The sequence below is a fragment of the Papio anubis genome, chromosome 20 (genome assembly GCF_008728515.1).
Source record: "Papio anubis isolate 15944 chromosome 20, Panubis1.0, whole genome shotgun sequence".
Classification (NCBI taxonomy): Eukaryota; Metazoa; Chordata; class Mammalia; order Primates; family Cercopithecidae; genus Papio; species Papio anubis.
In genome coordinates, this window is record NC_044995.1 from 12,121,454 (window position 1) to 12,184,878 (window position 63,425).

Below are 63,425 nucleotides of genomic sequence, written 5' to 3' on the forward strand. Positions count from 1 at the left end.
AAATACAAAAAAATAGCCGGGCGAGGTGGTGGGCGCCTGTAGTCCCAGCTACTCGGGAGGCTGAGGCAGGAGAATGGCGTAAAACTGGGAGGCAGAGCTTGCTGTGAGCTGAGATCCGGCCACTGCACTCCAGCCTGGGCGACAGAGCGAGACTCCGTCTCAAAAAAAAAAAAAAAAAAAAAAAAAAAAGAAATGTAATCTCCAATGTTGGAGGTGGGGCCTGGCAGGAGGTGATTGGCTCATGAGGGTGGTTTCCCCTGAATGGTTTAGCACCATCCTTTTGGTGCTGTCCTCACGATAGTGAGTTCTCATGAGATCTGGTTGTTTGAAAGTATGTGGCACCTCCAACTTTGCTCTTGCTCCTGACCTACTCTTACATTTGCAACGTCCTGCATATCTGTATTTCAAACTAAATTCTTAAAAATTTTCACTGTTCTGTATATTTCCACAGTGTGTATAGTTCACTGTTCTGTATATTTCCACATCAGAATGTGTAATTTTCAGCCAGATGTGGTGGTTCACTCTTGTAATCCCAGCACTTTCGGAGGCCAAGGTGGGTGGATCACCTGAGGTCAGGAGTTCGAGATCAGCCTGACCAACATGGTAAAACCCCCTCTCTACTAAAAATACAAACAGTAGCTGGGTGTGGTGGTGGGTGCCTGTAATTCCAGCTACTCAGGAGGGTTAGGTTACTCACCATTATACTAATGAGGATGAAGCCTCTTTTTTTTTTTTTGAGACCAAATTTTTGCTCTTGTTGCCCAGGCTGCAATGGTACGATCTCGGCTCACTGCAGCCTCCTCCTCCTGGTTCAAGTGATTCTCCTGCTTCAGCCTCTCGTGTAACTGGGACTACAGGCTTGAGCCACCATGCCTGGCTAATTTTTGTATTTTTAGTAGAGATGGGTTTCACCATGTTGGCCAAGCAGGTCTTGAACTACTGATCTCAAGTGATCCACCCACCTTGGCCTCCCAAAGTGTTGAGATTACAGGCGTGAGCCGCTGCACCCAGCCTAAGATTATTCTTTACTTTGTTGTTGTTGTTGTTGGTTTTTAACAAAGTCTCATTTGTCACCCAGGCTGGAGTGCAGTAGCATGATCTCAGCTCACTGCAGCCTCAACCTCCTGGGTTCAAGAGATCCTCCTGCCTTAGCCCCTTTTCTGCTCTCCACCGTCACCCCCAATAGCTGGAACTACGGGTGTACCACCACTCCCAGCTAATTTTTGTACTTTTTGTAGAGACTGGGTTTCATCATGTTTCCCAGGCTGGTCTCCAAATCCAGAACTCAAGTGATCTGCCGGCCTCAGCCTCCCAAATTGCTGGGATTACAGGCGTGAGCCACCGGGCATTGTTATTCTTCACTTTGAATCCCACATGTTATTTAAAGCTAAGGCCTGAGGCAAAAGAAAATTCACTTCTATACTTCAACTAATTCTATTTTATTACTAGGTAATAGGTCCCAATATTTATATTTATGTATACATACACACACACTTTTTTTCTACACCATTAAGATAATGGTAGACCTTTATGTCAAGAAAATGCTATAGGCCGGGCGCACTTACTTTGGGAGGCCGAGGCGGGAGGATCACTTGAGTCCAGGAGTTCGAGGCCAGCCTGGACAACGTGGTGAAACCCTGTCTCTAAAAAAAAAAAAAATTAACTGGGTGTGGTATCATGAGCCTGTAATCCCAGCTACTTCCAGCTACTCAGGAGGCTGAGGTGGGAGGATCTCTTGAGCCCAGGAGGCAAAGGTTACAGTGAGCTCAGATCCCACCACTGTACTGCAGCCTGGGTGACAGTGAGAACCTGTCTCAAAACAACAACAACAACAACAAAAACAGCTGTTGGTAATTGAATTTATTGAACAAATATTCTTTATTGCATGTTTTAAATTTTATTAATTTGTTTACATTTTATTGACTTGTAATAAAACGATTTTGAAATTACTAGAGAAGGCCAGGCACTGTGGCTCACGCCTCTAATCCTACCAGTGTGGGAGGCAGAGGCGGGCGGATCACCTGACATCAAGAGTTCGAGACCAGCCTGACCAACATGGTGAAACGCCGTCTCTACTAAAAACACCAAAAAACAATTAGCCGGGCGTGGTGAAGGCACCTGTAGTCCCAGCTACTGAGGAGGCTGAGGCAGGACAATGGCTTGAACCCGGGAGGTGGAGGTTGCAGTGAGCCGAGATCGTGCCATTGCTCTCCAGCCTGGGCGACAGAGACTCTGTCAAAAAAGAAAAAGAAAAGAAAAAAGAAGAGAAGAAAAGAAAGAGGAAGGAAGGAAGGAAGGGAGGGAGGGAGGGAGGGAGGGAGGAAGGGAGGGAGAAAGGAAGGGAAGGAAAATAAATTCCTGGGTAGATGAAAGTGAGGCGTCGGGGTCGGGCGCGGCGTCTGCGGGGCTCGGTGGACCCGGCGGGCAGGAGCCACAGGGCGCTGCTGGCGGCGGGCGAGGAGCTGGGCGCGGGGCGGCGGCTCCAGGCGTCTGGGGCCCAGCGCCGCACCCGTCCGGGAATCCTCGGCGTTCCCGCCCGCGGCACCCAGCGGCGGGGAGGAGTCGGCGCAGTCGTGCGGCCGCGGAGGACGGCGAGACCCGGGGCTGCGGCTCCGGCCGAGGGGCGCCCGGGACAGTGAGAAGCGGCGGCGGGAGCCGGTCACCGGCAGGGCGCGCTCGGCGGTGGAGACGGCTTCCTCCGATCCAGGGCTGGCAGGCGGCCCGGGTGGCACGCCGTCTCCCGCCGGGAATTCCAGTTTCCCCCTAAATCGCTCAACAAGCGAGAAGGTTTTGGGATTCGAATTCAGTGGGACAAGCGAAGTCGCCTTTGCTTCGTAAACAGATGGAATCCCTGGTCCACAAACGTGCCCTGGGCCCGTTTCGTACGACACGCGATGGCTGGTGCGGATGAGAACACAGCAGCTCTGTGCCAGATGGAAAGCCTCAAGGCTCTGTGAATCCAAGGTCAAAAACGCCAAAAAGGAAAGTCCTTTGCCAGGACAAGCGCACGCGTGCTGGTCGTGGAGCGCCCCCTCCTCGTGGAGACCTGCCTGGGATTGATGTCCTTCATTAACAGTGAGGCTAAGCTGGGCTATTCCATGACTGACCAGGGGCAAAATTGGCTTTTAGCCGCATTCTGGGAGCTATCCCCACCAAGAAGGCCAAGTGATGTGGGGTCTGAGAGCCTGGCAGTCCTGCAAAGCCGCTGCTGGCTGGAAGCATAGGGGTCTTTTACCTTTTGGCATGTCTGCACGATTAGAAAAATAAGTGGAAATCCCAGCACTTTGGGAGGCCGAGACGGGCGGATCACGAGGTCAGGAGATCAAGACCATCCTGGCTCACACGGTGAAACCCCGTCTCTACTAAAAAATACAAAAAACTAGCCGGGCGCGGTGGCGGGCGCCTGTAGTCCCAGCTACTCGGGAGGCTGAGGCAGGAGAATGGTGGGAACCCGGGAGGCGGAGCTTGCAGTGAGCTGAGATCCGGCCCCTGCACTCCAGCCCGGGCGACAGAGAGAGACTCCGTCTCAAAAAAAAAAAAAAAAAGAAAAGTAAAGTGGATAGTAACTGGATATTGCACTCTGCTAATGCAAGCTACAGACAGAAGCAAAAGGAATCTAGCTGCCACTGTGCTACTGGGATTCCGTTTTCTGTAACTTCAGTTCTGATGTTTTTCCTGGAGTGTATCTACTTGGCTTCCAGCGGTTCTTCCCACCCCAGCCACTCCAGCATGCTAACACCCCGCAGCACACCCCTTACCATTTGTGTAGGCTGCTAAATACAGGGAGGCAGCTGGTATCTCCAGTGTCTGTAGTCACAAAGATGTTTACACTTGGTGTCAAATTTTGTATTTTAAATTTTAATACTTTTTTTTTTTAAGCTCATACAACACAAGGTTCACTGACATCAGTCTGCACCTGTCAGCTCCTGGGTGAATCATTGCTCTTTTGTAAATGTGTGTTTGACCTAAAGCCACCCTTTTTCTAAAATTAATCCAAGGCCGGGCGCGGTGGCTCACGTCTGTAATCCCAGCACTTTGGGAGGCTGAGGCGGGTGGATCACGAGGTCAGGATTTCGAGACCGGCCTGATCAAAATGGAGAAACCCCATCTCTACTAAAAATACAAAATAAGCTGGGCGTGATGGCGCACGCCAGTAATCCCAGCTACTCCGGAGGCTGAGGCAGGAGAACTGCTTGAACCCGGGAGGTGGAGGTTGTGGTGAGCCAAGATCGCACCACTGCACTCCAGCCTGGGAAACAAGAGTGAAACTCCGTCTCAACAAATAAATTAATTAATTAAAATTAAATTAATCCAAGTTGTGTTGATATTTAAAGTATCTTTGCCAGGCCTAAGTAGGTTTACAGAAAATCATCTTAGGACAACTTATTACTTTGAGAAAGTCACTTTGGCAGTTCTTTGCACACAATTTTGACAAGTGTGTGTATTATAAGTTTGTATAGTATTCACTTTTAAAAGGGAGTTGGGTAGTTTGCCTTTTGAAGAATGCAGTTTTTAAAAAGGAACCATATCAGATCCTCATGAAGCAGCCAATGCCTGCCATGGTTCCTACAGGTCCCGCACAGACTCGGGGCTTTCTCCAAGTCTCCACTAAACATGCTAAGCTTCGATGCGCCCTGGAGAATTTCCATAGGGTGATCCACCCACCTCCCTGAGATCCTGCAGCTTGCTTGTATGACTGGAAGCATTGGATAAGCTTCGCATGCTGGCTCCCCAGTTCTTTCCTTCTCTTTATGACTGTTGTAGCTTTAAGCTAATGAAGTGGTGTGGTCCAAGTGCAGCCACCTATGGGAGGCGCAGAGCTGCCTGGGAAGCTGGCAGGGGACCCCAGTCTTTGCGTTCATAAAGACATTTAGAACCGGATGAATGTTGTTCCTTTTTTGAAGTTGTTATTAAAGTAGATGCAACAACCAAAAATAAATAAACAAACAAACAAACTAAATATTTTTTCTCAAAAAAAAAAAAAAAAAAAAAAGAAAAGAAAGTTGCCAGGTGTGGTGGCTTACGCCTGTAATCCCAACACTTTGGGAGGCTATGGCAGGCGGATCACCTGAGGTCAGGAGTTTGAGACTATCCTGGCCAACATGGTGAAACCCCGTCTCTACTAAAATACAAAAAGTAGCCGGGCGTGGTGGCACACGCCTTTAATCACAGCTACTCCAGAGGTGGAAGTTGCAATGAGGCAAGATTGCACCACTGCACTCCAGCCTGGGCGACAGAGCAAGACTTTGTCTCGGAAAAAAAAGAAAGTAACAGTTTTGTTTATTTTCCTACCAGATTTTTTTTTTTTTTTTTGTATTCTAATTGAAATCACTGTTTCCTACATACTGAGGCAGATTGGCTTTGTCTTCTTGGAAACAAGGGTTATTTTCCTCACTCACACTGGAGCGGGGATACTCACCAGACACAAGTTGAGATGATGCTGGATGTAAACAGGTCATCTATTTTTACCAAAGGCAGCACTACCTGCCTTCCCAATTGATCAGAAAAACATTTGATAGCTGTCTTTGTAATATCCTTATTTGATTAAATTACTATGTGGCTTTCACATGTATTTTTCTTTTGTGTCTGTTTATTCTATGCCTAAATTGGGGTATCGCCAGGTCATTTCCTCCACCACCTGTGTTCCCCAAGGATAAATCCTCCTGCTCATGCCCTTCACTCCTCCATTGGCCCATTCCCTAGAAAGCTGCCGGTTTTACACAGTGGCTGTGTGCCTTTGCCTCCTTAATGTAGCATTCAGAGTCCCACTCTGGAGCCAGGTATCAAATCCTAGCCCAGCCACTTACAGGCTATGTAGCACTGGCCAAGGTACTGAACTTCTCCGTGCCTCTGTTACTTTGATGTTAAAATGGAGTTATTTAGGATCTACATTACAAGACTGTTGTGATGGAAATGGGCTAATGTACAGAAAGCACTGAGAACAGAGTCAAATATGCCCTGACTGCTTAAAGATTAGTTATTATGATCCCTGATGCTATTACCACTCTTACTGATATCATCATGCCCCAGGTCTAACTGCTCCCAGAGTTACACACCAGCATGTCCAACAGCTGGCTGTATATCTGAACTCAAAAATCCAACAACCTCCTCCAAACAGAAATTGCCAGTTTTTCCCAAAACTTTTTCCTTACAGCTCCTTACCCAAGGAACTCCCTGAGACTGCAGAAGGAGACATCCCACCACAATCTTTTTTTTTTTCTTTTTTTCTTTTTTGAGATGGAGTCTCGCTCTGTTGCCCAGGCTGGAGTGCAGTGGCGCAATCTCGGCTCACTGCAAGCTCCACCTAATTTTTTGTATTTTTAGTAGAGACGGGGTTTCATCGTGTTAGCCAGGATGGTCTCGATCTCCTGACCTGTGATCCGCCTGCCTCGGCCTCCCAACGTGCTGGGATTACAGGCGTGAGCCACCGCATCCGGTCCACATCCCACCACCAATTAACAACTGACCTCCAGTGGTACTCACATTCTCTACATTTTTCGTTTTTGTTTTGTTGTGTTTTGTTTTGTTTTGAGACGGAGTTTCACTCTGTCACCCAGGCTGGAGAGCAGTGGTGTGATCTTGGCTCACTACAACCTCTGCCTCCCAGGTTTAAGCAATTCTCCTGCCTCAGCCTCCCGAGTACCTGGGATTACAGGCGCCCGCCACCAGGCCTGGCTAATTTTTGTACTTTTTTAGTAGAGACGAGGTTTCACCATGTTGGCCAGGCTGGTCTCGAACTCCTGACCTCAGGTGATCCACCCACCTCGGCCTCCCAAAGTGCTGAGATTACAGGCATGAGCCACTGCGCCCGGCCCATTTCTCATTGTTGTAGCAGAGAAGTATCCCTGTTCCCATCAAGAGTCAATTTTCCACTGGTGCTTTATGTCCTGTCACAGTTGGTTTAATGACACAGTTGGTGACAGGACCTAAACCACCAGTGGAAAATTGGTTCTTGATGGGAGCAGGGATACTTTTCTATATGGAGTAAATGTGGATGAAACTCCTTAGAGTCTATCAAACGTCATACGCTTTCTCAATATAAAATATGTACCAATTTCTCCCTTTCCACTGATATAATCCTAGTCTCAGCCCCTGTCATCTTTTTGATGGATTAGGAATGCCTTCTCTGGGGTCCTGGGCCCCCTCTGTTCCACCAGCCTGGAACTGGCACAGAAGGAGACAGAGCACTAGCCTTGCCCTCTGCCACCCTTGTAATTCATAAATCTCTGAACACTGAAAAGTTTGAGCAAAAGTTTGTCATGTTTGTATGAGTAATTTATAATAAAACTTGACCAGAATTTGCGAGACTAACGTTTGTTATATATAACGTTTGTTATTATATTTTCATTTAATGTGGACATTGTCACATTTAACAGCAGATTTTGTGTTTTTGTTTTTGTTTGTTTGTTTGTTTGTTTTTGAGACAGAGTCTCCCTCTGTCGCCCAGGCTGCAGTGCAGTGGCACAATCTCAGCTCACTGCAACCTCCTCTCAGGTTCAAGCAATTCTTCTGCTCAGCCTCCTGAATAGCTGGGACTACAGGCACGCGCCACTATGCCTGGCTAATTTTTGTATTTTTAATAGAGATGGGGTTTCACCACATTGGCCAGGCTGGCCTCGAACTCCTGACCTCGTGATCCGCCCACCTCAGCCTCCGAAAGTGCTAGGATTATAGGCGTGTTTTTTGTTTGTTTGTTTTTGAGACTGGGTCTCCTTCCGTTTCCCAGGCCAGAGTTCAGTGGGGCGGTCATAATCCACTGTAGCCACGAACTCCTTGGCTCAAACAAGCTATAGGGACATGCCACCATACCTGGCTAACATTTTTAACATTATTTTTGGTAGAGACAGGGTCTTGCTTTGTTGCTCAGGCTAGGGCTTCAGAGTCTTGCTCTGTCTCCCAGGTTGGAATGCAGTATTGCGATCTCGGCTCACTGTAACCTCCACCTCCCAGGTTCAAGCGATTCTCCTGCCTCAGCCTCCCGAGTAGCTGCGATTACAGGTGCCCACCACCATGCCCGGCTAATTTTTGTATTTTTAGTAGAGAAAAATACAGTGTTGGCCAGGCTGGTCTCGAACTCCTGATCTCAGGTGATCTGCCTGCCTCGGCCTCCCAAAGTGCTGAGATTACAGGTGTGAGCTGCTGCACCTAGCCTGCAGAAATACTAATGTGTTTGCTTATGACCTATTGACCCAGGATCAGTGATGGTATTTAACATTGTATTAGAGACACGGAGCTGTGGCTGGATGAAGATTCCATCAGTAATTCAATCAACAGACAAGTGTTATCCAATCACGTCTTTAAATCACTGATTCTAGATCCTATAAAAGGGAGCAGCCTTAGGAGGCACATCAGATAAACCCAGTGTGGAAAGCCGGTCACACATCAGCTCAGTGTTCAGCCCGGGATTACCCAGCCAACCAAGAAGGAGGTAAGCTTCCATAATGGAAGGAAAATTCCCAGTTTTGTGTCTCTGAGTGTGTATGCATGTGTATGTAGGCATAGCTATTTCAGGAAAATTCCTAAGTACAGAGATATGGCGGTCTCCCAGGTGTAGGGAATGATCTTTTGTTAAAACAGCTCTGACCCAAAAGGGCTTAATGTCGTGTACTTTGTATAAAGGACTGGTGTGACTGAAGATTTCTCTTCGAAAAGTCTATCGTATGGCTTTATGTTCTAGTAATTCTTTTTTTTTTTTTTTTTTTTGAGACAAGGTCTCTGTCACCCAGGCTAAAGTTTAGTAGCCCTAATCACAGCTCACTGCAGCCTCAGCCTCCCCACCCTCCAGTGATCCTTCCACTTTAGCTTCCTGAGTAGCTGGGACTACAGGCGCACACCACCACACCAGGCTAATTTTTCTATTTTTTGAGGAGACAGGATTTTGCCATGTTGCCCAGGGTGGTCTCAAGCTCCTGGCCTCCAGTGATTTGCCCACTTTCAGCCTCCAAAAGTGCTGGGATTACAGATGTGAGCCACTGCGCCCAGCTTAGTAATTCCTTTGTATATGAGATATTTAGCTGGGGGTCACTAGAGATCATAAACCCCAGGACACAGACCCAGACCTGATGGGAAGCATGCCTGCATCACACAGTCTGTAAATGCCAGACTCCAGATTAGAACTCCAGTAGCCTTGTTTTGAATTCCCAGGTTCTGGGAAATAAACCATAATAGTTTGCAGCCTTGTCTATGTGGGACGGAGTGCATGTCTCCAAGTGTGAACATGTGGTCTGTGTGTCATAGGGGAGAAAGGGTGGGTAATCCAAAAAGAGAATTTGGAGGGAAGTGAAATGAAGGGGAAGCCATGGGTTCCACAGGAAAAAAAACAAAAACAAAAACAAAACAAAAGGGAGAGAGACCAATGTCCCTACATGTAGAGAACCAGCCACAACACCTAAGATGGAGCTTGAGAAGTGTAGAGCTGGCCCAGGAAAGCCTCATAGGACAAGGACTCAGTGCTTTTCCCTGAGGGCAGAGGGGAGCCATCCAGAGAGTAGAGTGGGGTATGATGTGAGCAGATTAGCATTTTATAAACGTTGACTGGAAGCATTATGACAAATGGATTAGGGAAAGGCAAGAATGTGTTCCGTTTTCTCCCAAGAGATTTTACCAGGATCACCTCTGCCTCATTAACTGATGCCATCAGGGTGGCAGATCTGGTCTAATCAGACCAGATGAGATTAACACAAGCAGGAAATAACATTAACTAACAGAAATCAGTTAGGTTTTTGTGTCCACCATTTTCTGATTTTATGGCATGAAGTTTGCTTTTTTCAAAATTGCACAAATCTTTGAAATGTTAACCATATATAAAATTGGAGAAAAAAACACAAAAATAGCTATGATACATTAACAGAAAAGGGATTAAATTCTTTATCCATTCAGGATTTCAAAGGGTGTGTCTATAGTTGTACAGGTCATCTGATTTGGGATTAGAAATCAATTTCAAGCAATGCAAACTCAGTTTTGCTTCTGAATCCTAAGCATCAGTGGGAAAGGACAGGGAGTAAAACCAGATAAACATAAAATTGTAGCTTTGGTTAAAGCAGTGAAGTTCTAAGGAATGGTAACTGTTAATGGGGAAAAAATTCAAACAGTAAAGGTACTAAGAATGTTTTCTAAGGAATGTATCCTTTTGCAACACAGTGGGTGTAGCTGGTAGTGGCCTTGCAGGTGTCTGTGCCTAATGAGTTTTCAGCCAGAGAAAGGTGTCATTTGTATGGATTCTGGCTTGTCTTTTCTATTTCATTCACTTCTTTCTCTCTTTCTTGTTTTCCCTAGCTTTACTGAGGTATAATTGACAAAGACTGTATCTATTTAAGGTATACAATGTGACATCTCTCTCTGTATATATGTATACATTGCAAATTGGTTACCACAATCAAGCTAGTTAGCATACTCATCACTTCACATAGTTATCTTTTTTCCTTTTTTTTTTTTTTTTTTTTTTTTTGAGACAGAGTCTTGCTCTGTCACCTAAGCTGGAGTATAGTGGTGTGATCTCGGCTCACTACAACCCCCACCTCTCGGGTTCAAGCGATTCTTGTGCCTCAGCCTCCCAAGTAGCTGGGATTACAGGTGCATGACACCACACCCAATTAATTTTTGCATTTTTAGTAGAGGTGGGGATCCACCATGTTACCAGGCTGGTCTTGAACTCCTGACCTCAAGCGATATGCCCACCTCGGCCTCCCAAAGCACTGGGATTACAGGCGTGAGCCAATTATCTTTTTTACATCATGAGAACACTGAAAATTTAGCAAATTGTAAGCATACAATATATATTAGCTATAGCCACCATGCTGTACATCAGATCTCCAGAGCATATTCGTTTTTTTCCTAGCCTGAGAATGACATGGTGACATTTATTTAATTAATTAATTAATTTATTTATTTTGAGATGCAGTTTCACTCTGTCGCCCAGGCTGGGGTGCAGTGGCACGATCTCGGCTCACTGCAACCTTCGTCTCCCGGGTTCAAGCGATTCTCTTGCCTCAGCCTACCGAGTAGCTGGAATTACAGGTGTGCACCACCATGCCTGGCTAATTTTTTATTTTTAGTAGAGACGGGGTTTCACCATGTCTCACCTCAAGTGATCTGCTTGTCTCGGCCTCCCAAAGTGCTGGGATTACAAGCGCGAGTCGCCGTGCCCGGTCACATATTCATTTTATAAATGAAAATTTGCGGCCGGATGCGGTGGCTCAAGCCTGTAATCCCAGCACTTTGGGAGGCCGAGGCGGGTGAATCACGAGGTCAGGAGATCGAGACCATCCCTGGCTGACATAGTGAAACCCCGTCTTTACTAAAAATACAAAAAACTAGCCGGGCGAGGTGGCGGCGCCTGTAGTCCCAGTTGCTCGGGAGACTGAGGCAGGAGAATGGAGGGAACCCGGGAGGCGGAGCTTGCAGTGAGCTGAGATCTGGCCACTGCACTCCAGCCGGGGTGACAGAGTGAGACTCCGTCTCAAAAAAAAAAAAAAGAAAATTTGCCATAGGCATAGTAGCTCATGCCTGTAATCCCAATACTTTGAAAGGCTAGAGTGAGGAGCAGTCACTTAAGTCCAGGAGTTCAAGACAGCCTGGACAAAATAGCGAGACCAAGTCTCGAAAAGAAAATTTTTAAAAAATTAGCCGAGTGTGGTGGTGCATGCCTGTAGTCCCAGCTACTCAAGAGGCTAAGGCAGGAGGATCGCTTGAACTCAGGAGGCTGAGGCTGCAGTGAGCCGTGGTGGCACCACTGCACTCTAGCCTGGCTGACAGAGGGAGACCCTGTCTCAAAATAAAGGAATAAAGTTTGCACCATTTGCTCAACATCTTCCCATATGCCCCACCACGCTCCCGGCAACCACCCTTCTACTCTCAGTTTCTAATACTTTATTTTCTGATGATGATGATTATGATGATGACGATGATTATTATTTTTATTATTGAGACGGAGTTTCTCTGTGTTACCCAGGCTGAAGTGCAGTGGCCCGATCTCAGCTCACTGCAAGCTCCGCCTCCCGGGTTCACGCCATTCTCCTGGCTCAGCCTCCCGAGTAGCTGGAATTACAGGCATGCACCACCACGTCCGGCTAATTTTTATATTTTTAGTAGAGACAGGGTTTCACCATGTTGACCAGTCTGGTCTTGAACTCCTGGTTTCAAGTGATCCACCCACCTCAGCCACCCAAAGTGTTGAGATTACAGGCGTCACAGTGAAAAGAGGTTTTTGGTTTTAATTTCAACTGCTTGTGATAACATAATATTACAATATTTAGTTCATTTTGGTATATTGGCATTGTAATAGACATCTTACTAAATTCACGTAGGCTACTAGTTGTTGAATATTTTATTTTATTTTAGATTCAGGGAGTACATGCGCATGTTTGTTACAAAGGTATTCTGCATGTTAGTGGAAATCGGGCTTCTAGTATACCCATTACTCAAATAGTTAACATTGTACCCAATGGGTAATTTTTCAATACCCATTTTCCTCCCACCTCCCCCAGTGGAGTCCCCAGCATCTGTTATTTCTATCCTTATGTCCATGTGTACCCACTGTTTAGCTACCACTTATAAGTGAGAACATGTGGGTTTTTTTTTCTGTTTCTGAGTCAGTTCACTTAGGATAATGGCCTCCAGCTCCATCTATGTTGCTGCAACGGACTAATTTCATTCTTTTTTATGGCTGCATAATATTCCATGGTATGTATTTCACATATTCTTTATCCAGTCAACCACTGGTAGACTCTTAGGTTGGTTCCATGATTTTGCTCTTGTGACTAGTGCTGCAATCAAAATATGAGTGCAGGTGTCTTTTTTATATAACAATTTCTTTTCTTTTGAGTAGATACCGAGCTGGATCAAATGATAGTTCTATTTTTAGTTCTCTGAGAAATCTCCATCTATTTTCCATAGTGGTTAACTGATTTACATCCCCACCAAATTTATTGAATACCTTTTGTAAACAAAATCAGGACTCTATAAATAGGTTTGAGATATTTTCTTTCCTTATTTCACTGGTTAGGGAGCAATCCAATGTTTCATAGAGATGATAGCTGAAGCAGAAAACTTTTAACAATAAATTTTGTTGTAATTATTTTGTAAAATATTTTTCACATCAAGTTTTTTGTTGTTGTTGTTTTGTTTTGTTTTGTTTGAGAAAGAGTCTCACTCTGTTACCCAGGCAGGAACTCAGTGGCATGATCCTGGCTCATTGCCACCTCCACTTCCCAGGTTCAAGCGATTCTCGTGCCTCCGCCACTGACGTAGCTAGTATCTGGGTCTAGAGGCACGTGCCACCACACCCGGTGTGTGTGTGTGAGTGTGTGTGTGTTGTTTTTTTTTTTTAGATGAAGTCTTGCTCTGTTGCCCAGGCTGGAGTACAGTGGCACGATCTTAGCTCACTGCAGTCTCCACCTCCCGAGCTCCAGCAACTCTCCCATCTCAGCCACCTGAGTAGCTGGGACTACAGGCACACACCACCATGCTTGGCTGATTTTTGTATTTTTAGCAGAGATGGAGTTTCACCATATTGGTCAGGCTGGTCTTGAAATCCTGACCTCGAGGCCGGGTGCAGTGGCTCAAGCCTGTTATCCCAGCACTTTGGGAGGCCGAGACGGGCGGATCACGAGGTCAGGAGATCGAGACCATGCTGGCTGACACGGTGAAACCCCGTCTCTACTAAAAAATACAAAAAATTAGCCGGGCGAGGTGGCGGGCGCCTGTGGTCCCAGCTACTCGGGAGGCTGAGGCGGGAGAATGGCGTGAACCCAGGAGGCGGAGCTTGCAGTGAGCTGAGATCCGGTCACTGCACTCCAGCCTGGGCGACAGAGTGAGACTCCGTCTCAAAAAAAAAAAAAAAAAAAAAGAAATCCTGACCTCAGGTGATCCACCTGCCTCAGCCTCCCAAAGTGTTGAGATTACAGGCGTGAGCCACCATGCCCAGCAAGTTTTGTATTTTTAGTAGAGATGGTGCCTCACCATGTTGGCCAGGCTAATCTCGAACTGCTGACCTCAAGTGATCCACCCTCCTCGGCTTCCCACAGTTCTGGGATTACAGGAGTGAGCCACTGTGCCCAGCCAAGGATATTTCCTAATATTTCTAGTCTATTAAGTGCCTTTTTCAGTAATAAACACTCGCATTTAAACATTTTAAATGCATTCATTGAGATGATTTTATTACATTCTTGTAGCCATATCCTGTTAACGAAGTAAATTGCATTGATTTTTGAATTTTAACCCAAACTTACTGCATTTTAGAAATGAACACCACTTGCAATGTATATGTGGGTAGATTTGATTTTCAAACATTTTGTTTTGGATTATTTTAATGTATTTGTAAAATTTTGATATCAGGAAGTGCTGACCTCAGTAACTAAAGTGGGTAGTGCTTCCTCTTATATGCTCTGGGAGAGTTTATGTTAAGTTATAATCATTTCTTTGAATTCATCCATAGAACCATGTAGGCCTAACTTTTTGGTTGATTTGTCTTTAATTATGCCAGTGGTGCAATTAATTACTTATCTCTTTTCTATTTCTAGCTTGCAGTTTTAAAGAATCTACCAACTGTTGAAAGAAATCCCTAGAGACTCAAGGGACTGAATCATCAAAGTTAAGTCTCTCTGAGATTTATTGCTAAGAATGGCTTTAGATCTAAGAACCATATTTCAGCATGAACCATCCGAGAATAATCTTGGATCAGAAAATTCAGAGTTTCGACGAAGTCAAGGACCTGCTGTTCAGACAGAAGAAGGGATTTCTGAGTTCTCAAGAATGATGCTCAATTCATTTCAAGACAGCAATAATTCATATGCAAGGCAGGAATTGCAAAGACTTTATAGGATCTTTCACTCATGGCTGCAACCAGAAAAGCACAGCAAGGATGAAATTATTTCTCTATTAGTCCTGGAGCAGTTTATGATTGGTGGCCACTGCAATGACAAAGCCAGTGTGAAAGAGAAATGGAAATCAAGTGGCAAAAACCTGGAGAGATTCATGGAAGACCTGACTGATGACATCATAAATCCACCTGCCTTAGTGAGTACAGCATTCTGACTTCTGGGATGAGGGACAAAGGAAAGTAAGAAATAAATCACGGTCAGTTAGAGTTGTCTGGAAGTTAGAGAAGCTATTGGAGGTCCAGTTATTAGTCAGCTCACACTCTCCCACCATTCTCACAAAGAATAATCTTCAACGTCCTAAGTTCTCAAGAAAAAAAGCAAAAAGGTATATATCTTTTTATTCTGTAGGACATATAGGATATTGATGTTTGATTAAGTTAATTTTAGTCTGTATAATGGCAGAGAAATTGACTTTTTTTTTTTTTTTCTGTTGCCCAGGCTGGAGTGCAGTGGCATGATCTCGGCTCACTGCAACCTATGCCTCCCAGGCACAAGCCATTCTCATGCCTCAGCTTCCAGAGTAGCTGGGATTACAGGCGTGCTCCACCAAGCCCGGCTAATTTTTGTATTTTTTATAGAGACAGGGTTTCACCATGTTGGCTGGGCTGGTCTCAAACTCCTGGCCTCAAGTGATCTGCCTGCCTCAGCCTCCCAAAGTGCTAGGATTGCAGGTGTGAGACCGGCCTGAAATTGACATTTAAATGAAGACCTCAAGGTTGAGGAAGAAATGTCTTGACAAGAGCTGGTTCTTCTGTCAGGGAACCCTAATCAAGAAAGACATCCTAAAGAACTATTACAATAGATCCTTATTCTCAGAGCCCATATTTGCAAAATTGCTAAAATTTATTTGTAAGCTTAAAATAAATACCTGAGGCATCTTCTCCATCATTTTCAGATATGTGCAGAGTGGTAAAATATTTGAGTCACCTTAGGTGCATGTTTCCAGGTGAGGTTGAACAAGGCCACAACCTCGCTTCCTATTTTGGTTCCTACGGTGTAAATAAGTGTCCTTTTCACAGTCTATTTAGTGGCACATTTTCACACTTTTATGCTTTTTATTGATAACTTTGTTGTTTAAAGTGAAACTGAAGTAAAATGCTGAAACACTGTCTAGTCTTCCTAAGTGCAAGGAAGTTGCTATGTATTACGGAGATAATACGTGTGTTGGATCCTCTGAGTTCAGACTTAATCAATAAATACATATTAAATGAGGTGTCTTTGAACATATACACACATAAAACAAACTCATGTATTGATCAATTGACAAAAATAATGTGGCCAGAAGCTCACAGGAACTAACCCTGAATTCTTCCTAGGGGAAATGATTCAGTACTTGTAAATTCAACGTCCATGTGACTTTATTAAACATAAGAGCTTGTAGTAACAAGAATAACACCATCAGAGATGGTGGACAAAATATGTGGTAGCCAATACTTGAGGGAGTTTGTGACAGCCTGTCAAGGGCCACTTTTCCAAAAAGTCTTCTGCTACACAACAGATTCAGATACTACAGTGATCTGGCTTTCTTTACAGGTCCATGTCCAAATGCAGGGACAGGAAGCTCTCTTTTCTGACAATATGCCCTTAAAAGATGTAATTGTTCATCTCACAAAACAAGTGTCTGCCAAAACCCCAAGAGAAGCAAACATGGGGACACCCTTCCAGACTTCCCAAGACACTTGCTCAGAAACAGGACAAGGTAAGTCAGGTAAATCTGCACAACTGAGGGGTGTTCTATGTGGACCCCTTCTTGAGTACAACTTCAGTGAGTGTCTATTTTCACAGGACATGAAGATGAACAAGATGGCTGCAACAGTTCTTTGAAAACTACTCAAGTAAATGAAAGTAATACTAATCAAGACAATCAAATAGTTTCTCTAATCATCATCCAGGAAAAGAATGGCCCTAGGCCTAAAGAGGGAGGTGTTTCTTCTGACAACCCATACAATTCAAGAAGAACAGAGCTAGTCACTGCTAGATCCCAGGAAAGGTCCACGAACGGAATTATTTTTCAAGGTGTCCCTATGGAGATGAGAGCAGGGTTTATCTCTCAGCCAGAGCAGTCATCCCCTGAGTCTGCCCCTACCCACCAGAGCAATAAGGGGAACTCCACATGTGAGGTACATCAGAAAGGATCCCATGGAGTCCGAAAATCATACAAATGTGAAGAATGCTCCAAGGTCTTTAAGTATCTCTGTCACTTATTAGCTCACCAGAGAAGACACAGGAATGAGAGGCCATTTGTTTGTCCCAAGTGTCAAAAAGGCTTCTTCCAGATATCAGACCTACGTGTGCATCAGATAATTCACACAGGAGAGAAACCTTTTACATGCAGCATGTGTGAAAAGTCCTTCAGCCACAAAACCAACCTGCGGTCTCATGAGAGAATCCACACAGGAGAAAAGCCTTATACATGTCCCTATTGTAAGAGAAGCTACCGCCAGTCATCCACATACCACCGCCATATGAGGACTCATGAGAAAATTACTCCGCCAACTGTTCCCTCCACACCAGAAGCTTCCTAAGCTGCTGGTCTGATAATGTATATAAATATGTATGCAAGTATGTATATTTTCATAGTATTTATCTACTTAGGATATAATTTCCTGATTATGCTTTCAATTTATTGTCTTGCTTCATTAAAATGTGAGGCTAAGGAGAGCATGGAATTTGTTAGTTTTGTTCACTAAAGTATTCCAAGCAGTTGGGAAAGTGGAATGTTTCTAAGAACCAATAAATTTCTGTTGAATAAATGAATTAATCCATAATGTTGATATCCTTTATTTATTTATTTATTTATTTATTTTTGAGATGGAGTCTCGCTCTGTCGCCCAGGCTGGAGTGCAGTGGCCGGATCTCAGCTCACTGCAAGCTCCGCCTCCCGGGTTCACGCCATTCTCCGGCCTCAGCCTCCCGAGTAGCTGGGACTACAGGCGCTGCCACCTCGCCCGGCTATTTTTTTGTTTTGTTTTGTTTTTTGTTTTTGTTTTTGTTTTTGTTTTTGTTTTTTTGTTTTGTTTTGTTTTGTTTTGTTTTTGAGACGGAGTCTCACGCTGTCGCCCAGGCTGGAGTGCAGTGGCGCGATCTCGGCTCACTGCAAGCTCCATCTCCCGGGTTCACGCCATTCTCCTGCCTCAGCCTCCTGAGTAGCTGGAACTACAGGCGCCCGCCACCGCGCCCAGCTAATTTTTTGTATTTTTAGTAGAGACGGGGTTTCACCGTAGTCTCGATCTCCTGACCTTGTGATCCGCCCGCCTCGGCCTCCCAAAGTGCTGGGATTACAGGCGTGAGCCACCGCGCCCGGCTTGCCCGGCTATTTTTTGTATTTCTTAGTAGAGACGGGGTTTCACCGTGTTAGCCAGGATGGTCTCGATCTCTTGACCTCGTGATCCGCCCATCTCGGCCTCCCAAAGTGCTGGGATTACAGGCTTGAGCCACCGCGCCCGGCCGATATCCTTTTTTAAAAAAAAGAGATGGGGCCAGCCACCGTGGCTCATGCCTGTAATCCGAGCACTTTGGGAGGCCAAGGCCAGCAGATCACCTGAGGTCAGGAGTTCGAGACCAGCCTGGCCAACATGGTGAAACCCTTTCTCTACTAAAAATACAAAAATCAGCAGGGCGTGATGGTGCATGGGGCACTTGTAATCCCAACTACTTGGGAGGCTGAGGCAGGAGAATCGTTTGAACCTGGGAGACGGAGATTGCAGTGAGCTGAGATCGCACCATTGCACTCCAGCCTAAGTGAGAAGAGCGAAACTCAGTCTCAAAAAATAAAAATTCAAATAAAGAGTTGGGGTCTTGCTCTTTCTTTTCTTTCTTTTTTTTTTTTTTTCTTTTTTGGACGGAGTTTCACTCTTGTTGCCCAAGCTGGAGTGCAATAGCACGATCTTGGCTCACCACAACCTCCGCCTCCCAGGTTCTAGCAATTCTCCTGCCTCAGCCTCCCGAGTAGCTGGGATTACAGGCATGCGCCACCACACCTGGCTAATTTTGTATTTTTGGTAGAGACAGGGTTTCTCCATGTTGGTTAGGCTGGTCTCGAACTCCCGACCTCAGGTGATCCACCTGCCTTAGCCTCCTAAAGTGCTGGGATTACAGGCGTGGGCCACTGTGTCTGGCCAAGGTCTTGTTCTTTCACCTAGGCCAGAGTGCAGTGGCACCATCTTAGGTCACTGCGGCCGCAAACTCCTAGGCTCACAAGATCCTCCCTGCTCAGCCTCCCAATTAGCTGGGACCACAGGAGCACAACACCACACCTGGCTAATTTAAAAAAAAAAATTTTTTTTTTGTAAAGACAAGATCTCACTATGTTGCCCAGACTGGTCTCAAACTATCCTCCCACCATGGCCTCCTAAAGTGCTGGAATTATAGTTGTGAGCCACAGGGCCTGGCATTATTCTTTAAAATCCAGCAATGTGCCCACATGAAAAGGCAATGAGTTCCACACTGAGGACACAAACACCAGCTCACCATGCTCCAGTGAGGCTTTTCCTGACTTCTCTCCTGTCCTTACACCACACCCTTTACCGCTGGTGCAGCCACATGGACCTCAAAATGGGTGGAACAGAGGTGGAAATCTGGAAGTAGGTCTTAGATTATGAAAGCAAACTTGCATATGTAAATGATATTATAATGTTTACAATTTATGAGAAATTAATAGCTAAACTTGACCTGAATATGACTGGTGATTGAAAGTTGCAGATTGCTATTTTATTGGCAGATAGTTACCAGAAAAGTCCTTTTTCCCCGTTAATTTCTTCCAAGATGATGGAGATGTGAGGAAGGGAAGCTTATTTCTAGAACCAGTTTGAAAGGTTAGTTTGGAGAAAAAGAATTCCAGGCAAAGCTGAAATAGTAATGCATATGCTAGTCGATTTTGGGGGATACATGTGTGAGTTGGTTTCCACTAGGTAACTGGGGTTCAATCCAACTGACAAACTAGAAGGTGCCCTGTAGAAACGGCCTAAAGGATGGAAGGGGGGAATTCTGCAGCGTAAATTATGATGCTTCTCTGATTCCACCGCCTTAAGAACGGAGAACTGTCAGGCTGCTGTGGATAACGCTGCACTGTGCAGAGAAGCCTGTGCATCCATCCTCTTTCCTGGACCGTCTCCGGGTATTTTGCTATTGTGAGCAAAATACTTGAACCTGCTTATTGGTCCACAGGAAGGAAAAGTTTTGTTTGCAAAGATCTGCATGAAGCAGGGGAAAACTTTGTCAAGGTGGTTTTTCAATCTATTACAGCACCATCAGCAAGGTAAAAACTTAATGTCCATGTCTTCTCCAACACTAGATATGGCTACTGCTTTAGTTTTCTTTTCAGACGGGGTCTGGCTCTGTTGCCGAAGCTGGAGTGCAGTGGTGCCATCAGAGCTCACTGCACCCCCGGCCTCCTGGCCTCAAGGGATCCTACTATCTCAGTTTCCCGAATAGCTGGAGTTATAGGTGAGTCACTACTAATTTTTGTATTTTTTGTAGAGAGAGGCTTTTGCTATGTTGCCCAGGCTGGTCTCCAACTCCTAGGCTCAAGCAATACTCCCGCCAACCTCCCAGCCTCGGCTTCCTGAGCAGCTGGGCCTAAAGGAGTGAGCCATTGAATGCTTTGATTTTAATATCCAAACCCTGAGTACAGTTTATTGGAGTCAGCCGATAGGACAAGGGGGGTAAACAAAGTTCTTTCCCTCCTCACCCCCTGTGTAGAAAATATGTTTGTATTCTGCAGGCTTAATGTGTATCTGACGGTTCTCTCTGACATACCAGCTGCCAGTCTGATTTTACTGGGTGTTTTACGGGTCCTGCAATCACAAATAAAACAATAACCCCTGGCCTCCACCCAACGCCTCACATCAATTATCATATCCCTACTCTGTCAGCGATTACAGCCAGCTTTCACTGATACCCAAGGCCTCCCGCCGCTGACTCTTGGCTTAAAGTCCCCGGATGAAAATGTTGGCAGAAAGGCTTCTGGGACTTGTAGTGCATTACGCGGTGCGCATTGCTCTCTGGGAGCTGAAGTAGGTGGTGAGTTCTGCGCAGGGGCATATGGGGACCGCCTGATAAGCCGCATTGTGGAGACAGAAGGCGGTGAATGTGAGTCCCCCTCGACGGGCAGAGGAGGAAAGCTGGGCTGGAAACTGAGGCGACAGGTCCCAGTGGGACGCGGTGACCCAGGACCGCGGTCTCCTGAAACGTCCGTCCGGAGCCAGGCGTTCTAATGGCCTCTGGGAGTTGTAGTCGTCGGCATCCAGCCACACGTTACCTTCTGGGATCTAGTGTCCGCCAGCACTGCGCAGGCTCCTGGACTCCCTGACGGAGCTTCCTTCGAGCTCAACTGCCCTGGGGCTTCGGAACTCATTCCCGGAGTTTTGTGTATTTGGAATTTCCTCTCTAACCCTGGGAAAGACTGGGCTTCCCTACCAGAGGAAGCAAAAATATCATTGGGCTTTTCATTACAATTGCCATCCTTTATTCTAGCTGGAAGTGGCTTACCCTCTGCAGTAGAGAGTCCATGTTTCTCCTTAGGAGTTGTATTTATATTTCTTTTCTTTTCTCTTCTTTTTTCTTTCTGAGACGGAGCCTCGCTCTGTCGCCCAGGCTGGAGTGCAGTGGTGCGATCTCGGCTCACTGCAAGCTCCGCCTTCTGGGTTCACGCCATTCTCCTGCCTCAGCCTCCCGAGTAGCTGGGACTACAGGCACCCGCCACCACGCCCAGCCAATTTTTTTGTATTTTTAGTAGAGACGGGATTTCACCGTGTTAGCCAGGCTGGTCTCGATCTTCTGACCTCATGATCTGCCCGCCTCAGCCTCCCAAAGTGCTGGGATTACAGGCGTGAGCCACCGCGCCCGGCCGAAGATTTTCTCATTCATTTGTAATCCGTGTAATCCACTTCATTCCAGGCCGCCTCCACTGTCCTGACAGCCCTTCCGAAGTCGAGAGGAGAAGCAGCAACTGAGCTGGAGACTAGGAATGGGCGTGGCTTAACTTCAGACAGCAGGACTTCGGAGAGGAGTCTGGTGGAGATGACCTGGCTTGAGGTAACGATCACCTTCTTCCCGCAGCATCCCCTTTCCCGCTCCCCTTCTGCTGAGAGCTACTTCCACCGCTTAATAAAATCTCCACATTCACTATCCTTCCAGTTGGCCTTTCTGGACACCAGGCAAGAACCGAAGTACCAAGAGGGCAGGGTGTAAAAGGCTGTCACCCTGACTCTCCATTGAGCTGGCTATCACTTAGCCATCCATGGGAGGCAACTGATAGAAGAATATTGTGTTTTTGGTCGGGTGTGGTGGCTCACGCCTGTAATCCCAGCACTTTGGGAGGCGGTGGCAGGCGGATCACGAGGTCAGGAGTTTGAGACCAGCCTGGCCAACACAGTGAAAGCCCGTCTCTACTAAAAATACAAAAATTAGTCAGGTGTGGTGGCATGTGCTTGTAGTCCCAGCTACTCAGGAGGCCGAGGCAGGAGAATCACTTGAACCTGGGTGGCGAAGGTTGCAGTAAGCTGAGACCACACCATTGCACTCCAGCCTGGGTGACAGCATGAGACTCTGTCTCAAAAAAAACCCAACAAAACAATGTTTTTAACACAGGCCCTCCGGGGCTCCAGAGGTTGCAGGCAACCCCTGGATGCTGCTCCAGGCCAGTACAGGGTTCATTCCTGCACCACTCATCAGGCTCCTGCACCCACTTACCTGCATGCTCCCACTCTGGCTAGCACTTTGAGCTTGGGGTGCCGAGTAAGCAAGCCACACCCCTGTTACATCCTGCAAAGGGGTCAAGGGTCAAGGGAACTCTCCTATCTCATAGAGTCACCCCATCTCTATAATTTCATTCTACTTTACTGTCATCAGAAACTTTAGGGTCATCTGACATTCTCCTGCCCATTTAGCAAGGTCTGTCTTGTTGATGGCTCTGTCTCCAATGCTGAAATATGAGCTCTTGTTCCTGTTAGGCCGCCTCCAGGAATTCTCAAAAAGATTTGATCACCTCATGTCAGACATGGCCCTACACCAGCAGACCTGACTTACCACATCTGTGACCTTCCTTGCATTATTCCTTTACTCACTACTTTCAGTTACGCTGTTCTGAAAATGTCAGCTTCTTTCCCATTTTCCACTCTCTACCCTTGGACTTCCCTCTGCCTGGAGCATTGTCCCCGGTAACTGCAGAGCCTCCAAAAATACTCTTATTTTGGGGACTCTGCATTGATTCTCTCCACCCTCTGGAATGATGTAATCCAAAATGTCCACAAAGTCTGCATCTTTGTCTCTTTCATGTCCCTAAAGTTATTCTCTCAGAGAGACCTCCCTGAGCAAACTATCATAAATTGTAACCACCTGTTTCGTAATATAATCTCGAAAATCAAATTCCAGACCCTGCAAGATATAGAAGAGGTGAGTTCTGTCAAGCACTCAATGAAATAATCAAATATATTCCAAATCTTGCAGATAATAGAAAATATCAATTTACTCTGTAAGCCTAGTATAACTTTATTGTAAAAGCTTAAATATAAAAAACCCTGAGAGATGACATTTAATCACCAAACCCACTCATGAATATAGATGCAATGATCCTATTTGCTAGTAAAATTAACAATGAATAAAGATGTCGTACATCCTGAGTTGATCCCCAGGATGCAAGGATTGTTTATTATTAGAAAATAGAGCCGGGCGCGGTGGCTCAAGCCTGTAATCCCGGCACTTTGGGAGGCCGAGGCGGGCGGATCATGAGGTCAGGAGATCGAGACCATTCCTGGCTAACATGGTGAAACCCTGTCTCTACTAAAAATACAAAAAACTAGCCGGGCGTGGTGGCAGGCGCCTGTAGTCCCAGCTACTCGGAGGCTGAGGCAGGAGAATGGCGTGAACCCAGGAGGCGGAGCTTGCAGTGAGCCAAGATCGCGCCACTGCACCCCAGCCTGGGCGACACAGCGAGACTCCGTCTCAAAAAAAAAAAAAAAAAAAAGAAAATAGAGGCTGGGTGCAGTGGCTCATGCCTGTAATCCCAGCACTTGGGGAGGCTGAGGTGGGCGGATCACAAGGTCAAGAGATCGAGACCATCCTGGCCAACATGGTGATCACACCATAGCACTCCAGCCTGAGTGACAAAACTCAGGCACGGTGGCTCACGTCTGTAATCCCAGCACTTTCGGAGGTTGAGGTGGGTGGATCTTCTGAGGTTGGGAGTTCAAGACCAGCCTGACCAGCATGTGCCTGTAATCCCAGCTACTTGGGAGGCTGAGATGAGAGGATCACTTGAGCCCGGGAGGCAGAGGTTGCAGTGAGCTGAGATCAGACCACTGCACTACAGCCTACGTGACAGGCTCAAAAAATTTTTAAAAACATGTTTGTTGTAACTTCTAAGGGAGGAATTAATATATATATATTTTTTGCTGGCAACTTTGATTAATTAAAAAATACAAAAATTAGCTGGGCCTGGTGGTGCATGCTTGTAATCCCAGCTACTCGGGAGGCTGAAGCAGGAGAATCACTTGAACCTGGGAGGCAGAGGTTGTAGTGAGCTGAGATCGTGCCACTGCCCTCCAGCCTGGGCAACAGCAAGACAGGCCAAGCGCAGTGGCTCACGCCTGTAATCCCAGCACTTTGGGAGGCCAAAGTGGGCAGATCACGAGGTCAGGAGTTCAAGACCATCCTGGCCAACATGGTGAAACCCTGTCTCTACTGAAAATACAGAAATTAGTCGGGCATGGTGGCTGGCGCCTGTAGTCCCAGCTACCTGGGAGGCTGAGGCAGAAGAACTGCTTGAATCCGGGAGGCGGAAGTTGTGGTGAGCCGAGATTAAGCCATTGCACTCTAGCCTGGGCAACAGAGTGAGACTCCATCTGGAAAAAAAAACCAAAAAAAACTGATAAACAAATTCGTCTGTGTAGCTGAATTCACAGTCAACATGCAAAAGTCAACATGTAAAACTCATATGCCCTTCCATACACTAACAATGAAAAATATGAAAAGGAAATTAAGAAAACAATTTCATTTGCAATAGTAATGGATAGTAATGTATATGGTCAAATGATCTTCAACAAGGCTACCAAGACCACTCAATGGGGAAACGATGATCTTTTCAGCAAATTATGCTGGGAAAACTAAATATTCACATGCTAAGGAATGAAGGTGAACCCTTACCTAACACCAAAAACACAAATGAACTAAAAATGGAGTAAAAACCTAAACATAAGACCCAAAACTATAAAACGCTTAAAAGAAAATATAGGGTGAAAGTTTTATGACATTGAATTTGGCCATAATTTATTGGATTTGACACCAAATACACATGTGACAAAAGAAAAATAGACCAATTAGACTAAATGAAAATTAAAACTTTAGTATATCAAACATTAATAACAAAGTGAAAGAGAAACCTATTGAATGATAAAAAAATACAGGTTGAACATCCCTGAGCCAAAAATCTAAAATCCAAAATGCTCCAAAATCCAAAATTTTTTTTTTTTTTTTTTTTGGAGACAAGGTCTCCCCCTTTGGCCCAGGCTGGAGTGCAATGGCGCGATCTTGACTCACCGCAACTGCTGCCTCCCAGGTTCAAACGATTCTCCTGCCTCAGCCTCCCAAGTAGCTGGGATTACAGGCGCTCGCCACCACACCCTGCTAATTTTTGTATTTTTAGTAGAGGCGGGGTTTCACCATGTTGGCCAGGCTGGTCTCGAACTCCTGACCACGTGATCTGCCCACCTCGGCCTCCCAAAGTGCTGCGATTACAGGCGTGAGCCACCGCGCCCGGCCCGCCCGACTAATTTTTTTATTTTTAGTAGAGATGGGGTTTCGCTATGTTGGCCAGCCTGGTTTCGAACTCCTGACTTCAGGTGATCCGCCCCCCTGGGCCTTCTAAAGTACTGGGATTACAGGCATGAGTCACCGCGCCCAACCCCCTGAAATAATATTTTTTGCCTCTAGGGGCACGCTGATCTTCGTGGTGTCTGAAATAATGTCTCTAAACACTTAAGTGATCAGTTACAGAAAACACTCCCCAGAAATCTGGGAAAAGCCCCTTTAAGAAGGGGTAAATCGGCCGGGCGCGGTGGCTCAAGCCTGTAATCCCAGCACTTTGGGAGGCCGAGGCGGGTGGATCACGAGGTCAGGAGATCGAGACCATCCTGGCTAACACGGTGAAACCCCGTCTCTACTAAAAATACAAAAAACTAGCTGGACGTGGTGGCGGGCGCCTGTAGTCCCAGCTACTCGGAGGCTGAGGCAGGAGAATGGCGTGAACCTGGGAGGCGGAGCTTGCAGTGAGCCGAGATCGCGCCACTGCACTCCAGCCTAGGTGACACAGCGAGACTCCGTCTCAAAAAAAAAAAACAAAAAACAAGAAGGGGTAAATACCTCCCTCCCCACTGGAGGCCGAAGTCGCCATTTCCCTGCACTGGGCACAGCACCTCAGAATCCCCGTTCGCAGAGGTCAAAGCAGTGGACAAACTCGGAAGAGCTCTGTGGCGTTTTGGCAACTACATTATCCAGAGTGCAGAGCGCTAAACGGCGGTGGAGTTGAGCCAATGATAGCCCAGGATAGGGGCACTTCCGCGCATGCGCAGAGCGACGGGCAGGAACTTCCGGCGTCCTCCTCGTGGCGGTCGTTTATTTTGGCGTCTCTCCTGTCTGTTTGCCCTACCAGTGTCTGCAATTTGGGTCGCGACTGAAGGACGGGACAGAGAAGGCGCGAAAGTGGGCCTGAGGTTCTGCGACGCCACCTCGGGTGAGCTGTGCCAGGCTCGGGATAAGAACCACTGTGTTCGAATGCCCGCCCCGGTCGGCCGCCGCTCACCACCTAGTCGACGGAGCTCAATGGCGGCAGTCGCGCTGAGGGACCCGGCTCAGGTGAGTGCTGCGTCCTGCGGGTCTCGCCTGCCCTCCCCCAGCAGAAGCCCTAAGGCCCAGTGAGGGATGCCTGCTCGCAGCTCTACAGCCCAGGCCCCAGTGCCCTGGACAAGGCGCTCGTGGGTGGGTCCCGTTTCTGACGCCCAGTGTGTACGGCAGTGTGACGGGCAGGGTACTGACGCGTGCAGAACTTGGAGCTGCAACTAAGCCGGGGGGCGGGATTTAGTAGCCTGGGGTACATCTCGGGTCTACAGGAACATAGAGTGAGGCAGAGTTGCACCTGAGGAATTTGACCGTTCTGAGGACACTGGCAGCCTTCGAGATTTGTGAACAGATAGGGACACCAGGCTAGGATTTCCTAAAGCCATCCAAAAGTTGGAAGAACAGGCTGAAGATAGGTAATAGTAGTTAGCCGTAGGAAGACTGAGTTCTTGTCCAAGTTCGCGCAGCTGGTAAAGTCAGCACTGAGGACTGAGGTGCGGAGATAGTGCCGCCAGCCCAGGCCACCTGGCTCCAAAAGTGGGCCAGGGTCATTGGGCGACCTGAGCCTGTGGAACCTGTATGTCGTTGCCTGACTCTCGTGGCTTTTATGTTTCTATAGAGTTCCATAACTGTAGAATGGCTTATGGAGCCTAATTGGTGAGTGGTGTGTGTGTGTGTGACTGGTCCTCACTTCACCCATTATGGTCTCTGAACTAGTGGTGGTCTTGGACTGCTCTCCCGCCTCTCGTCTAGCCTTGGGCCCTGGGACTTTGAGCAAATACAGAGCCCAGAGTCCTAAGTCCAGGTTAGATTATATGAAGCTGTTGGCAGCTGGGGGAAAGGAAGTGTAGGTTGTCCAAGGCATAGTTACCAGTATATGCAAAGGTTTGGAGAGGAGGCTAAGATGGTTCAGGAACCTACAATTATTTTCTTCTCATGAGAACAGGGAGCAGTGTGGTAGAAGTCAGACTCGGAAGGGTTCCCTGAGAAGATGAGTTGTCTATTCGTTACTTAATAGTAACAGTGGGAGGTGTGGAGTGGAGGAGGGAGGTGATCTGGCTCAGGTCTTATTAGGCTCCCTGTGGCTGCAGCATGGGAAGCCGACTGAAAGATGAGGGGGAAGACCTGGGAGGAGACTACTGGGATAGTCCAGGTGAATGTGATAGTAGCTGGGCCAATATGGTGACTGTGAAGATGCGAGAAGCACTTGGATTCTGATTCATTTTATCAGTAGGGCTGCCTGAAATTTTAATTTTGAGGATGAGTGGAGTCAGGGATGACTTAAAGGTTTTATTTTGGCAGTTCGAAGGGTGGAAGCTCCATCAGCTAAGATGGGGAAGTCCATAGTAGGAGTAGTTTTCATTTGAGATATCAGAAGTTTTATTTTTGACCTATTGAGACTGTGAGAGTTTTCAGAGAAATGGTTCATGGGCTGCTGGAACCGTAGGTCGGGAACAGTGAGAAGAGATTCAGAGTAGAGACTTTTCCAAAAGGTAGTGGACAATCTGTGGGCCAGAGTGGAGCTGTGGATCACATTTAGTAGAGGGGAAGCCTGCTCACAATGATAATAATAGTTGCCCAGGAATGGGAGGGGAAGGTCAAAGACTGGTCTCCTGCCTGGGCCCCTGGTTGTGTGAGGTGTTGCGACACAGCTGTTGGACAGAAGTGTTCATGGGGAGGGTCAGAGAGAGATTATGATCTACCATGTGGTCAAGGCTGCTCAGGGGTGAGTAGACAGGAGACGGATGTAGAGGCATAGGAGGTACACAGACAGGATGATGCTAGGACGGGTGCATATTCACCTCTCTGCAGACTCACCAGGATTTTATATTAACTCTTGGTGGGATCTGGGAAGTTTCAGTCAGGCTGTCACATTATCTTAGGAGCGTAATTGGCCATCTGTGGGACTCACTGGGCCGGGGGTAGAGAGCTACTGGGGTTGGACTTTGAATTAGTGGTAGTTGTAGAGAGGAAGGTTGTGACTGGTGGGGGGACAGCAGTCACAGCCCAGAAGTGGAAGAGGCCTTGGTTATCTGAGATCCACAGGTTATCTGAGATCCTTGGTGAGATCCACATCCTTCTCTCCATCTTCCCATTTGAAAGAATACAACAGGGCCCAGTGACACTGATGCCCCCTCTCTTGCCATGCAAGGATCCACAATCTCTTGTAAGGAAACTATCCTGGAAGACAAGAGATTGTGGTTCCTTGCATGGCAGGCTCAGAGCTTAGATATTTGCCCACCAACCTATTGTTGCTGTGGGAGAACACAATGACCAATGGGACCATGAGGAGAGAGGGGGCATCAGTGTCACTGGGCCCTGTTGTATTCTTTCAAATGAGAAGATGGAGAGAAGGATGAACAGCGGGGATGAATTTGGGTTCCTAGGAGAGATACGGATTATAGAATGAACCGTCCCAATCATGGAAAAGCTGTGTGACCGTTGAGGTTGTGGATGTGGGAATGCAGCTGTGTGAGACAGGTGTGGTTCAAAGAGTGATGTGCATGAGAAGAGAGAGAATAAACTGAGGGCCATGAACTGGAGTCATAGGGGTAAAGGGTGAGCCCGTGTTGTGTCTTGGAAGATGAATCTTGGGGACTTCACGGGTATTGCCTGGCAAGACAAACGTCAGATCACACACCCTCTCTATGGCCAATTCTCTCTCTAACTGGTGTTTGTGAGAGGTGTAGCCTACCTGCCAAGCCCAGAGCTTAGATAGCATCTATCTGTTCACACACCTGTTGTTGCTATTCGAGGACTCAGTATCAGTGAAACTGTGGGGAGAGAGTAGGCATCGCTGGCACCGTGGCTGGTTATCTCTGCTGAGGTGGGCAATAGGGTGACCTGGGGATGGATGTTGGGGGCAAGAGGATAATGAACTCTGGGTCTGATCGTGGATTGAACTATTCCTGCTGTGACAGGGTATGACCTTTGAGGATGTGGCCATTTATTTCTCCCAAGAAGAGTGGGAGCTCCTTGATGAGTCTCAGAGGTTCCTGTACTGCGATGTGATGCTGGAGAACTTTGCACATGTAACATCCCTGGGTAAGGTCCTAGCATCCCTCCCAGTGTCTGCTTTTCTTTTTGACCCCGAGAGTTACCTCTGTCTCAGGAGTCTTACTGTCAGCCTAGTGGATCTTATTTTTCTTGTCTTCCCCCTGTCAGGATGACCGTGTACAGATTCATGGTACCTTGTGGCCCAGTTTCTGCCCTTTTCCTCTAGCTGCCATTTCTGTATGCCCACCTGTATCAGAAATTGCAGGCATTGTCGTAATTACCACTTACATGAACTGTGGAGCTCTTTTTACAAGACTCCCTGAGTGTTTTTTGTGAGTGCTGGTCACTCCCTTGTCCTCTCTTTCCTTAAGACTTATATCATTCATGTGTTAGGTGGTAGCACAATGAGGGCTGCAGGGAGAACCCTAGTTGCTTCACAGAGTGAAGAAGGCAAGGTGGTCTCAGAGGAGGCCTGGCCCCAGTGAGTGGCAGCTGGGGAAGGGCATGACATCATGGTTGTGTTAGAATCATATCAGCAGCATTTTGTGTCCAGCAGCATTTTGGTGCAAGTGCCACTGGCCATACCTCGTTTCTACTTCTGCTTCCTTATACAATACTGTGCCGAATTGTCGTTTCATCTGCCACTTCCAGCGTTTGGCTGCCTCCACCCTCTTGGTCTCAGTGTGTCACTTGTCCTCTCCACAGCTCACTTCTTTTCAGTGTTCTTCAGTCTTGACTCACTGTGTTGTGAGGTATGCACACAGCCTCAAATAGTCCTCCTTGATCACCAGCTACCCAGTTTCAATTGGATTTTCCTAGGACTGGACAACAGCAGTCTTCTGCATAGCACGTACATCACTAGCAGACAAAGTCCTGCTGAGGACTTTGGCAGAGAGTGAGTTGGAGACCCTCCTCCTCCTGTGCTGTACCTCATCCTTGTGTCCTTTGCGTGATGAGAGGACATCTCTATAATCTTCAAAAGCCCAGTACTTCAAAGCAGCCTATTCCTCCCCAGTTCCGTTGTTCCCAGAACAGTTCCATGCACTCAGTTCTTGTGTCTCACACATTTTTGTGATACATCTTTCACCTTCCATGAAAGTCAGCATGCATTTCATCAGCATTTCTCTGCTTTCAGGTTATTGCCATGGAATGGAGAATGAGGTGATAGCTTCTGAGCAGAGTGTGTCTACACAGGTCAGGACTTCTAAGGGCGATACACCCACCCAGAAATCTCTCAGTGAGATTAAGATGTGTGTCCCAGTCTTGAAAGACATTTTGCCTGAGGCTGAGCACCAAACCACATCCCCTGTGCAAAAGTCGTACTTGGGCGGCACAAGCGTGAGAGGCTTCTGCCTCAGTGCTGACTTTCACCAGCATCAAAAGCATTACAATGAAGAAGAGCCCTGGAAAGGGAATGTGGATGAGGCTACATTTTTGACAGGCTGCAGATTCCGTGTGTTGAATTATTTCACCTGTGGGAAGGACTTCCCAGCCTCCATGGACCTACTCCAACACCAAGCCACTCCCAGTGGTGAGGAGCCACACAGTAGCAGCAGCAAGCATATACAGGCATTTTTCAATGCAAAAAGTTATTACAAGTGGGGCGAATACAGAAAAGCCTCAAGCCACAAACACACACTTGTTCAGCATCAGAGTGTCTGCTCTGAAGAAGGGCTTTATGAGTGTAGCAAATGTGAGAAAGCCTTCACCTGCAAGAACACACTTGTTCAGCACCAGCAAATTCACACTGGACAAAAGACGTTTGAGTGTAGTGAAAGTGAGGAATCCTTTAGCAAAAAGTGCCACCTAATCTTACACAAGATAATTCACACTGGAGAAAGGCCTTATGAATGCAGTGATCGTGAGAAAGCCTTTATCCATAAATCTGAATTCATTCACCACCAGAGACGTCACACTGGAGGAGTGCGTTATGAGTGTGGTGAATGTAGGAAAACCTTTAGCTACAAATCTAACCTCATTGAACATCAGAGAGTTCACACTGGAGAAAGGCCTTATGAATGTGGTGAGTGCAGGAAATCCTTTAGACAAAGCTCTAGCCTTTTTCGACACCAGAGAGTTCACTCTGGAGAAAGGCCTTATCAGTGCTGTGAATGTGGGAAATCCTTTAGACAAATCTTCAATCTCATTCGACATAGAAGAGTTCACACTGGAGAAATGCCTTATCAGTGCAGTGATTGTGGGAAATCTTTCAGCTGCAAATCGGAACTCATTCAACACCAGAGAATTCACAGTGGAGAAAGACCTTATGAATGCAGTGAATGTGGGAAATCCTTTAGACAATTCTCTAACCTGATTCGACACCGCAGTATTCACACTGGTGATAGGCCTTATGAGTGCAGTGAATGTGAGAAGTCTTTTAGCCGCAAATTTATCCTGATTCAACACCAAAGAGTTCACACTGGAGAAAGGCCTTATGAATGCAGTGAATGTGGAAAATCCTTTACCCGCAAATCTGACCTCATTCAACACCGGAGAATTCATACTGGCACAAGACCTTATGAGTGCAATGAATGTGGCAAATCTTTTAGACAGCGCTCTGGCCTTATTCAGCACCGGAGACTTCATACTGGAGAAAGGCCTTATGAATGTAGTGAATGTGGAAAGGCTTTTAGCCAAAGCGCTAGCCTCATTCAACACCAGAGAGTTCACACTGGAGAAAGACCTTATGAATGTAGTGAATGTGGGAAATCCTTTAGCCAGAGCTCTAGCCTCATTCAACACCAGAGAGGTCACACTGGAGAAAGACCTTATGAGTGCAGGGAATGTGGGAAACCCTTTACCCACAAATCTGACCTTATTCAGCACCAAAGAGTTCACACTGGAGAAAGGCCTTATGAATGCAGTGAATGTGGGAAATCCTTTAGCCGCAAATCTAACCTCATTCGACATCGGAGAGTTCACACTGAAGAAAGGCCTTAAATGTGAAGGGAATGCGCTATTTCTTTATTCAGTATAACAGCCCTGGAGGAGACTGTGGTAGCCACCTTCCTAAATTTAAACTTTGAGCATCCACAGTAGGGTATTCTTCATAAGTTTCAGGTATGTGGGAAGCTCTGAGGAGGTTCATTGTAATTTCTGATCTGCCCAGGCCTATAGCCTGATTTATGTTACTGCCAGTTCCAGAGGCTGAAGCTGTTTCACCCCTACCACCTGGCAGGTGCACACCATGTACGTGAGTCACCTCCCCACAGTGCTCAAAGAAGCAAACGTCTGTACTCTCTTATTTGCTTGGGGAAATTATTAATAGCCCAAGCATGTAGGGGGTCCTCATGTCTTTTCTCTGACTTTATAGACTTGACCCAGTTGTGGTCCAGAGAATCTGAATTGTGCTGTCAAGCTTTCTAAGAAGGATTACCTTTTTTAGGAATATCATTGGTCTCACATGATGGTTGTAATGAATTTTTCCGGATTCTGATTCACCAGCCTGGAAACTGGTGCACATTGCTCCCATTTATAATCTTTTTGTAAAGGCTTTAAAAAAATTTATGCGCCTTTAATCTTGGGGGTTCTATTCATTGCGTAGAATGACTTGTAAGCAGAACAGTGATGTCGGCATGAAGGGGTGAATAGATTTTGTGGAGATCTCAAACTTTTTGTGTGCTCAGAAGGGACAGTGTGATGGCAGAAGACAGCTCTTTGTCCTGTATTGGTTTAATTGGCCTGCTGCCCAAGGCCTCAAAGTAAAAACTGCCAGGCTTTGTGTTCCTGTATTGTGGCCTGGTGCCATTTTTGTCAGGTCAGAGGTCAGCATGAAAAAGAGGCAGTTGTGACAATCCCCAGTGCTTCTGTGAACATGAATTTTGTTCAGTTGTCCACAAGAGATCCACATAATTCCCTAGCACTGTTGAGGGGAATCTATTTCCCAGGTCCTGCAAAGGAGCCATGTGCAGTGTAGACTTGTGCCATTTGTTGTCAGACTATAGGCGTAGAGGTGAAGTTACAGGAGCAACTGTAATTGGGACAGAAACTCCAGGTAAATAGGGAGTGGAGAAGACTGCAGTAATTAGATGGAATGCCTCTTCTATTTTTTTTTTTTTTTTTTTGAGACTGAGTCTGGCTCTGTCGCCCAGGCTGGAGTGCAGTGGCCGGATCTCAGCTCACTGCAAGCTCCACCTCCCGGGTTCACGCCATTCTCCTGCCTCAGCCTCCCGAGTAGCTGGGACTACAGGCGCCCGCCACCTCGCCCGGCTAGTTTTTTTTTTGTATTTTTAGTAGAGACGGGGTTTCACCGTGTTAGCCAGGATGGTCTCGATCTCCTGACCTCGTGATCCGCCCGTCTCGGCCTCCCAAAGTGCTGGGATTACAGGCTTGAGCCACCGCGCCCGGCCTGAATGCCTCTTCTAAAAGTCCATCTACAAATTTTCCAGTGAATATGGTTGTGTGGGATCAGTGCATACAGAAATTCTCAGGATTTTCTGTTTACTGTCACTGAGATCATTATCAGAAAATAGTCTGGCCAGGCACAGTGGCTCACGCCTATAATCCTAACACTTTGGGAGGCCAAGGTGGGCAGATTGCCTGAGCTCAGGAGTTCGAGACCAGCCTGGGCAACATGGTGAAACCCCATCTCTACTAAAATACAAAAAATTAGCCAGGCGTGGCAGCATGCGCCTGCAGTCCCAGCCACTCAGGACACTGAGGCAGGAGAATCGCTTGAACCCAGAAGGCAGAAGTTGCAGTGAGCTGAGATTGCGCCACTGCACTCCAGCCCAGGCGACAGAGTGAGACTCCGTCTCCAAAAAAAAAAAAAAAATAGTCTATACAGGTTTCATGGCTCCTTGTATCCTCTCTGGGCTGTTCACCTCAAGGCCATTGTTACGCAGGTAGGAGAACAAGAATAGAGAGGAGGATCATTCTGTAGTCCAGGGATGTGGCTTTTGTGACTCAGCCAACATTCCTATTAATTCAGGTGGCAACAGTCTTCATTGCTTGCCAGTTTGCTGCCCCTGAGGCAAGGTTGCCTCTCTCAGGGCATGAGGAGAGAGAGAGATATGGTGAAGTCCCTATCAGGTTGCCAACCTGATCTGAAAAAAAAAAAAAAAAATGGAACATCTAGGCTCTTAATTTTGAGCCACTTTTTAAAGCTTTGTGAAGGTCTGATTTGTGTAACTGACATGCAACAAGGTACACATATCCAAAGTGTACAGTTTGGTAAAGCCATGAAACCATCATCATAACCATAAAAAGGAATTTATGTATCCCCCGTATATTTACCTTGTATCCTTTTATAATCTTTCTCCCTTCCCCAGCTCTTCAGAGTCAACTGATTTCCTTTACAGTAAATTACTTTGCATTTTATGGATTTTTTACTGAGATATATATACACACATACACACACACACACACATATATATACACTTTTTTCTTTTTTTCTTTTTTTTTTTTTGAGGTGGAGTCTCACTCTGTCGCCCAGGCTGGAGTGCAGTGACCGGACCTCAGCTCACTACAAGCTCCACCTCCCGGGTTCACGCCATTCTCCTGCCTCAGCCTCCCGAGTAGCTGGGACTACAGGCGCCCGCCACCTCGCCCGGCTAGTTTTTTGTATTTTTTAGTAGAGACGGGGTTTCACCATGTTAGCCAGGATGGTCTTGATCTCCTGACCTCATGATCTACCCGTCTCGGCCTCCCAAAGTGCTGGGATTACAGGCTTGAGCCACCGCGCCCGGCCATATACACTTTTTCTCTTATTCGTTTTCTTCGTGCTGTACAATTGAGATTAAAAAACGATGAACCTTTGTATTGCTGAGTATCATGCTGTACTGTGGATAAGTCACTGTTTGTCCATGTGTTTAGGAGCATTTATATTATTTATAGATTTTTGTATATTACGAATAAAGCTGCTGTAAATACTTGAATTCAGTTCTTTATATGGATATGTATTTTCCTTGTGTTAATAACTCAAATTGTAATGTCTTAGTTACAATGTAGGTGAATGTTTAACATTTTAAGAAATGCCAAATTTGATCTAAATGGATGTTTCCTATTGTAGTCTCACCAAGGGTGTATGAGAGTCCCAGTTCCTTTACATCCCTGCCAGTGCTTCATGTGGCTAATCTTTTTTGTTTTAGCTCTTTCAGTATATGAATAGTGGTATCTCACTGTGGTTTTCATTGCATTTCCCTAAAACTTTATGATATTGAGCATTTTTAAATGTTTTTATTTGCCACCTGTGTAACTTCGTTGGTAAAATATCTGTTCATATGTTTTCCCTACTTTTTTTAGATGAGTTTGTTTGTTCGTTCGTTTATTTATTTTTTATTTATTTATGTATTTTGAGACAGAGTCTTGCTGTGTCGCCCAGGCTGGAGTACAGTGGCATGATCTCAGCTCACTGCAACTTCCGCCTTCCAGATTCAATCGATTCTCCTGTCTCAGCCTCCTGAGTAGCTAAGATTACAGGCGCGTGCCATCATGCCCAGCTATTTTCTGTATTTTTAGTAGAGACGGGGTTTCACTGTCTTGCTCAGGCTGGTCTCGAACTCTGACCTCGTGATCCACTCTCATCAACCTCCCAAAGTGCTGGGATTATGGGTGTGAGCCACCATGCCCAGCCCAGTTTATTTATATTTTTTAAAAAAATAAAAACAGTGCAGAATAACTGTCTTTAGTAACAAAGACGTGTTAGAATTTTCCTCACTCATTCTTCTATGGTATAGTTTCTTTGCTCTGTTAAACAATTATTTTTCTATTGGAGGATTTTTTTGTCTCTCTTTTTCTTTTCTTTTCTTTTCTTTTTTTTTTTTTTGGAGACAGGGTGTCACTCTGCCGCCATCATGGCTCACTGCAGCTTGGACATCCCAGGCTCAAGGGATCCTGCTGCCTCAGCCTCTCAAGTAGCTGGGACTACAGGCACATGGCTAACTGCCTGGCTGATTTTTTATTTTTGTAGAGATGGAGTTTTGCCATGTTGCCCAGGCTGGTGTTGAACTCCTGCACTCAAGAGATTCTCCTGCATTGGTCTCCTAAAGTGCTGGGACTACAGATGTGAGCCACCATGCCTGGCCCTCCATTTTTTACAATTATTGTTTATTGATTTTTAAAATTTATTTTGAGAGAGAGTGTTGCTCTGTTGCCCAGGCTGGAGTACAGTGTCACAATCTCGGCTCACAGCAACCTCTGCCTCCCAGGTTCAAATAATTCTCATGCCTCAGGCTCCCAGGTAGCTGGGACTACCTGTGCACCACCACACACGACTCATTTTTGCATTTTTAGTACAGACAGGGTTTTTCCACTTTGGCCGGGCAAACAGCTTGGCCTCCCAAAGTGCTGGGATTACAGGTGTGAACCACCCGTGCCTGGCCCTAATTTTTAATTTTCTCTTAAAAATTCCTCACCACCTGTTCCAGAATTTGCGTGTGCGTGTGTGTGTGTGTGTGTGTGTGTGTGTGTGAATGGGTGTAGACAAGGTCTCCCAGGCTAATTTCTAATTTTCTCTTAAAAATTCCTCACCACCTGTTCCAGAATTTGTGTGTGTGTGTGTGTGTGTGTATGTGTGTGTGTGGGTGAATGGGTGTAGACAAGGTCTCCCAGGCTAATCTTTTAACTCCTGGCCTTAAGCATTTTTCCCACCTCTGCCGCCCAAAGTGCTGAGATTACAGAGCATAAGCCACTGCACCTGGCCTTTTCCTCAATTTTTTGTGCACAGTATAATGCCTGTATTTCCCATACATTTTTTATTTTTAATCTGCATTAACATGTTCTCTGTCACTTTCTTAAGTCTAAGCATTCAATAATGTATTAAATTAAAACTAGGTTTGTAGTCTTTGCCAATTTCCTTGATGTGAATGCTCGTGTTATAGTCAATATTCTTTTTGGTTTTTGATCTATCCTTATTTGGTGATTTTAGATAGGTCGTGGTTATAAGGTTAGAACTATATACATATAGATATATGTATAGCAATACTTTTGGTTTCATTAAGCAGACATTCACTGAGTGCCTACTTAGTGTAAGCATTTTATTAAAACTACTTATTAAATCTCCCATCTTCCGAACTACTAGATTCTAAGGTTTGAGAAAGCCAAGACCTTTTTTCCTATTCACTACTGTGGTCCCAGTTCCTAGGAAGATCATAGTGTAAGAGGCCCTGAAGAAACATTTATGCGAGCTCCATAAAGGAGGGAAGTAAAGAATCCCAGTCCCAACACTGGCGTTCAAGTGTGTCCTACAGTCCTGGAAGGCCTGTCTGTACAAAGTATGAAAAACAGGAGTTTTGGAGTGACCTGTGGGCAGCGTGAACAAGAACTCACTTTGGTAAAGGTTTTGTTCATGCCTTCTTTCAACAATAGCACTCCTCAGCTAAGCATACAGTCGCGCTGTTGCTTCCAGCTGTCACTCCTTCCTCCTTTCTGTGACCCTACCATACCCCCAACCCTCTTACTCCCTCTCAGGCCATGGATCCAAAAGGCCAAGGTTACCCTACTCTTCCAACCCCAGCCGTGGTTAATTTCTTTTTCCTTTTTTTTTTTGGAGACATAGTCTCACTCTGTCGCCCAGGCTGGAGTGCAGTGGTGCGATCTTGGCTCACTGCAACCTCTACCTTCCTGGTTCAAGCGATTCTCCTGCCTCAGCCTCCTGAGTAGCTGGGACTACAGGTGCCCACCACCACGCCTGGCTAATTTTTATGTTTTTAGTAGAGACAGAGTTTCACCGTCTTGGCCAGGCTAGTCTCAAACTCCTGACCATGTGATCCTCCCGCCTTGGCCTCCCAAAATGCTGGGATTACAGGCATGAGCCACTGCACCCGGCTGCCGTGGTCAATTTCAAACGGCCATATTGATGCCACTGAACCTGGAGTTGGGAAGACTTTCTGGTAACACACCTTTGTATTCTGTTTCTGATATACTGATAGAGTATCCACAGATAGCCAGAAGAGTAAAGATGACAATAAAACAGTAAAATAATCAGGAAGTAGCAAGTTTTAAATATTTGTTTTTTAAACAGTTTTATTGAGATATAATGAACTTAAATTGTATGGGTTTTTATCCTTCACCTTAGAAGGGATTCAGTTGTGTATTTTTAAAATATATATTTTGATGTTTTTATACATCTTACATTCCCAAAACCAAATGTTTCTTCCAGCCCTATTCAATTTATCCTTTGCAACATAAATTACTGATAGAAAGACATATTCTGCCCTTTGTAGGGGCTATTTTCAAATATGTCTATAAATGGAAGACATTATAAAACCTGATGAACCCTTTCCCAGTCTTCTATCTTCTTTTTTTTTTTTTTTTTTTTTTGAGACAGGGTCTGTCACCCAGGCTGGAGTGCAATGGTGGATTTATCATTTTGTGGTCATTCTTTTGTGGTCATCCTTTTTCTTCTTTTTCACCATTTAACTATCAAGCAATTCATGGTGGTTCTTGTTTCATCTGTCCCTATGTGGATTTATAATTACAGATATTTCATTAAAGGCATAAAGTCTTCAGATTGCATTTCTAAAATTTAAGGACCCTTTCCTAACTACAAGATTAATATACAAAATAAAAATGTATATGTGTACAAAATTATAAATGTTTTATATACGTACTGAGTCGTATCAACTGCTGCTTATTTAAGACAGATTGCTATCAGCATACAAAATATATTTGATGTTTAGTAGGTGTGTCTTTGAGTTTGTTAACCTATACGTACTGCTTCTTTAATATTTATGTAACGTTGCTAAACTGCTTGTACGTTAGAACTTCCCAGATTGTTGATTTGGCTTATTAAATCTCAGATTCTGTTCAGTGTGTTCACCACTCACTCTGCTCCCCAGTATTTCCTGTATACTAGATATTGGTGAGATGAGTGATTAAGATCTGTTCCAAATGGACAGGTTTATGGTGGTGACAAACCTGGAAACAGTGTGTCCTTTGCTACCACAACATGAGCAGCCTGGAAATAAACATTACAGGTATTGTGTGTGCTGGTTGTGAGACAGGTGTGCAGTGGTGACAGCACAGCCTGGCAACATACACACACATCTGTGGCATACACTGACAAATGTAGGAAACTGACACCCCCCAGCACAGCCTGGAGCCATATGTGTATGCCATGTCCACAACAGAAAAGATGTATAACAAACCTGAAACATAGGCATGTACAAAACACGCAAGGGACCTGTGAGACGGGATGGAGATACTGACACACCATAGCAGTCTCCACAGAGACTTGTGGGAGAGACATGTGCTAGGGATAACCAAAAATCTGATGTGTGGGGCCAGGCGCGGGGCTCACGCCTGTAATCCCAACACTTTGGGAGGCCGAGGCGGGTGGATCACAAGGTCAGGAGATCGAGACCAGCCTGGCCAACGTGGTGCAATCCCATCTCTACTAAAAATACAAAATTAGCCGGGTGTGATGGTGCGCACCTGTAATCCCAGCTACTCAGGAGGCTGAGGCAGGGGACTGGCTTGAACCTGGGAGGCAGAGGTTACAGTGAGCCGAGATTGCACCACTGCATTCCATCAGAGCAAGACTCTGTCTCCAAAAAAAAAAAAAAAAATCTGATGTGTGGGTCACAAACACAATTGCAGTATTTCTATGGGCCAATTGTGAAGAGGCAGGCACAACCTGATGTGATAATACTACTCCCTACACCCCTCACTGCATACTAGAGGATGTACTGATGAGGGAACTGGTTCATACCCCAGCACAACCTGGAAATGCACATGTCTGAGCAGATTTGACCTAGGAAGGAGAATATGATGTTTATGGGCTTTATAGGAGGGTTCAGCCCAGATTCAGCCAGTTTCAGAAGTAGTTGGTCAAGTATAGGTGGGAGAAGGAATGCTCTTGGGGATTAGTACTCATTGTCAGTCCTTGATTTTACACAGGGCTGGGGAGGAGCATTTGGGACTAAGGACACCTGCTAGAGGGGTTGAGAGGCGAAAGCCAGAGATACACGATGGTCATGCTGGACATTCTCAATTCTTCATCTTCTCTCCCAGTGTCTGCAGTAGTGACTGATAACTGAGTGACAGTTCAGTATGGTGTGGAGGAAGCATCCTATGGCGGTGTTTAGATGGAAGACCGAAAGGACCCTAGGAATGAATCATTGCATGTGGTTGTGAGAGAGCGATGTGTTTGGAGTGACACCAGGGACCCTGTTGGAGGTGTTCAGGCAGTGGCAATGCTGACCATGGGAAGCAAGTTTGCGGGGAAGGGCTTGAGGACCCAAGTGGCAGTGTCCCAGTGTGGTTACTCATGTTCTGGGCTTAGCAGACTTGGCACAGACTTGGCAGAGAGGAATCTGCCCAGAGTCTCCTGCGTTTCCAGTCAGAGGAATAAAGGGACCAAGGCAAGCCAACCCAGTTCAGTGTAGACCTCAGCTACTTGTGTGAGAAACACTCACCCCAAACCCAAAGAATGGACTGAAAGGCACGAAGAACAGCGAAAGTGAGAGTTTCATTAACAGTTTTGCAAGATCAGGGCGTCTGGTGTAGGCAGGCACATCTAGGGTAGTCACAACAGGTAATTTATCTCCTTGCTCTCAAATCCCTCCTCCCAGTTACTCATTGGTCAAGTACTATGGGGTTACAATCTTCCCAGATGTCGTCTAAGTTTCATTATCCCCCTTATAAGGTTAAACCCTGGTCCCCTTCCCTGCTTAAGTTTTGATTTCCAATAATGAAACTTTCTTCCCTTTTATGGCCTGAACCCTCCTCTACATTCTGTGCACCTATTGTGACCTTCTAGGCGCATGAGCCATGCGGTTTGTTACATTTGCAGGCTGGCTGTCAGTCCTTAGATTTATCATGCCTTGAAAATGGGCTATTTAAAGTATTTTCTCACACTTGGCAGCCGTGGTCGTGTATGGATGTTGCTTGCCCTCTCTGAACTGCAGATACATTAAGAGACAGGAATGATCATTCCTCTCTACTCTTTTTGGGTGGAAGGAGGAATAAGTAAATGAGGTAATCCTTAGGAAGCTGGTCAATATTAGCTCCACATGAAAACAGTAGTCTTGGCCAGGTGTGGTAGCTCACGCCTGTAATCCCAGCACTTTGGGAGTCCGAGGCGGGTGGATCACGAGGTCAGGAGTTCGAGACCAGCCTGACCAACATGGTGAAACCCCATCTGTACTAAAAATACAAAAATTAGCTGGGTATGGTGGCGCGTACCTGTAATCTCAGCTACTCAGGAGGCTGAGGCAGGAGAATCGCTTAAACCCGGGAGGCAGAAGTTGCATTGAGCCAAAATTGCACCATTGCACTCCAGCCTGGGTGACAGAGGGAGACTCCGTCTCAAAAAAACAAACAAAATAGTAGTCCTGATTGTCAGCATCCAGGGAAGTGTGCACAGTGCCGTGGGGAGCCTGAGAAGGGCTCTCAGAAGAGTCAAAGGGAAATGGGGTCTGGCACCAAGCACAGACAGAATAGAAAGGTAGTGGAGCTTGATTCCCCAAGACCCTAGGTCCTGCAGTCTGGGTTTGAATCCAGGATTCCCTATTTCTCTCCATGGGTTTATAAGGAAGCAACATACTCTTGGGGGCTTTCTACTCCTGTGCAAGATGGAGATAATGAGTGGACCCATCCAGGGGCATGAAGATGATGTACAGAGCTGAGGTTTACAGAGCATGGGTCAGAGAGGGCTTCATGCATAGCCACTGTTGTGGTGGTTGGCAGCTGTTAGGGTTGTGATTGCCCTCAACTCATGAGGGGAGGGGAGATTCCTTTGGGAATGGGGACCAATGAGGAGAGGGGGATGGAGATATTTATAGCTCAGACCCCATTTTCAAGGGCTGCAGGTCTCCCTCACCCACCCCATGTATTTTGCTCATCATACCACTGGGCTCCTGGCCCAACCAGCTTCCAACCTGGCTGTCCCAGCCAGGAGGTCCTACGGAGCCACAAGGCCCAAAGATGTGAAAATATCCAAACTGAAACAGAAAAAAAAAACAAAAACCAGAATACTACCAAAAAGTGTGTTCTGGAAAGAGAGGCAAAACTGAGACAGAAGCAATATCTGTTTAGATAATCCCAGAAAATTTTCAAAAATTGGTCAAAGGTATAAAACTCTGCATATCTCAGAGATAACAAATATGAAGAAAACCACATACATACATATTTTAGTTAGCAAGACTTCTAAGAAACAAAGCCAAGGACAAAATATTAAAGCTGGCCAGGGCTGAGGATAAACACACTGCTTTCAAAAGAGCAACACTTTGAGCTTATTTCTTGAAAGAAATGATGGGAGCCAGACGGCAATGGAAGGATAACTTTCATGTGCTGTGAAAGAACACCATTCTCAACTTGGAATATTATGCCCACCTTAAATGTTCTTCAAAAATGAATGATAGGTAAACATATCTTCAGAGAAAAAAAAAAAAAGAATCTATAACTAGCAAATCTACTCTAACAGAATAATAAAGGGAAGTCTTTGGGCAGAAAGAAATAGTGTGAGAGGGAAATACAGAATTCTGTGAAGGAATGAAGAACAACATAAGCAGATAACAAAGATAAACATCAGTAAATATTAATTTAATACTGGTTTATACTGTCAATTTAATGGCAGTCAAATTGGGAACCCATACCCAGAAGGATGATGGTTCCTATTTTTCCAAATCTTCAAATAACTGTTTCCCCTATACAGGAGAAATGCTAGACTTTTGTTCATACATTCTCCTACTGAATAATGAAGACTAAATTCTCCTTTGTGGAGACATAATGAGTTAAAAGCACTCTATAGTAACCCTGGTACAATCACGTGACACAAAAGGAAGGGGTGTCCTTTAAAATTTTTTTGAAGCACTGTTTTTTTTAAGTGCAAATATGGGAAAGACTAGCATCTCTAAGTAGTGACATTTGTCAGAAAATGTGTAGGGGAGCATTAAATCTGTAATGTAACTTTTCTAGACAGCAGAGCATGGTAAGTTTTGACTGCTGAGCTGCCCACAAAATGATCAGATATTATTATTGTTAGAATAGGGGAAAGGAAAGTGATGTTTACTTAAGGAGAAGTAGCAGAGATTAACGTAAATCAAAATGTATATATTAGATAAAGGTCCCTGAGGATAGAAGAAACAGAATCCATAGGAAAAAAAAAACACGCCATGTCAAAAATACTAGGCCGGGCGCGGTGGCTCACGCCTGTAATCCCAGCACTTTGGGAGGCCGAGGCAGGCGGATCACAAGGTCAGGAGATCGAGACCACGGTGAAACCCCGTCTCTACTAAAAATACAAAAAATTAGCCGGGCACGGTGGCGGGCGCCTGTAGTCCCAGCTACTCAGGAGGCTGAGGCAGGAGAATGGCATGAACCCGGGAGGCGGAGCTTGCAGTGAGCCGAGATCGCGCCACTGCACTCCAGCCTGGGCGACAGAGCGAGACTCTGTCCGTTTCAAAAAAAAAAAAAAATAATTAAAAACATTATGAATTGGAATCTCAGCTTCAACTGCCAATATCTACGTTGCAGAACTTCACCCAATTCAGTCAAGAAAACTATACAAACAATGTTGAGTTTACATTCTAGTGAGGGGGAAGAAAACAAGTGTATCCAGTAGTTATAAATGTACTAGAAAGTGAAACAGTAAGAACAGAGTGTGACTGGTGGAGGGAAACCTCAAAGGACATGGCATTTGAGTTTACCAGAATGATGGGGAACCAGCCATGAAATATGATCGTACTGCTGAAACTAACAGATTTAAAATGCATGCTTTTGAAGATACGAGGCAATGTTATGAGATTTTTACCTGCCATAACTATTTTAATCTTAATAATAACGCTGTGAAATAAGAGCTATTATTGTCACGATTTCTCAGATGAGGAAGCTTGAGGCAGTGGAACTGGGATTTAAACCCAGGTAACATGACCAGAATCTGATATTAACCACTATGTAGTCATGACAAAATTTATGGTGAATGGTTAAACACAAAGACCCTGAGATACAAAAGACGTGGTTTAAAGAAACAATGCACTTACTATGCCATATTGTGATATTTAAAACACACATGCACATCCTTTGAGCTTCTGAATAATATGGAGTGTGTCTTGTCTTGCCCATAATAGATTCTCAACCAAGGCTCTTATTCACTACTTCTTACTATTTTCACAGCTATACTTTTCAAGTTTAGCACATATACTGCATCCACTTGGTGAGTATCTTTTTATACCCAGTAGGTAAAAAGTATTTATATACAGTAGGACTATTACATTGAGTAAAATTGCAAGCTATTTGATATGGTTTGGCCCTGTGTCCCCACCCAAATCTCATCTCGAATTGTAATTCTCACGTGTTAAGGGAGGGACCTGTAATCCCCATGTGTCAAAGGAGGAAGGTGACTGGATCATGGGGGGCAGTTCCCATGTGCTGTTCTCATGATAGTGAGTTTTCACAAGATTTGATGGTTTTATAAGGTTTTGGAAGTTCCTACTTTGCTCTCTCTCCTGCTACCCTGTGAAGAAGGTGCCTGTTACCCCTTTTGCCATGATTGTAAGTTTTGTGAGGCCTCTCCAGCCATGCAGAACTCTGAGTCAATTAAACCTATTTCCTTTATAAAGTACCCAGCCTCAGGTAGTTCTTAATAACAGTGTGAAAACAGACTAATACACTACTGCTATAAGAAACACACACTTGGCCAGGCACGGTAGCTCACGCCTGTAATCCCAGCACTTTGGGTGTCTGAGGCGGGCGAATCACCTGAGGTCGGGAGTTTGAGACCAGCTTGACCAACTGGAAAAACCCCATCTCTACTAAAAATACAAAATTAGCTGGGCGTGGTGTCACGCGCCTGTAGTCCCAGCTACTCAGGAGGCTGAGGCAGGAGAATCGCTTGAACCCGGCAGGCGGAGGTTGCAGTGAGCCAAGATCGTGCCACTGCACTCCTGCCTGGGCAACAAGAGCCAAACTCCATCTCAAAAAAAGGCCAGGCGCAGTGGCTCACGCCTGTAATCCCAGAACTTTGGGAGGCCGAGCCAGGTGGATCACGAGGTCAAGAGTTTGAGAACAGCCTGGTCAACATGGTGAGATCCCCGTCTCTACTAAAAATAAGAAAATTAGCCAGGCGTGGTAGCGGGTGCCTGTAGTCCCAGCTACTCGGGAGGCTGAGGAGGAGAACTGCTTGAACCCGGCCGGTGGAGGATGTAGTGAGCCGAGATTGCGCCACTGCACTCCAGCCTGGGCAACAGAGTGAGAATCCATTTCGAAAAAACAAACACAAAAACAAAAAAAAAAAACCCACACATTTGTATGGTTAGTTATTTTCACCTGTACTTCTAAAACAATTACAATTCCTAATATAATCTTACCACCTGTGGTGCTACCCTATGGAATTCAGGATATCAAGGCATACAGGACCTGGGGAACAGATTTCCCCCACTAGCACTGAACACAATGCAATATTCCTTGTGAACAAGAGAACAATTTCATGTTGCTTTCAGAAGCACCAAAGGATGTCATAGTAACTGCTGCCTACTCAGGCTGATCTCTGTGGCATCCAGGATATAAATTAGGACAATACCCTGTAGTTTTTTCTTGGAGGCCTTGAATAGCAATGAAAACTAGACTCAAACTAGAGAGAGAGCTATATTCTGCCATCCTACTGTCCCTGTCTCTGTTGAGCTACACAATGAGAATCTCCAAAAAAAGTTATTCACCCCTTCATGTTAGCAGAACCCATACAGTGACTAGAACCCCCAAGATTAATAAGGTCTTTATTATTGTACAAACCAAGGCAGTAAGAGGCAGGTGGTTCCCACAGTTGGTGATTTGGAGGCTGGAAAACTCTTATCAAGAGTCATGTGACACCAACAATATCCTGAAATATGTAGTCCTTCTTTTCAGGTCACCAGCAGAGTCCTCTGGGCCAAACCGGGTCAGGTGCATGGCCTAACTCATCAGAAAGGGAAACAAAAAAGAAGGGAATAAATGCTTAGGCTATTTACAAATTCCTCCCATGAATGGGACAACACCAAGGTTCACTTACCTGAATACACTGGGGTGGGTGAGTGGTGCACACTGGTGGTCACTTGCCAGGTGGTAGAGGTAAAATGGCTTCCACTACAGTATCAGCAGAGACATACATCTGACATGGGCCCTGGGCAGGGCAAAAGGTGCAGTGCAGTTCCCACATACCTGGAATTTATGCAGATGTTCAGATAGAGGATGTTTAATTCAGGCTGATGCCACCCTCATAAGGGATCTCCTGCAGAACTGTTATATCAACTGGACATCCCTACATATCAAAAGTGTCTTTCCCTTGTGCATTCTGTGGCACTCAATGAGATACAGCCTTCAGCTGAAGCTTTCTCACATTCACTGTGTACTCAAGGACTTTCTCCAGGGTGCTAACAGATTTTCCACATTTGCCACTCAAGGCTTTTATCGACTATGAATTCTCTGATGTTTAATAAGGCTGGAGTTATGGCTAAAGGATTTCCCACATTCAGTGCACTCATAAGGCTTCTCCCCAGTGTGAACCCTTCTGTGCTTAATGAGGCCGGAATTTTGAGTAAAGGATTTCCCACATTCACTGCACTCATAGGGTCTTGATCCAGTGTGAACTCTCTGGTGTTTTCGGAGACTGGAGCTGTAGGGAAAGAACTTCCCACATTCACTGCACTCATAAGGCCTCTCCCCAGTGTGAACTCCCCGATGTTGAAGGAGCGCAGACCTTTGGCTAAAGGATTTCCCACATTCGCTGCACTTATAAGGCCTTTCTCCAGTGTGAACTCTATGGTGTTCAATGAGGCTAGAGTTTTGGCTAAATGACTTCCCACACTCGCTGCACTCATAAGGCCTGGATCCACTATGAACTTTCTGGTGCTTTATGAGACTGGAATGATATGTAAAGAACTTCCCACATTCACTGCACTCATAAGGCCTCTCCCCAGTGTGAACTCCCCGATGTTGAAGGAGTGCAGACCTTTGGCTAAAGGATTTCCCACATTCACTGCACTCATATGGCCTTTCCCCAGTGTGAACTCTCCGATGTTTAATGAGGTTAGACTTGTTGCTAAATAATTTTCCACATTCATCACATTCATGAGGTCGTACTGCAGTGTGAACTCTCCGATGCTGAATGAGACTAGAGCTTTGCCTAAAGGACTTCCCACACTCTCCACATTCGTAAGGCTTTTCTCCAGTGTGAACTCTCCAATGGTCATTGAGGCTGTAGCTTTTGCTAAAGGATTTCCCGCATTCACTGCATATGTAACATCTTTCTGTAGTGAGTGTCCTCTGCTGCTGAACAAGTGTGTGTTTACGGCTGAATGCTTTTGTGTACTCTCCACAGTTGTAATGAGTTTTTCTTCTGTGACTGACAGCCCCACCGTCGCTTCTGCTATTTGATTGCTCCCCAGTGTGAGTGGCCTGTTGATGGAGAAATCCCAACTTGGCCAGGAAGTCCTTCCCAGCTTCTCTGCAGGTGGAAGGCTCCCCTGACACGTGGAATGTGCAGGTCTTCACAAACAAGGCTGTGCCCACATTGCTTCTGAAATGTTTTTCTCCAAGGTGCTGCTTCCGGTGATGAACATCTGCAATGAAATACAATTACTTCTCACATGGCCCACCCCTATATAATTTCTGCCTATGATGTGTCCCCTTGGACCCAGCCAAGAGCAAAATGTCTCTCAAGACCAAGCTACACGTCTCACGGTTGGGGCCTTCTGGGGAGAAAGACCTGCCTTGGAAGTCCTGAGTTGGGTCTCTCCTTCTAAAGAAATGCTCTGCTCAGAAGGTGCCTCCTCATCCACCACTCTATGCCAAAAACCTAAAAGCAAGAAATGCTAGTGAAGTGCACATTAACTATGGTGGGAGGGGGCAGCCCCTATACAACTGTGTGTATGACAAACTCAGGAACAAGTCCATGGGATTGTTTGCATGACAGTAGAGTTGGGTTCGGGCTGCAGATGAGGCTGCATAGCAATTCTAGGCTATAAATATTACAAGAATGGGCTGGGTGCGGTGGCTGATGCCTGTAATCCTAGCACTTTGGGAGGCCAAGGCGGGCAGATAAACAAAGTCAGGAGTTTCAGATCAGCCTGGCCAATATGATGAAACCCCATCTCTACTAAAAATACAAAAATTAGCCTGGCGTGGTGGTGGGTGCCTGTAATCCCAGCTACTTGGGAGGCTGAGGCAGGAGAATCGCTTGAACCTGGGAGGCGGAGGTTACAACAAGCCAAGATTGCACCACTGCACTCCCGCCTGGGCGACAGAAGGAGACTCCGTCTCAAAAAAAAAAACACAAAAAAAACCAAAACAAAAGATTACAAGAATGTAGGAGAACTCAAGAGGTAAAGGCCACAACCATGAGGTATCACAAAGAGAGAGGCAGGGTGTAATACTAAATCCTCTGCAAACAACTTTTGCAGAAGCTTATCTGCTGGTGACACTTGAGTGCTGTGTAGAATAGTATATGCAAGCCCAAGGAAATACGACTGCAACGCAGCAGCTGGCCTTCAAGGACTGTTTAAGAGTATGTGCAAGGACGGGCGCAGTGGCTCACACCTGTAATCCCAGCACTTTGGGAGGCCAAGGCGGGTGGATAATGAGGTCAGGAGTTCAAGATCAACTTGGCCAAGATGGTGAAACCCCATCTTCAAAAAAAATACAAAAATTAGCTGGGTGCAGTGGCAGGCACCTGTAATCCCAGCTACTCAGGAGGCTGAGGCAGGAGAATTGCTTGAACCTGGGAGGCAGAGGTTGCAGTAAGCCGAGATCACGCCACTGCAATCCAGCCTGGGTGACAGAGTGAGACTCAGTCTCAAAAAACAAACAAAAAAAAAAGAGTATATGCATACCTCATGACATACTATGTAGAGACTAACGTTGGAAAGAACTGCAGATGTAGCAGTGAGAAAAACAGGTAAAATACGGAGTCCAGAGATGTGAGGATTAGCCCCAAGCTGGATGTTAACAGCAGAAGTGACAAGTAGAGCTGACATGTCAGCAAAATGTCAAGAATGGTGAAGGGAAACCGGAAGTGAGCTGTGACCACTGGCATTGGCACCAAACTGCTCGCCAAACAGAATAGGTTGCTGCTATGATATGGCATCTGGATAATGTAAGTATTAAGGGAAGAAAGAACAGAAGAGCAGCCTGCACTGTCCCACAAAAAACTCAGCACATGACAGCCCACAGGAAAAACACAAACACACACAAATACTACAAAGAAAATTTCAGAGGAATACTTTCTAAGAAGAGTCCATGGTCTACGTAAGTAGTGACCATGTCAGTGACAATAACTCCTGGCATAGGCAGGCATAATGAAATGCCAGCTACGGGATGGAAGTAGTAGCTGGGGCACACAGGATCCTCAGATCTGGAAAAAGTCACCCAGACATGGAGGGGACAATCAAGGTGGGATGCACTTGGGTGACTGCAAGACTGCAGACTCTGCATCCTTCCCTGTGAGGCTGTAGGGGTATGGGGGCTCCTCCAGGAGAGGAGAAGACAGTATGCACACCTTAGTCTTACACATTAGTCTTACCAATGACAGAACTATGCAGGGAACTGAGAAAGAAGCAGAGCCCATAGTCTTGTCATGAGAAGGACAGACCTGCCAATAGGGAAAAGAGGAAGGGCACAGACTAGCTAAGGGCACAGGAATGGGTAAAAGAACCTTACCTAGGGAGGTTAAAAGAGCCAAGTTCTCCAGCATCACATCACGGTACAGGCATCTTTGAGCCTCATCAAGGAGACCCCATTCCTCCCAGGAGAAGTGTACGGCCACATCTTCAAAGGTCACAGTGCCCTGCCACAATGGGAACAGATGAAACCACCAACAATGCATACCCCCACATCTTTACCCCATGCCCATTCTCTTCCCAAGCTCCCCAACTGAGAGGAGAAACCAGCACATGGATAAATAGGCATCTAAGCTGGGGGCCTGGCATGGAAGGATCCATACTATCACATCATGAAATCCCCTGGAATGTCCAAGGTCATCTAAGTCTCAATACCAGGGCCCTGCAGCTGTCACTTACTCCCTTTCCAGATGCACGTCATTCTTCAGAATACACATCCCTCCTATCTCCAGACACCATAGCCCCAAGCCCAGGGCTGCCACCTCACTGCCCACACCATAGGCATCTCCCTGTTCTTACCCCCCACGTCACTGTTTTAATCTCTTCCTCTTTACCCCATTAGTGAAGGCAGGATTGCCACACTAGGGTTATGGATATGGCCAAATACACAAAACCTGACGCTAGAAAGATGATACAGCAGCAGGGCACGGTGGCTCACGCCTGTAATCCCAGCACTTTGGGAGGCCGAGGTGGGTGGATCACGAGGTCAGGAGTTCAAGACCAGCCTGACCAATATGGTGAAACCCCATCTCTACTAAAAATACAAAAATTAGCTGGGTGTGGTGGTGGGTGCCTGTAATCCCAGCTACTTGGGAGGCTGAGGCAGGAGAATTGCTTGAACCCGGGAGGCAGAGGTTGCAGTGAGCTGAGATTGTGAAACTGCACTCCAGTCTGGGCAACAGAGTGAGACTCCGTCTCAAAAAAAAAAAAAAAGATGATACAACAGTTTATTAATCATATGTCCATAGAACCTGGGAGATGAGGACAACATGTACCACACAGGGTCACATGGGGGTCTAGTCCAGAAAAAAAGTGAATAACCAAAAGCTGTGGAATGCAAGCACTTTGAAAACAAAAAGATCAAGTGCCCCTGGTTCCCACAATGGGCTTCTTTGGAAAACTCCATGGCCTGGTAGGGAGCTGAAATCTGCTACAAAGTGATAGGCAGAAACTGTGCCTGGTCCCCTTGATAAAAAGAGTTGTCTGTCTGGGAGAAGGGTAGGGAGGGAAACTTGTACTCAGGCCATTTGATGTCACCCTGATTTTACCAGAGGTCATACTGGGCCTTAATTTTAGACTTTACACCATAACTTAGCACACAGCATCGAGGATATGCTTGACAAATTCAAACTAGGATCTAATACTACCCTAGATCTCCCAGGGCATCCACTAGTGGTAGCAGCCCCAAATCCTGTGAAGGCTCCCTGGCTGGCTCCCATTTTTTGCCTCAGACTTAGGCCACACAGAACCACATGTGCATCTCAGATAACCATGGCCGTGTTACACTTCTGTGATGTACTTGCTATCCCCTCGGCAGTGACAACCTTCTTCTGTCCACTTAACACTCAAAGACTAGCTCCACTGATCACCTGCCCGAGGCCAAGTGACTGTCACAGATGACCACATTGGCACCTGGCCTTATCCTCCAGGTTGAATAAAACACTCCCGGCCCCATCAAAGTTATCAAAAAATCCTGATGATTCCACAGAATGCTGAATAAGCACTAAGGAAAAAAAGGACAGCCATTTGCCTCAAATACACCTATGCCTCTGCATTCACCTTACATCCACTCTTTCCTTGAAAGCGTATGCCACCTGCCCAACTATCCTCTCCAAACACCCTACCTCCGTAGCCACTAACCTCCCTTACCTCTGTTTAGAAAGCCCAAGAACATCACCCACTTATCCAACCAAAAGCCTTGGCTGGTCTTTAGCCCCCACTCTGCCCTTCCTGACTAAATAACCTGTACCACCATGCCTAAAGATTAACCATTCTAGGCCGGATGCGGTGGCTCACGCCTGTAATTCCAGAACTCTGGGTGGCTGAGGCAGGTGGATCACCTGAGGTCAGGAGTTTGAGACTAGCCTGACCAACATGGAGAAATCCCATCTCTACTAAATAAATACAAAATTAGCCGGGTGTGGTGGCGCATGTCTGTAATCCCACCTACATGGGAGGCTGAGGCAGGAGAATTGCTTGAACCTGGGAGGCGGAGGTTGTAGTGAGCCAAGATCACACCATTGCACTCCAGCCTGGGCAACAAGAGCAACACTCCATCTCAAAAAAAAAAAAAAAAAAAAAGATTAACCCTTCTAAATGTAATCCGCAGCTCACTCACCTTAGTCCACACAATAACCACCATATTTTGGGTGTCTCCATTCTGAAGCACTCCCCAGATTTCCAGACCTGGGTGTTCACCGACCTACTTAATGCCTACTTAATGTCTCTGAAACATCTCAAACTCTTACATGACCAAATAAAGCTCCTGTTGTCTCCAGTGAATATTACTGTTTTTTTTTTTTTTTTTTTTTTGAGAGGGAGTCTGGCTCTGTCGCCCAGGCTGGAGTGCAGTGGCCGGATCTCAGCTCACTGCAAGCTCCGCCTCCCGGGTTTACGCCATTCTCCTGCCTCAGCCTCCCGAGTAGCTGGGACTACAGGCGCCCGCCACCTCGCCTAGCTAGTTTTTCGTATTTTTTAGTAGAGACGGGGTTTCACCGTGTTAGCCAGGATGGTCTCGATCTCCTGACCTCGTGATCCGCCCGTCTCAGCCTCCCAAAGTGCTGGGATTACAGGCTTGAGCCACCGCGCCCGGCTGAATATTACTGTTAATACCAACTTCTCCATCTCAGTTGAAGAACTGTGGGGTCATCGCTGAATCCTGTTTCACTCCCTCGCTGTCTACATCAGAAAATTTAGTTGCCCCCTTTAAAAATTTGCATCCAGAATGCAACACATCTAATCAATGATTCTGGTTCATTACCCTGGACTGGCTGTAGCTTCCACTCTGATCTTCTTTCCTCCTCCCTCAACCCCACAGTCTGCTCTCCACGCTAACAGGATGGACCCTGTTAGGACTTTAGCAAGATCACCTCCCTCTTTTAACCCATACCTCCTATTACCTCCAGAATAGGTACCCAGCTTTTCAGGCAGCCACTGCAGTCCTGACTCCTTTCCCCTGCTCTTTGTTCCCAGCTAAAAGGAAAGAGATCTATGGTTTCCTCAAAAATCTCAGCTTAGTTCTACTAAGCACTTGCGCCTCCTGATACCAGTGCCACAGATAACCTTTCACAAGTTTCCACTGGCTGCCAAAAATGGGAACACCTCAGTATAACCCCTGGCATGGACTTAGAGCCCTGGGCTTGGAATTTCTCCAGGGCACCAGACCCAGGATTGGGGTAACAACACTTAAGAATACTAGAAAACCACAATCCCAAGAACATGTGGGTGCGGGTGGGGGCTACTCAGGGACTGGAACACTCTCCACTTCCTATGTGAGTTCTGTACGCCCTTCTACAACTAGGAGAACCAGCGAAAGAGGAATGCACCCCTGGTGAGGCTCGATGGGCTCAAGCCTCCCTGTACCCCTGCCTGGCCCTGAACTCAGGCTGGCTGTTTTACTTTCCGGCCTCAGTGCTGTCACCTCTTGCCAACTGCAGGGCAATGAAAAAAAGTTGCAGCCTCCCACTATCTCAATGTCCTCATCGCCCCATCGCCGCTCTTCCTGTGAACAGTCTTTGGAAAAGTTTTTAAACCCTAACATAGGGCGGGCGCGGTGGCTCACGCCTATAATCCCAGCACTTTGGGAGGCCGAGGCAAGCGGGTCACTTGAGACCAGGAGTTCAAGACCAGCCTGGCCAAAATGGTGAAATCCCATCTCCACTAAAAATACAAAAAAGTAGCCGGACGTTGTGAGGCAGGCTTGTAATCCCAGCTGCTGGGGAGGCTGCGGCAGGAGAATCGCTTGAACCCAGGAGTCGGAGGTTGCAGTGACCCGAGATCGCGCCACTGCACTCCAGCCTGGGCGGTAAGAGCGAAACTCCCTCTCAAAGAAAAAAAAAAAAAACTAACATAAATGGCGTCCCTCCTTTGTTCAAAACTCTCCGTGGCTTCTAGCGTCCTCACAAGGAAGGTACAACCCTAGGAGTAACTCCGCCTCGTATTATTCGTTCCCTGCAGAAAACAGCTTTCCGAATTCTCCCGGCTCAGTCGCGCCTCCGACCTTTGCACGCGCCGGTTCCTGCGCCTGTCACGCCCTCCCACACCTCGTCACACGCAGTGTCAGAAACAGGGCCCCACCCACGAGCGCCTCAGTGTCCCGGACCCTGGGCTGCGGGGACGCGAGCAGGCGCCCCTCACTGATGGCTTTAGTGGGTGGGGGAAGGCGTGTGAGGCGGTGAGACGCGGCACCCACCTGAGCTGGCGCCCTCAGAGCGGCCGCTGCCATCAGACTCTGTGGGGAGAGCTGGGCCGGGAGCGGCGGGCGACCGGGGCAGGGACCCGGGGACAGGCCTGACGTGGGTCACCCAGGGCGGCGTCGCGAGGCTCAGACGCTTTCGTGCAGCAGGGACGACTCCCCCCCTCACGCCTTCGTGGCCCCAACCCGGCGCTCTGCTGTCTCTGATCCGGTGAACACACCCCAGAGAAGCCAAAATGGCCGCCACGAAGGGGACCCCCCCTCCCCCGCCCAAAAGTCCCTCCCTTTCTTTTTGTGACTCTCGTGGAAAGTCGGTCTTCTGAGCTCTTACCGGCTTAGTAGCGTGGCGTTCAACGCAGAGCATTCTGTGTAATGTAGTTTCCACAGATTCCCGAGGTCGGGGCTGGGGACCCTCTGCACCAGCCTCTTGGAGTAAAAGCGAAGCTCCAGGGCGCTGGGCGATGAGAAATGGCTTATCCAGGTCCCCGGGCAGTGGAGGGGCTTTGCCCTTTCTTAAATGGGTCGTAATCAGACAGCGTATCAGAGGTGCCATCTGCAACTGATCACCCAAGTGTTTGGGGAATATGATTTCAAACTTCGTAAAGTTCAGCAGGCTCCCAGAGGCTAAAATTATCAGACGCTCCCTAAGGCGGCCAATCCAAATATGCAAATCATTCCATAGAGCCATTCAGACACGAAATATATCTACTAATAGGGAAGCTAATACACATTACCATATTAAGTTTATTACTTTTTCTTTTCTTTTTCTTTTTTTTTTTTTAGACAAAGTTTCCCTCTTTCCCCGAGACTGGAGTGCAGCGGCACCATCTGGGATCACTGCAACCTCCGCCTCCCGGGTTCAAGCGATTCTCGTGCCTCAGCCTTCCAAGTAACTGGGACTATAGGCGCACACCACCACGCTAGGCTAGTTTTTTGTATTTTTAGTAGAGACGGGGTTTCACTATGGTGGTCCCAAACTCCTGACCCCAGGTGATCTACCCGCCTCGGTCTCTCTTCTTTTTTTTTTTTTTTTTGAGATGGAGTCTTGCTCAGTCGCCCAGGCTGGAGTGCAGTGGCACGATCTCGGCTCACTGCAAGCTCCGCCTCCCGGGTTCACGCCATTCTCCTGCCTCAGCCTCCCAAGTAGCTGGGACTACAGGCGCCGGTCACTACGCCCGGCTATTTTTTTTATTTTTTTATTTTTTTATTTTTAGTAGAGACGGGGTTTCACCTTGTTAGCCAGGATGGCCTTGATCTCCTGACCTCGTGATCCGCCCATCTTGGCCTCCCAAAGTGCTGGGATTACAGGCATAAGCCACCGCACCCAGCCTCTATCATATTACATTTCAAATGTATGCACTCGGAAGCATTGAAGTCAGTCTGTGCACTCTTGGTCAGGGACAGGTGAAAAACTACTTCAGATAGTGGCATGATAGTGCCTCCAGAAGATAGAAGAGAAATGTTGGGTCACCTTGAAGCGGTAGTACAAAGGTAGAATTCTATCTGTGATTCCAACAAAAAACATCTTTTGTCTGCATAGTCAGTTATTGTGTCCAATTATTGTGTCCAGTCAGTAACTGTATCCAATTCACTGAGCAACACTTTTATCCATTTCATAATTATTTCTTGATATCTGAGATATATTCAATTCCTTTTAGAAGTCTAACATCAATCTCAAAAAAACAATGAAAGAAATGCTGCTTTGATAAGAGACAAAGGGGAGAGGTGGGACTTCTTAATCAGAAAGCCAGTGAAATGCATTGAAGGAAGTGAGAGATGAGCCATGTGCGTATTTTTAGAATAAATTCCAGGCAGAAGCAGCATGTTACTAGAATGCCTGGATGGCTGAAAACTTCACAGGGCTCTTCAGCATTGGAGGGCCTAGGGCTTCAACCCAGAAGGCCTTCATCTGCTTTGCTGGCTGCAGAGGCACTCGGGTATATAGGTGAGAAGTATCTATGGGATGGAGCTTGATTTCAGAATTAATAACAGAAATTCCCAGTAGGGACTTTTATGTCCCTCTGGCTGCATGACCCAAGCCAGCCTAGCCATTTATGCCAGGTAAAAGCCAGCTGTAAAGACACAGAAAAGGGCCGGGCGCGGTGGCTCAAGCCTGTAATCCCAGCACTTTGGGAGACCGAGACGGGCGGATCACGAGGTCAGGAGATCGAGACCATCCTGGCGAACACGGTGAAACCCCGTCTGTACTAAAAAATACAAAAGGCCAGGCGCGGTGGCTCAAGCCTGTAATCCCAGCACTTTGGGAGGCCAAGACGGGCGGATCACAAGGTCAGGAGATCGAGACCATCCTGGCTAACACAGTGAAACCTCATCTCTACTAAAAAATACAAAAAACTAGCCAGGCGAGGTGACGGGCGCCTGTAGTCCCAGCTACTAGGGAGGCTGAGGCAGGAGAATGGCCTGAACCTGGGAGGCGGAGCTTGCAGTGAGCTGAGATCCGGCCACTGCACTCCAGCCTGGGCGACAGAGCCAGACTCCATCTCAAAAAAAAAAAAAAAAAAAGACACAGAAAAATTTCAGAGTTTAAGCAGCACATTCTAACTCCCACTGCCTCTCTTTGCCAAGAGTCAAACTAGATATCTAGATGTCCCCAGAGAGAAGCATAAAATTGTCCTATTCCAGCTATAAAGTATCTCTATTCTCCACAGTCATCCCTTTGTTGGCTGGGTATTTTTAATTACCAATCACTCTGTCTTAATATTGCTCTACATAATTTTCTCTATTTATAGAACAGAACAAACAAAAAGGGCAGCTGTCAAAATACTTCCTGTGCATTATTTGAGATGTGGGTATTGCTTCAAAATATTTCAGAAAATGAAATAGCTCAGCACAAAGGTGTTCATAATCATGCACAAGATTGGCAACTATTTTACCTCCTTCCATCATCAACTTTAAGAACAGTATCAATAGATTCATTCAATTCAAAGTTAATTCTAGTTCCTCTTCTAGCCAGTATTTTCCATGGATAGAACATCTTGTGGTTATTTTAATTCAATTTCTCACTTTATTTTATGATCTATATCAATATTATCATAAGCTTTGTTTGAAATGTGTTAGTCAATTTGTGATGCCATAAAGGGATACCTGAGATTGGGTAATTTATTAAAAATTATAATAAAATATATAAGAATAGGCCGGGCGCGATGGCTCAAGCCTGTAATCCCAGCACTTTGGGAGGCCGAGACGGGCGGATCACGAGGTCAGGAGATCGAGACCATCCTGGCTAACATGGTGAAACCCCGTCTCTACTAAAAAATACGAAAAACTAGCCAGGCGAGGTGGCGGGTGCCTGTAGTCCCAGCTACTCGGGAGGCTGAGGCAGGAGAATGGCGTGAACCCGGGAGGTGGAGCTTGCAGTGAGCTGAGATCTGGCCACTGCACTCCAGCCCGGGCGACAGAGAGAAACTCCGTCTCAAAAAAAAAAAATAAATAAATAAAATAAAATAAAATAAAATATATAAGAATATAAAATAAAAATATATAAGAGGGAGATGTATTTGGCTCACAGTTCTGCAGACAGTACATGAAGGAAAGTGCAAGTATCTGCTTTTGGTGAGGGCCTCAGGAAGCTTACAATTATGGCAAAAAGTGAAGGACAGCCAGCATGTCACATGGTGAGGGAGGGAGCAAGAGAGGTAGGGAGGAGGTGCCAGGCTTTTCTAAACAACCAGATCTTGCATGAACTCAGTGAGAACTCACTTACTACCATGAGGACAGCACCAACCCATTCATGAGGGATCTACCCCCATGACCCAAAGACCTCTGACTAGGCCCACCTCCAACGTTGAAGGTCACATTTCAACTTGAGATTTGCAGGGAACATACATCCAAACCATATTAGAACCCATCAAATTAATTTTACCAAATACACCAGTATTACACCAAATGGCAGATAACATTATGAGTCTGATCATGATCGTTACAAAATAAGTCAAAATTACAGTATATTCTCTACCTTTCCTCCAAATTGGGGTTCTTGCTCGTATACCAAATATATATGTTTTTTAGACATAGGTTCTCACTCTGTCACCCAGGCTGGAGTGTAGTGGCACAATCATGGTTCACTGCAGCCTTGAGCTCCTGGGTTCAAGTGATCCTCCCACCTCAGCCTCCCAAGTAGCAGCTCATATACCATATATTGTCCTACAAAAGGGTTTAAATCCAGGGCCAAGTATCATCCAGAGAATTTATTTTTATTTATTTCTTTATTTGACTCTCGCTCTGTCACCCAGGCTGGAGTACACTGGCATGATCTCGGCTCACTGCAACCTCTGCCTCCCAGGTTCAAGCGATTCTCTTGCCTCCACCTTGAGTAGCTGGGATTACAGGCACCCACCACCACGCCCAGCTAATTTTTGTATTTTTTTTAGTAGAGATGGGGTTTCACCATGATGGCCAAGCTAGTCTCAAACTCCTGACTTCAAGTGATCCACCAGCCTCGGCCTCCCAAAGTGCTGGGATTACAGGTATGAACCACCACGTTCAGCCCAGCCAGATAATTTAAATGTTCTTCTGAGGGCAGAGTAAATGCACACTGGGGACTATCCCGAATGAATGAAAATTGGCTTTGGTTTCCTAACGGAAAAGAAGGCATGAGCCAAATCTAGTACAGAATACTGATCTCTCTGAGCTTGTAGCACAGCTTTAGTTGTTGATGCCATATTAGACATAGCTGATCAAATGAGGGGACACCAATTTATCAAGTCTTCCATAATCTATAGTTAACTTACCAGATCCATCAACTTTTCTTCCAGGCCCTTCTAGACCGAGGCTGGAGTGCAGTGGTGCAAATACGGCTCACTGCATCCTCAAACTCCTGGCCTTGAGTCATCCTCCCCTCAGCCTCCTGAGTAGCTAAGACTATAAGCATGTTCCACCACACTCAGCTAATATGTTTTCAATTTTTTTGTAGAGAGGCGGTCTCACTATGTTGCCCAAGCTGGTCTCAAACTGCTGGCCTCAAGTGATCCTCCTGCCCTGGCCTCCCAAAGTGTCGGGATTACAGGCATGAGCCACCGCACCCAGCCCATCCTAGACTACTAAATAGGGAATTTTAGTAATATACCTGCATCTAAAAGATGCTTAATTCAAGCCAACATTTATTTCCCCCCAGGAATTCTACGGTGTTATAAATTAATCACTTGAGTGAGATTAGCCAATTCTAAAGGTTCCCATCTAGCATGCTCAATTACAACAGGACTAAAAGCAGATTTACATGGCATTCTATCAATTCCAATAATGCCTTATGGTAACAGTGAAGCAAAAATCGTACCTAATTTCTGTCCATAAATTCCTCTATAGACCATATTTCTCCCGCTGCAAGCCTTCTCTAGCTGTATCACTATATTCGTGTAATTATATTTCCTTTTAAGTTTACATTAGCTAATTAAGTTATTGCAACATCAGTCATCAATTGTAGTAAAGTTTTCTCACTGCCTGCAGACCATTTACTTCATTCCAATGAAAGTGAACTGGAAGTCCCAGCTGGAGGTCATGAGACCTTAACCAGGCCATTGTCAAAGGAAATTAAATTTTGGGACCCCAAACCTTTTTAGCCAAGGGGAAAAGTCAGGCTGGGAACTGGGTCACACAAACTTGCCTCCACCTTTTGGTTCCTAAATAAAATGGCTACAAGATGAAAAGCTACCCACCTTCACCATATTTTGCCCACAAAGAAATTACTGGTGAGCTGTTAAAACTTCACCATGGTGGCTGGGTGTGGTGGCTCATGCCTGTAATCTCAACACTTTGGGAGGCCAAAGTGGGTGAATCACGAGGTCAGGAGTTCAAGACCAGTCTGGTCAAGATGGTGAAACCCCATCTCTACTAAAAAAAAAAAAAAAAACAAAAATTAGCCAGGTGTGGTGGCAGGTGCCTGTAATCCCAGCTACTCGGGAGGCTGAGACAGGAGAATCACTTGAACCCAGGGAACGGAGGTTACAGTGAGCCGAGATCATGCCACTGCACTCCAGCCTGGGGGACAAAAGTGAAACTCCATCTAAAAAAAAAAAAACTTCACCATGGCAATGCAAATTGATAGTTTATCTTTACAGGTGCAGTCACCCCGGCCTGTCAGACACAAAATGCCTATCCGATTGTTCCCCTACCCCATTTCCTCTGTGTTATCTTATGTAAAATGCAGATTCCCCACATCTTTCTTTTGCCCCTTTTGTTTATGTGAAAACTGTGTGCTTCTGAATATCCCATCCTTTCTCCTTTAAATTTGGAGCCCTAAAAATCATCTTCGGAGAAAAGCATAGACTTGTCTCCCGGGTGCGTCCTTAACTTTGGCAACTAAATCTCCAAAATGACTGAGACTTGTCACTTTCTTCTATTGGCATCATCATTCAGTCATAATACTCCCAGTTTCCCTCCGTGGTTGTAATCAGAGCAGGCTCTGAAGAGATTATACTTGTCATTTTTTTTTTTTTTTTTTTTTTTTTTTTGAGACGGAGTCTCGCTCTGTCACCCAGGCTGGAGTGCAGTGGCCGGATCTCAGCTCACTGCAAGCTCCACCTCCCGGGTTCACGCCATTCTCCTGCCTCAGCCTCCCGAGTAGCTGGGACTACAGGCGCCTGCCACCTCGCCCGGCTAAGTTTTTGTATTTTTAGTAGAGACGGGGTTTCACTGTGTTAGCCAGGATGGTCTCGATCTCCTGACCTCGTGATCCGCCCGCCTCGGCCTCCCAAAGTGCTGGGATTACAGGCTTGAGCCACCGCGCCCGGCCTATACTTGTCATTTTTTAATAATTTTGACATTTTGAAAAATTATCAAGACTAGGGTAAATTAATTAGTTCCCGATCTTTGAATAGACCAATTATTTTTAGTGATTCAATACTTTTTGTAACTACTTCATCTTCCTTTCCTGTTTAAGGTCATTTGTAATCAACCATCTAAACAATTTTATCCAATTCTGTTTTCCTGAGGTTTCTTCCATCTCTTTTTTTAATTAATTAATTAATTAATTTATTTATTTATTTGAGATGGAGTTTCACTCTTGTTGCCCAGGCTGGAATGCAATGGTGCAATCTCGGCTCACCGCAACCTCCGCCTCCTGGGTTCAAGAGATTCTCCTGCGTCAGCGTCTTGAGTAGCTGGGATTACAGGCACGTGCCACAACGCCCAGCTAATTTTTTTTTTGTATTTTTAGTAGAGATGGGGTTTCACCATGTTGATCAGGCTGGTCTCCAACTCCTGACCTCAGGTGATCCTCTCGCCGCGGCCTCACAAAGTGCTGGGATTACAGGCGTGAGCCACCGCGCCCGGCCACCTCTTTTATTTTTAGTTACCTTTCTTCTGAATGATTCTTACTTTTCCTTCCCCCTCCAGTATTAAGTCTCATTCAAGAGAGCTCAATAAGGAGGTCCATAACATCATGCCTCATATCATGTTGTCTCCCCTTTTACCATGACATCAATTAGCTGGGTCCGCAGGATGGAGTTAGGAAAAGGTATGGTAGTGTACTTAATTACAGGCTAGAATCTACAGCTGATATAGTTTAGATGAGTGTCCCTTCCAAATCTCATGTTGAAATGTGACCTCCAGTGTTGGAGATGGGCCTAATGGGAGGTGTTTGGGTCTTTTGCAGGACATTTAGTTATCCCCTCCGACCCACAGACTCCAGGTCCCACTTATGTTCTTCCTCCTGTTTGTGAGTCAATCACATAACTTGTGCAATCTCAACTCAAGGACTAGAAGCCAACCTATTCACAAAAAATCTTCCTCACCAGCCTCTACCATATTTCATTCTGCCCAATAACTCCTTAGCCATTATTATTTGAAATGGACTCAGAGATCACAGCAAATGTCTCATCTTCACCAACTGAAAACATTTCAAAAACGTAATTGAAAATACTCACAAAACTCTACAGAGCATACTCACGTGAGGTTTTGTTAAGGCAAAGGGTATGGTGCAGCAAGAGAAAGAGAATGCATGCCCATATGCTATGTCAGACACAAATCCAGGCAGTTTTCCAGATTTCCATCCCAGTCCAGATGGCACATTGATGTGATTCACTTCCAGATCAAGCCACCAATATCTGAGAGATAAATCCTGGCTTCAGGAGAGCTCAAGTCAGAGGATCGCAGCAGGCCAGCAGGGATTTTAGGCCCTTCTGGGGTAACATAGTTGAGCCAGAGTGCCTACCTAATCACATATGCCAACCAGAAACCATCAGCAATCAAACTCACCCTCCATATTGTCATGGGATTTTCCAGATGTTAAACAATACATAATAAAGCTCACTGCACTTAAATGTCAAAATGAAATGAGATACCTGAAGTCCCTAGAGACAAAAGTAGAGCTTTTCCAGCCCAATTTTTTTTTTTTTTCTTTTCGAGATAGAGTCTTGCTCTGTTGCCCAGGTCAGAGTGCAGTGGCACGATCTCAACTCACTGCAAGCTCCGCCTCCCGGGTTCACGCCATTCTCCTGTCTCAGCCTCCCGTCTCAGCCTCCCAAGTAGCTGGGACTACATGCGCCTGCCATCATGCCCGGCTAATTTTTTGTATTTTTAGTAGAGACGGGGTTTCGCCGTGTTAGCCAGGATGGTCTCGATGTCCTGACCTCGTGATCCGCCCACCTCAGCCTCCCAAAGTGCTGGGATTACAGGCATGGGCCACCGTGCCCGGCCAACTAATTCCATCTTACACAAAACGAATGCACACTATATCAAAATTTGGGGGATTCGGCCGGGCGCGGTGGCTCAAGCCTGTAATCCCAGCACTTTGGGAGGCCGAGATGGGGATCCGCG

At 46.1% G+C, this 63,425-nt stretch overlaps 3 protein-coding genes across 11 annotated transcripts; 2 read left to right on the forward strand and 1 right to left on the reverse strand.

Annotated features, from left to right (window-relative positions):
- The first annotated feature begins 13,999 nt into the window (after positions 1–13,999).
- Positions 14,000–17,644, forward strand: ZSCAN4 (zinc finger and SCAN domain containing 4). Its single transcript, XM_003916221.5, has 3 exons — positions 14,000–15,015; positions 16,413–16,578; positions 16,665–17,644. The coding sequence occupies exons 1-3, from the start codon at positions 14,620–14,622 to the stop codon at positions 17,402–17,404; spliced, it is 1,302 nt and encodes a 433-aa protein (XP_003916270.2). The 5' UTR covers positions 14,000–14,619; the 3' UTR covers positions 17,405–17,644.
- Positions 17,645–20,893: 3,249 nt separating this feature from the next.
- On the forward strand, positions 20,894–33,796 carry ZNF551 (zinc finger protein 551). 6 transcript variants are annotated; one of them, XM_017952759.3, is made up of 5 exons: positions 20,894–20,969; positions 21,777–21,914; positions 26,527–26,729; positions 29,633–29,756; positions 30,844–33,796. In XM_017952759.3, exons 3-5 carry the CDS (start codon positions 26,649–26,651, stop codon positions 32,646–32,648), a joined length of 2,010 nt encoding a protein of 669 aa, XP_017808248.2. In that variant the 5' UTR covers positions 20,894–20,969; positions 21,777–21,914; positions 26,527–26,648; the 3' UTR covers positions 32,649–33,796. The 6 variants fall into 6 exon arrangements, with proteins under 6 accessions (XP_017808248.2, XP_017808247.2, XP_003916271.3 ...); XM_017952758.3 differs by lacking the exon at positions 20,894–20,969 and having other exon boundaries at positions 21,687–21,914; XM_003916222.4 differs by lacking the exons at positions 20,894–20,969; positions 21,777–21,914 and having other exon boundaries at positions 26,337–26,729.
- Positions 33,797–46,346: 12,550 nt separating this feature from the next.
- On the reverse strand, positions 46,347–55,419 carry ZNF154 (zinc finger protein 154). 4 transcript variants are annotated; one of them, XM_031659327.1, is made up of 4 exons: positions 54,985–55,419; positions 50,280–50,406; positions 46,636–48,184; positions 46,347–46,538 (listed from the first exon to the last, which is right to left on the reverse strand). In XM_031659327.1, exons 1-3 carry the CDS (start codon positions 55,339–55,341, stop codon positions 47,031–47,033), a joined length of 1,638 nt encoding a protein of 545 aa, XP_031515187.1. In that variant the 5' UTR covers positions 55,342–55,419; the 3' UTR covers positions 46,347–46,538; positions 46,636–47,030. The 4 variants fall into 4 exon arrangements, with proteins under 4 accessions (XP_031515187.1, XP_031515189.1, XP_009193738.2 ...); XM_031659329.1 differs by lacking the exon at positions 54,985–55,419 and adding an exon at positions 54,651–54,902; XM_009195474.4 differs by having other exon boundaries at positions 46,347–48,184.
- Positions 55,420–63,425: the final 8,006 nt, after the last annotated feature.

Bases quoted from the DNA above. Each gene is read 5' to 3' on its own strand.
- ZSCAN4 (XM_003916221.5), top strand. From the start codon at position 14,620: ATGGCTTTAGATCTAAGAACCATATTTCAGCATGAACCATCCGAGAAT. The intron at 15,016-16,412 runs GTGAGTACAGCA...CTTTCTTTACAG, and splicing joins TCATAAATCCACCTGCCTTA to GTCCATGTCCAAATGCAGGG. The intron at 16,579-16,664 runs GTAAGTCAGGTA...CTATTTTCACAG, and splicing joins TTGCTCAGAAACAGGACAAG to GACATGAAGATGAACAAGAT.
- ZNF551 (XM_003916222.4), top strand. From the start codon at position 26,439: ATGCGCAGAGCGACGGGCAGGAACTTCCGGCGTCCTCCTCGTGGCGGT. The intron at 26,730-29,632 runs GTGAGTGCTGCG...CTGCTGTGACAG, and splicing joins CGCTGAGGGACCCGGCTCAG to GGTATGACCTTTGAGGATGT. The intron at 29,757-30,843 runs GTAAGGTCCTAG...CTCTGCTTTCAG, and splicing joins TGCACATGTAACATCCCTGG to GTTATTGCCATGGAATGGAG.
- ZNF154 (XM_031659327.1), bottom strand. From the start codon at position 55,341: ATGGCTCTATGGAATGATTTGCATATTTGGATTGGCCGCCTTAGGGAG. The intron at 50,407-54,984 runs GTAAGAGCTCAG...CCATTGTGGCAG, and splicing joins AACGCCACGCTACTAAGCCG to GGCACTGTGACCTTTGAAGA. The intron at 48,185-50,279 runs GTAAGGTTCTTT...ATTTCATTGCAG, and splicing joins GGCTCTTTTAACCTCCCTAG to ATGTTCATCACCGGAAGCAG.